This window comes from Felis catus, chromosome D1 (assembly GCF_018350175.1).
Source record: "Felis catus isolate Fca126 chromosome D1, F.catus_Fca126_mat1.0, whole genome shotgun sequence".
In the NCBI taxonomy this organism is placed as follows: Eukaryota; Metazoa; Chordata; class Mammalia; order Carnivora; family Felidae; genus Felis; species Felis catus.
This window is the reverse complement of record NC_058377.1, coordinates 22,824,690-22,885,415: the sequence shown is the minus strand read 5'-3', so window position 1 is coordinate 22,885,415 and position 60,726 is coordinate 22,824,690. Positions and strand designations below refer to the sequence as shown.

Below are 60,726 nucleotides of genomic sequence, written 5' to 3'. Positions count from 1 at the left end.
AAAAGAATGAAATCTTGCCATTTGCAACTATGTGGATGGAACTGGATGGAACTGGTATTATGCTAAGTGAAATTAGTCAGAGAAAGACAAAAATCATATGACTTCACTCATATGAGGACTTTAAGAGACAAAACAGATGAACGTAAGGGAAGGGAAACAAAAATAATATAAAAGCAGTGAGGGGGACAAAACAGAAGAGACTCATAAATATGGAGAACAAACTGAGGGTTACGGGAGGGGTTGTGGGAGGGGGGGATGAGCTAAATGGGTAAGGGGCACTAAGGAATCTACTCCTGAAATCATTGTTGCACTATATGCTAATTTGGATATAAATTTTAAAAAATAAAAAATAAAATTAAAAAAAAATCACAGAAGATGTGGGCAGTGCTCCCCAACCCACTCTGCCTCCTTAGTGAGGGAGATTCTGGAAGGGAGAGTCAGGGAAGAAGGTGTATTAGGATTCTCCAGAGAAACAGAACCCATAGGATGTGTGTGTCTACAGAGAAAGAGATTTCTTTTTTTTTTTTAATGTTTATTTATTTTTGAGAGAGAAACAGAATGCAAGTGGGGGAGAGGGGCAGAGAGAGAGGGAGACACAGAATCCGAAGCAGGCTCCAGGCTCTGAGCTGTCAGCACAGAGCCCAATGTGGGGCTCGAACCCACAAACCGTGAGATCATGACTGAGCTGAAGTCCGGTGCTTAACCAACTGAGCCACTCAGGTGCCCCGAGAAAGAGATTTCTTTTAAGAAGTTAGCTCACATGATTACGGGGGTGGACAACTCCCCAGATCTGTAGTCAGCAAGCTGGAGGCCCAGGAGAACCTATGGTGTGAGTTCCAGTTTGAAGACTGGAAAGCTCGAGACCCAAGAAAGGCTGATGCTTCAGTCCAAGTCCAAGGGCAGAAGAAGATTGATGTCCCACCTCAAAGCAGTCAGACAGGAAGAGTTCTCTCTTATCTGGGGGCAAGGTCCACCTTTGTGTTCCACCCAGGCTTTCAACTGATTGGATGAGGCCCACCCACATGGTGGGGTTGGGGGGCAATCTGCTTGACTCAGTCCACTCATTCAAATGTGAATCGCATCCAGAAAACACCCTCACAGACACACACTGAATAATGTTTGATCAAATATCTGTCACACCATGGCTCTGTGAAGTTGACACCTAAAAATTGACCCCCCCCAGCCCCCACCCACCCACCCAGGGCAGAGCTACAGTCCTGTCTGGAAGGGAAGAGGAGGCATGACCAGAATGGGCGAGCAGGTCTAGGGCTCCTGTTTCGGATGCTATGGGAGCACAGGGGCCAGGAGAGGCTCCTGTGCCCAACAAAGTGCAGTGGTCAGAATACAGCTTTGCCTCTTCATTATCGTGTGATCTTGGCATGTAACTAACCCCTCTGAGCCTCGGTTTCATTTATATAATAGTTTCCTTGAGAAAAATAAATGGTCTTATGCATATATAGCGCCTGTCTATTACAATTATTTATGCCCCTTGAACTGAAGAAAGTCAACAATTAATTCAACAAACATTTCTTGAACACCTACTAAGTGCTAGGCATCGTGCTACCAATGGCAGGGCACCTTTCTGTCTCTCTTCCCCTCTTTCCCAAAGAGCATCAGCCAAGCCAGGGTAACCTGGTACTATGCTTTGCTCTGGGCATGCTCAGTACCCAGGCTCTGGGGCAGGTGAGGCTTTAGGCTCCCCGTGTTTTGGTGCCTGCTTCGCATCCTCCCCTCCTGCCCAGGTCCTTTGTAGGGCCCCTCACTGTGGGGCTTCCATCGACAACCTTCCTGGGTCCCAAGGGCTCACATCAGCACCTGCGTCATTGCTTTGGGAGATCCTGGAGGGAGGAGGAGGGGGTGGTCTAGAGACAGGAGCGATGAGGGGCCAACTCGGGAGTGTTCTCTTGGCTCAACTCAGAAGGTAACAAGGATGGACTTGGGGATCCAGACTCTTGACTTGTTTGAGCTGAAATTTTGGAGAACCAGGGCTGAGAGCTCTGAATGGGTCAGTGAGACCCACCTTATGGCAGAGGAGGCCTCCAATAGCCTTCTGGAGAGATGGCCCTTCAGCCCCTTCTATTGGCCAACTTTGGGTGGGCATTGCAGTAGCTCTATGACCCTGGGCAAGCAACATACCCTGAACTACCTTGTCCTCATCTTTAAAATGACCATGATAATGACTACTTTTTCAAGTTATTGGACAGATAAGATGCGACCACACATACCAAGCACCTTGTAAGCCCCTAGCACATAGTATACACTCAATAAACGTTCATTCTTGCCCTCTTTCTGTTTCGGGTGAACTAGAATCTGCCTTCCTGACGCTGCTATTGTCAGGGTTGAGCTCTTCCCCCGAAACTTTGCAAAATTACTCCTCTCCCTGTTCCAAATGAAAGTCATTCAGAATTTGAAAACAGCATGTCCAGTCCTTCTATTCTCTACCTAAATAATAATACCATTTTATCACCAGGGATGTGCAACACTCCATGAGATAGTACTGCTATCCACATTTTACCAATGGGCTCAGATTCCCTCTACTTTTTCCCCCCGATGAATCGATCCCCCATTCTCCTTGTAGCTCCATGACCTTTGAGCACTTTCCAGTTTGTCCCCACCTGAGACGGTCCCCTCAGGGCTGGCCAGAAGCCCGTGGAACTGCTGGGTTCCTTTTCTCTCTGACAAGAAGACTCAAAATCCCTCTCGGTTACAAACTGTGTTTCAGTTTTGTTGATCCATCCAGCTAACATTTATTTCTGTGTTCTTGGGTCCTCACCTAGGCCCAGGAGGAAGTCTGGACAGAACTCAGTATTCTGAGAGGAAATGGTGGCTCCACGGGGCTCCCCGGGGTCTTTGGCCAAAGCAGTGGTCCGGCTACAACGAGCGCTCGCGGTCCCTGGCCGCTGCCTCACTTTCTGGGAAACTTCTGCCTCACTGTGGGCAGCGGCACGTCAGACTTCTCCAGGCTGTTGCGACCATTTTGAACCCTGATTCTGAAACCTGAACAGAACGTGGAAGGATAGGGACAGCTGGACTGGAGCAGAGGAAGCAGATGCTCCTGGAAAAAAAAATGGCTTTTCCACATGTGTCCATGTGCGCCTTGTCAGAGGCCAGCCATAGGCCCTCGGGGACCCCAGCAGGAGATGAGCTGAGGGCTGGAGAGGAAATGGGCCAGAGGCTCCGCAGTGGTGGTGGCTCCCGCTGCGTTCCTGGCTGAGAGGAGGAGGGGGAGGGCAAGAGGGACAGAGGGCCCTGCAGGGGTCACCGCTTAGTCACTTTGTTAATTGCCCTTTGGAGACCGGAGAGGAAATGAAGGAGGCCCTAGATAGAGGGCTGAGGAAAGGGAGACCAACGGATCAGGAGAGGAAGGCAGGGGAGGACTAAGCTGAGGTGTGACTATGGTGGCTAGTGCCCCCTTTGGGGGACGGGAGGCAGGCCTGTTCCCCGTGCCAGCTCTGCCTGGTAGCCAGCCCTCCTTCCATCGGCTGTACCGTTCCCGGAGACTTTCACAGCCAGCCCTCCCACGCCACTGTGGGTGGGATACTCTGTCTCTCTGGGCCTCTGTTTCCTCATCAGTTAAAAATGGGGTTGTCGTGCCGGCCCAGCGGCTTCTCAGGGTTGTCATAAGAGCTGGAGGAGCGGGTGCGTCGGAGAGGACGGCACAGCAGGAACCGCTGTGCAAACGCCCGGGGGTGTGGACAGAGCGGAGCTTGGAACCAGGCGGGTGTTCAGATCCCGGCTCTGTGGCCCTCTGGCAGAGTGACACCAAGCATGTTACTTCCCCGCTCCAGAGCTCAGTCCTTTTCCGTACACGAGGCTGATTCTTCAGCATACGCCACAAGAAAAATGTTAATTCGGTTTTGTGAGATACTAGTTTTGTGATTATGGAAGGCAATGTTCCTACTTTTCTTAGATGAATGCTAAGACATTCAGGGATGAGATGGAATGATGTCTTCAGTTTATTTTTCTGCAAAAATAAAGCAGGTCTTTAGTTCTGCTTTGCCATGAGGATTTTTATAGGGCAGACGCAAAACCTGCTTGACATCAGAGTCAGCATTTTTTATTTTCTTTTGGAAGCACGGAGTCACTGAAAAGTTGTGTTAGGTGTTCTCTGTGGAAGTGGTAAGGAGGAGAAAGGAGAGTGCCTCTGGTGGCAGTTAAGGAGACTTCCTTGAGTTTGGGGATGGATCAGAGGTCACTGGGTCCCCAAGAGAGGATGAACCTCCAAAGGCCAGGCCCCTGGCCCATAAAGGGCAGAGAAATGGACAGTCCCGTGAAGGCTTGGCCAATGGGAAGGTCAGTAGCAACCATGATGGACCCAGGGTTATAAGCGTCTCCCTATTTTTGGTACCTTATAAGCCTCGCAGATCTTGGTGGGGCTCTGGGGGGAAGGGGGAAGGGGCCCGGTAATGGAGGCAACTTTATTTGATTTTAATGCAGTGAGGTCCACACCCACCTCACTGCTATTATTATTATGTTGCCTCTGTTATTATTATGAAACAGACTAGAGCCAGGGCGTGACACTAGGTGCCAATGTGTGCTGCTCCCCGCTTCAGTGACAGGAACTCAGGAATGGCTGAGGCTCCTCCCCGGGAAAGGTTCTGGGCTCTTCCCTGCTGCAGCTGGCAATGGGGCTCCCACCATGCCTGGAGTGACGGCGTGAGGGCAGGTGTCTGTGGTTGAGGCCCCGACCGGAGAACTCAGCCTTGTCTGGACCAGTGGGTATCTGTCGGGACCAGGCTGGGGGAGCGGGCCAGGCACTTGAGGTCTGTGGACGAAGCCAGGGCCCAAGGAAACCACTTGTCTCTCTTTCTATCTGCAGGCCTGGTCTGCTCCCCACACCCCGTCCCATGCCCTGCCCTCCACCCCCACCCCCTCCCCCCCAACCTGGCTAGATTCTCCAAGTTCCCTGGCTGGGGAGCAGGAAGGGGTAGGGAGTTTCCAGAATGTCTCCGTAGAACTCCTGGGGGAGTCTTGGCAACTGGAAATTGTCAGTCGTCTCCTTGACAACCAGCAGCCAAATAATTCTGGGAATGGAGTGGGGAGGAGAGCTCTCTGCAGGGTGGCCAAGAGAAGCAGCCCTCAGCCCCCAGAAAACTCCGATCCCCCATTACCTGCGTCAGGCGGGGGCCCATCAGGAGACCAAAACCACACAAGTTAGTTGAAAAAAGGATAAAGAATTGATAACCAGACATAACGCTGCTCACGAGGTAACGAAAGGGCGACAAGAGAACTGCTCAGGTGTCACGGAGGTCTCGGCAGTGGCCGGAGGGCCTGCCACCGCCTGGGCTGGGGAAACCAGAGGAAGAGGCTGCAATCGCTAACCCTTAGACATTTTGAGGAGGGACCCAGAGCCCTGGGGAGGAGGCTCTCAGCCAGAAGGAAGGGAGGACGGACCCCTGGGCTTGTGCCCAGACCTCTGAGGAAGAGGCACCTGCCTGTGAGGGCCGGGTCTCTGGAGCTGGCGTGTGGGGTGCGTAGCGTATGGTGAAGCTTGAAGTACTAGAGACATGGCAAGCTGGATTCAGCTGCTGCTCCGGGATGGGCCTGCTGCGGGGTGAGGGGGGAAGGTTGGGGTGCCTCTTGCAGGGAACACACGGACACAAACGGGAAGGCAGGCGGTCACCCTTCCTCCTCCAGCCTGCAGCCTTCCCTCTAGTGGCTCTGGTCACAAGGATCCAACTGGGAACAGCTGGCCAAGCAGAGACGGGACTCACAGGGCCCGAGGCCACCTTCACAAAGCGGTGTCCAGAGGACGGGGCTGGGGCTGAGAAGCCAGAAATTTCAAGTATTCGTCACCGCAAGGTGGGGAAGTTCTGGTCTTCCAGCCCCGGCTTTACTGAAAAGAGCAGTGCCGAGCACACGGGAGATCTAATATCGTCTGGCCTCTGCTGTGGTTGATTCCTGAGAGTGCACATGGGCAGGCCTTCCCGGACTTACTCTGGCTTGTCTTGAAAAGTTCCCGACGTTCCCAGGCTCTACAGCTGCAAGGAATTTGTATAACCGTAATGATGAAAACAACAGTAATGAAGAAATATTTAGGTAAGAGGGGCCTATGAAAATGGACTACAAATCACTTTGACCAAATCATATGGTAAGGCGAAAGGACAAGATAAACAGATTCATGGGACAGAAATAGAACCAAGTCCAGAAATATACCCCAGTACGTATGGATAATACACAATAAAAGTGGTATTTTAAACCAGTGGAGAGAAGGATAGTTTATTTGATCGATTGCGTAGGCCCCACTGGCTCTTTGAGAAAAACAGAATAAGGTTTGTCTCTACCTCACGTGTTATTAAAACTAAATTTCAAATAGGTGAAAGATTTAAATGTATTTAAATTTAAACATTTCAAACCACTTATATGCTGGTTTTCACATTTAAACAATTTCATGAGGAACTATTTAAACCAGTTTTAAACACTGCTTAAAACAATTTAACGAGGAAAACATTAGAAGAATGTTCATACAATCTATGGTTTGAGGAGATTTTTTATTTATTTATTTTTAATGTTTATTAATTTTTGAGAGAGACAGAGACAGAATGCGAGTGGGTTGGGGCAGAGAGAGAGGGAGGCACAGAATCCGAAGCAGGCTCCAGGCTCGAGCTGTCAGCACAGAGCCTGACCGCGGGGCTCGAACTCACAGACCACGAGATCGTGACCTGGCTGAAGTCGGACGCTTAACCGACTGCGCCACCCAGGCGCCCCATTTTTTTTTTTTTTTTTAATTTTCAAAGGATAAAAGATCACATATACAGAGACAAAAGACATTACAGACTGGAGACAAAATTTCAACATCTGCTACCTATAGAGGTTTGACATCTGTGGCAAAGAGCTCTGAGGTAAAATGAGGAAGAGAAATAGGCCAGCAGGAAAATGGACAAAACATACGAATACATTTGTATTTGTATCAGAGATGGTCCGTGCATTCAGGGAAAGATGCTTAACCTCACTAATAGAGAAACGCACATTTTATTTTTATTACATAAAAAAATTGTTAGAGAGAGAGAGAGAGTGTGAGCAGGGGAATGGCAGAGAGAGAGGGAGACGCAGAATTGGAAGCAGGCTCCAGGCTCCAAGCGGTCAGCACAGAGCCCGACGCGGGGCTAGAACTCAGGAACTGCGAGGTCATGACCTGAGCCAAAGTCAGACGCTCAACCGACTGAGCCAGCCACCCAGGTGCCCCAAGAAATACACATTTTAAAAGCACGACTTCACTTTTCCTTTGTCAGAATGGCAAACCTTAGAGTGAGGAGAGCCAGCGCTGGAGGAGATGTGGGGGAAGCAACTCGCAGTCCCAGGTGTGGAGATGGGAGTTACCCGGATTTCTGAGAAAGGGATCTAGTAACATGTATGAAAGCTGAAAATATGCATCTCTTGGGGCGCCTGGGTGGTTCAGTCGTTTAAGCGTCCAACTTCAGCTCAGGTCATGATCTCTCGGTTTATGGGTTTGAGCCCCACGCCGGGCTCTGTGCTGACAGCTCGGAGCCTGGAGCCTGCTTCGGATTCTGTGTCTCCCTCTCTCTCTCTGCCCCTCCCTGTTCGCACTCATATCTCTCTCTCTCAAAAATAAACAAACATTAAAAAAAATTTTTTTTAAACAGGCATCTCTTTGACCCAGTTATGGGTTATTTCATATGTCACGACAAGTCACTTCTGGTCATTTATCCTACAGAAAATGAATGAAGAAAAGGAAGGAAGGAAGGAAGAAAGGAGGGAGCGAGGGAAGAAAGAAAGAAAGAAATGAAGGGAGGAAAGAAGGAAAGAAGGAAGGAAGGGAAGAAACAAGAAAGAGAAAGGCAGCAAACTCCAGCATTCAAGGATATGCGTTAAAAAATTGCAAAGCTTTTTTTTTTTTTTTGCAGCGACAAAAGTACAGTACTGGTAATCGTTGAATGATACACACAGGTCCATATACCGTAATGTTCTGCAACTATTAAAAAGAGTAAATTACAAAAAGACAAATGCTGTATGATTCTACTTTCCATACCTCTAACGTAGTCAGACTCGGCGAAACGGAAAGAAAAGTGGTCGCCAGGAGCTCGGGTGAGGGGGGAATGGGGAGTTGGTGTTTCATGGGCACAGGGTTTCAATTTTGCAAGCTGAAAAATTTGTGGAGGCTGGCTGCACGACAGTGTGAATATCCTTAGCATCAGTGAACTGTACCCTTAAAAATGATTAAGGTGGTACTGGGGCACCTGGGTGGCGCAGTCGGTTAAGCGTCCGACTTCAGCCAGGTCACGATCTCGCGGTCCGTGGGTTCGAGCCCCGCGTCGGGCTCTGGGCTGATGGCTCGGAGCCTGGAGCCTGCTTCCGATTCTGTGTCTCCCTCTCTCTCTGCCCCTCCCCCGTTCATGCTCTGTCTCTCCCTCTGTCCCAAAAATAAATAAACGTTGGAAAAAAAAAATGATTAAGGTGGTACGTTTTATATTTTTACCACAATTTAAGAAAAAGAATACATTTAGAGGGATTTTTGCGATGTTAGGTGAGAAAAGCAGCTTGCGGAGAAATCTATGTAGAATTTGTAAAATAAACGACATATTTACATAAATGTAAGTGACGACCTCCAGGGTAATCCAGACCTGCCTGGCTATGACCTCAGTCCTCGGATTCCAGAGCGCTCTCCACGCTCCACAAAGCCTGGGATTCCAGCAGGAGCTGGCAATTGAACTAGGCTCACTGGCTTTCTCCGCCTTTGGGTGGCAAAGCACCCTTTCAACTCCCGCCCGTATGTTTCCCGATTTCAACCCTCCTCCCACAAACACCAGGCCCCCACGGGCTCTGGCACCACCAGCCAAGGCCCACAGCTGTTTCCAATATTCTGCACAAACTTTATTGAAATGAGAAGCCCTGTTTATCATCCCTCAGGCCCCAGCTCCTCCTGATTAGGTACATATGACCTGACCTGTCAGCAGGGCCTGAGCCAGCAATCAAAGAGGAGATTGTTCTGAGCCAGGAGGTAAGGGGGCAGGTGCCTGGGGAGCTGAAAAGGGCCCAGAGGAGTCTCCGACCAACCAGGGGTGGACGGGGGATATTCTCAGGCTGACGGCAGAAGGGGAAGGCAGAGCCGGGTAAATTCTTTAAGGGTCACCGGTCTGCTTGTCTTCTCTGGCCATATCTTCTCTCTCTCTCTCTCTCTCTCTCTCTTGCATCCAAGCCTCTTCCAAAAGACATTTCCTATAGCAAGAATATCTCCCCATCCCCAAGCTCCAAACTCAGTCCCAATTCCTCTTGCCTTTGATCTCTGAGCTGTGCCAGGAAACCCCTCCAGACATAATAAAAAAGAAAAGGCACCTCTTCACAATTCCACTCTCCCAGAGCTGCAGAATCATTAACACTCAAATATTGAAAATACCTTAGAGATCATCTAAGTGTCAACTCCCTCTCAATGTAGAAAAATCCCTCTACCTGGTCCTGCTCGTTGATGCTTGAACATTCTGAGCTCTGTGGTCCAATATGATAGTCCCTAGCCACATGTGGCTATTTAAAAATAAACCTCACATCTGGATACATATCCAAAGAAAGTGAAATCAGTATCTTGGCGATATATCTGCAACCTCATGTTTATTGCAGCATTATTCACAATCACTGAGATATGGGAACATCCTAAGTGTCTTCCATATACGATGGAGGGGCTCCTGGGTGGCTCGGTCCATTAAGCGTCTGACTTGATTTCGGCTCAAGTCATGATCTCACAGTTCGTGAACTCATTTATTCAGTTCATGAGATGGAGCCCCGCGTCGGGCTCTGCGCTGACAGCGCAGATCCTGCTTTGGATTCTCTCTCTCCCTCTTTCTGTGCCCCTCCCCCCCACATACACTCTCTCCCTCAAAAACAAATAAATAAACTTTTACAAAATATATCCAATGGAATATGTCTCAACCCTAAAAAAGTAAATCCAGCCATTTATGACAACATGGATGAACCTAGAGGACATTATGCTAAATGAAATAAGCCAGAGGACGATGTATTCCATATGGCATATATGGAATCTTATATGTGGAATCTAAAAAAGGGGGAAAAAAGTCAAACTCACAGAAACATAGTAGAATGGTAGTTGCCAGGGGCTGGAAGGTGAGGGAAATGGGGAGATGTTGATCAAAGTGTTCAAACTTTCAGTTACAAGATGAATATGTTCTGAGGATCTCATGTACAACATGCTGACTATGGTTAATAATACTGTACTATGTGCTTGAAATTTGCTGAGAGTAATTCTTAAGAGTTCTAACCAAAAAAAGAAAAAAGCTAACTATGTGAGATGATGGATATGTAAATAAATTGGATTGTGGTAATCATCTCACAATGTATACTTGTATCAGATCATTACATTGTGCACTGTAAATATATACAATTTTATTTGTCAATTATACTTCACTAAAACTAGGGAAAATTTGTTTAAACTAAAAATGCAGTTTCTTAGTCATACTAGCCACCTTTCGAGTGCTCAATAGCCACATGTCTTGGACAATATGTTGAGGAACGTGAATAATCTCATATTTTCCTCTAGTTGCAAGCTAACAAATTAATCTGCTAGTTTCACGAATGCTAGCAGAAGACATGAGACTCCTGGGTCTGAGACAACGGACTTTATTATTTATAGCAATATCAGTAGCCAGAGTATCAGCATTTTCTTGCTCCAGTTTCCTGAGCTCCAATTCTCAAAGAGTAACATGAGGAGGGCCAGATGATTCCTATACATGCAGTGCGTTCCAATACAAGAGAGGAAACCCCAATTTAGGGAACCTGAATCTTTTATAATGGGCAGGAAGCAGGCTGTGTTTTTTGGCTCTGGAGGAAGACATTATCTCTGCTTTCCAAGACTATTGGCTACACAAATGTCCTTGAAAATTGTCCAGAAAAAGGTAGTCAGTGTCTCTCCTTGAAAGATGTGCAGAAATGCAAAAGACCCCTGGAGGATTGTCTCCCAGCACAATGTAGATATTGAACATGTCCATCATTGCAGAAAGTTCTGTTGGACAGGGCTGCTCTAAACAATGGGGAGCTAGCTGCTTTCCTAGGTTCTCCTCATCAGTCCTGAATTCTGACTATAGGATTCAGAGAGAAATGAGCCAGCGTTGGTTCTCTGCACTCTTACATGTAAGTTTCAAGGTGTCTTCCTCGGTGCAAATGTTCTTTCACATCACATTTCTTGTCTTTCTTAACTAAGCTGTGAAAGGCTGGGTGTGAATTAACATTTACATGGTACTTCACCCAGGGCTTTCATGTGCTGTGTTCATGAGGACACTGAGTCCAGGAGGGGCAGAGGAGACACAACCAGGAGGTACTCCTCAGTGGTCTGACTCTCCAGGGCAGTGGTTACCAAACTTCAGCAAGTGTGGGAATCACCTGGAAGGTTTGAGAAAAGAGTCTGTTGAGCCCCATTCCCAGAGCTTCTGATTCAGGAGGTCTATGGTAGAGCCTGAGAATTTGCATTTCTGAGGCCTTCTCAGGTGATGCTGATGCTGCCAGCCTGGGGACCACACTGTGACAGCCACTGCCCTTGTGGGATGGGAGCACTTGGGACAACATCCAAGGTGATACACAGATGACAATTTTTATCTTATCTATATTTGTGCTTTAAGGCATGTTGAAAAAATATAACCAGTGCACATCAAACTAGTTACATTAAAAAAAAAATTGTATGTCTATTTATTCTTGAGAGCAAGAGAGACAGAGTGTGAGTGGGGGTGGTGCAGAAAGAGAGGGAGAACCCAAAGCAGGCTCCAGGCTCCGAGCTGTCAGCACAGAGCCTGATGCGGGGCTCGAACTCATGAGCCACAGGATCATGGCCTGAGCTGAAGTCGGATGCTTAACCAACTGTACTGCCCAGGCGCCCCCAAACTAGTTACATTTTAAACAAAAATAAATTGATATAAGGATGCATTTACATATGTAAACACAATCTCTCAGCTTCCACATTTATAAAAGGGCATTAAGTTCTTACCAGAGTTTCCCAGGCCTTGTGAGGGTCTACTTCCTCCCTCCCTCCCTCCCTCCCTCCATCTCTCTACCTCTCTTCCTTTGGGAGATGGCATAATCCCCACCCTTAGGCTGCTTACAGTCTAGGGGACACACTCTGTCACCTTTAAATGCTAAGAAATTGTCAGAAACAGTCCCAAGTCCCCCACCCTAAGACAAAAGCCACCCTTCCCTCTGGCTGAAGCCCGAGGACTCCGGAAGGAGGAACAAATCGTAGCAGAGGGAAGGGTCGTGCAGCCGCTTTCCAGATGGGTGAGCCTGGGCCCTCCAGCTCGCCAGCTACCTTCTGCTCGGGACTAAGCAGTGCTATCTTTCCCTTCCGGCGCAGCTACCTTGAGTTAAAAAGCATCCTGAGCCCCAACCCATGTATAGGGATGGAACTGAGGAGGCCCAGACAATCCATCCAGGACAGAATCCATGATCCTTTCCTAGAGCAATAAGGCCTTGTCTCAATGGGCCCAGTCTTAATGGTAGGAGGGCCATAGGAATGACAAAATAGGGCTTCACGAGAAAGGGAGACAAATAGTCTTGTGACCATCAGCATGAAGAAACTTCTCTGCAGGAGCCCCTTCAAGGAGCTCAGGTCAAACCAACTATCCGAAGGGCTGCTGACTGGTAGAGGGGCAGCCTTTTAAGTGAACCTCTAAATGCAGGCTTAGGGCTGAGCCCTGTAGGCTTCAAGTGGTGTTTCCATCACACCATTCATTCCACGGGGCTTTCTGCTCCTTGCCCTCCTCGTTTTAATGATCTCAGACAGACATAAAAACGGCTGAGCTCAGCACAAGTGACTGAGACATGAACGTTGCCTCAGGGTCCCCGTGGACCCCAGCTGGGTACCATGCCGCCCTCGGTTCCATTTTGACAGGATAAAGTGAACTCATTTATTCAGTTGTTTTAAGTGAGCTCACACTAGGCGGTGCCAGAGAACGGAGACATAAATCTTTCCCAGCACACGGAGTCATTGCCAAACACCTTGGATAAAACTTTCTGCTTGTTCAAGATAGTTTTTCCTCCCCTCCAAAACCGAGGAGGGGAAAAGTGCTAAAAATTGAAGGGAACGGAGGGAGGGTGTTAGCAGATTCTGGGAAGGACAAAGTTGTCAACGCTTTGGCCTAATAAAAATTCTTCCAGTAAGAAAGCCAAACTTTTAACTCAGAGATTTTCCTTCATACTCTGGGTGGGTGCAGAGCAGAGGGCGTCCCTGGTGGTTTGGTCCGGCTGCGGGTTAACCCTAGATGAGGAGCAAGGAACTTTCTTACATCTCTAAGGGCTGCATCTGTACCAGAGGTGGGTCAGCCGGTCACACTTCACCCTTTGGGCAGTGGGTACAGCCTCGGGCGCTTCTAGACAGAGCAAACCCAAGCAGGCTGTTAGAAAACATCTTGAAAACTGTCCCAACTGGAGAGAAGGCTTACCTCGGGAGTACAGAGCCACTCAGAGAAGGGACAGTGAGTGATGTGGCCCTTTGTGGCTGCGGGATGAACCGCTTTTGTTTTTCCGGTTCACGAAGAGATTCCTTAACAGTTTTTCTTCTTTGCCAACACGTGAAAGCAACAAACAGGTAGAAGAAAGTCTATAACCTTACTATCGTAACCTGAGCTGTGAACTTACTATCCCGACAAGGTATCAGATGACTTCGTGTTTCTCGTCTATTCTATACATATACTTTTAAAGGATAATGGTCATAATGGTTACAAAAGTCTAACCACCTAGCCACCCCTGCCTCCTCACTTTTTAAAAAAAAATTTTTTTTTACACTTGTTTATTTTTGACAGGGAAAGACAGAGCACAAGTGGGGGAGGGGCAGAGAGAGAATGAGACACGAAATCTGAAGCAGGCTCCAGACTCCCAGCGGTCAGCGCAGAGCCTGACGCCGGCCCGAACTCACAAACCATAAGATCATGACCTGAGCCGAAGTCGGACGCATAACCGACTGAGCCAACCAGGCGCCCCCCACCCCCACCCCCACCCCCACCCCCACCCTTTTTTTTTCAGCCAAGAATTCCACATACATCTGTGTTCTACAGCTTTGCTACTCAAGGTGTGGTCTGCACACGAACAGCACGGGCACCACCCAGGCGTCCCCTCAGCGAGCTGCACAATCGCACTCGCCAGGCTGATTTCTGTTTAGGTCGCAGCCTGAGACCGGGCGCGCTGAAACACGTGAGCCGGGACAAAGCTCTTGTCCACACCGGAGCTGCACACTTTCTCCCTCCGCCCCCTCTTCCTGCGGGCATGGAACACCTGTGAGGGCTCGGCACCGGGCCGGGTGCTGGGACCTGGAGGACCCAGCAGAAGGGTCTCTGCCTCCCCACCCCGCGCCCCGACCCGCTTTGCGGTCTAGCAGAGGTGAAGCGGGGACAGCACTGCGGGGTCCTCCACCACGTGGAGCAGAGGTGAAGAGGTTTTAGAGCTGGAAGGATCCTTGGGGGACAAGGCCATGGCGGATGAAGTGGCTTCACTCTGGCACAGAAAGGACTAACACCACTCCAGGTGGGGCTAGAACCTGGGTCTCCTGACCTCTGCAGCATACACCAGTCTCCGTCATCTGGACTCCCTCTCGGGCAGACATGTGGGCACGCGTGGCCCAGCCCGGGTACAGCCAGCTGAATCTCTCCAACACCCCTACCCCCAGTAATACCAGCCTCCTGGCCCACGCCAGGCCCGTTCCCTCCGTCTTTGCTCCTAGCATGTCTCCGGACATGGGGACAGAAAAGACCACCATGAAATTAAATACTGCACAAATTAATGTATGGACCGAATAATTATAACTGCCAAATGGATGCAGTCAAATAAAAATCCAGAGTTTTTTGGGAGTTGACAAAATGGATCTAGAACTAATTTCAAAGAGTCTAGTAATGATATTTTTTAAAAATGAGAGGGAATTGGGGCGCCTGGCTGGCTCAGTCCATTAGACATCCGACTTCGGCTCAGGTCACGATCTCACCATTTGTGAGTTCTAGCCCCGCATCGGGCTCTGTGACGACAGTTCAGAGCCTGGAGCCCGCGTCAGATTCTGTGTCTCCCTCTCTCTCTGCCCCTCCCCTGCTCATGCTCTGTCTCTCTCTCAAAAATAAATAAACATAAAAAAGATAAAAAATGAGAGGGAAGTGCAATAGCCAAGAGGAGGACCAAGCCCTTAGATTAAAACAATTATGTAACAATACTTAAAACTGTGGTACTGGCACAATAAACTGGAATCAAGTAGATAGAATCCTATCATATGTGCACGGATGTGTAGAAATGTAATATGATAAAGGAGAAATAAAAAGAAAATGGAAAAAGGAAAGGATCTCTCAATAAATGGAATCATTAACATTTTTTTAAATGTTTATTTATTTTTGAGAGATAGAGTGCAAACAGGGGAGGGGCAGAGAGAGAGAGGAGACACAGAATCAGAAGCAGGCTCTGACCTGTCAGCACAGGGCCCGATGCGGGGTTCGAACTCACAAGTGGTGAGATCGTGACCTGAGCCAAAGTCGAACGCTTAACCGAGTCACCCAGCCATCCCAGAATTATTAAGATTTAAAAAAAGATTTTTTTTAAAGTTTATTTATTTTTGAGGGACAGAGGGTGGGCAGGGGAGGAGCAGAGAGAACGAGGGAGACACAGAATCCAAAGCAGGCTCCAGGCTCTGAGCTGTCAGCACAGAGCCTGACACGGGCCTCAAACCCACGAACGTGAGATCATGACCCGAGCCGAAGTGGGACACCTAACTGACTGAGCCATCCAGGTGCCCCTTAATATTTTTTAAAAAGAGGGGTGCCTCGGTGGTTCAATTGGTTGAGCGTCCGACTCTTGATTTCGGCTCGGGTCATGATCTCAGAGTTTGTGGAATAGAGCCCCGCATTGGGCTCTGTGCTGACAGCATGGAACCTGCTTGGGATTCTCTCTCCCTTTCTCTCTGCCCGCTCCCCCACTCATGCTCTCCAGAGCTCTTTCTCTCAAAATAAACAAACTTAAAAAAAAAAAGAATTAAATAAAATGTGATTAATTTGATATACTTCCCACCAGAATAAATTTCAGATGGATTAAAGTCAAATATCTTTATTTTTAAATGTTTTATTTTGAGAGAGAGTACAAGCAGGGGAGGGGCAGAGAGAGAGGGAGACACAGAATCCAAAGGGGACTCCAGGCTCTGCGCTGTCAGCACAGAGCCCGAGGCGGGGCTCAAACCCATGACCCATGAGATCATGACCTGAGCTGAAGTCGGATGCTTAACTGACTGGGCCACCCAGGTGCCCCTCAAATACCTTTTCTAAAGATAAAATTACAATAATAACTGAGAACGAAACTGGATATTTTCTAGAGCAGTGCTAACATTCTAGAACCAGAAAGTCAAAACTCACAAAACTATTGATATATTTTACTATAAAAATTAGATAATTTTGTCTGTAAGCCATGATATAAATTAAAAAGGCAAACTGGGAAGACACATTTTAGGAAAAATGGTTAATATCTTTATTTTATTTGGAAAAATCAGCTCACACATGTATTTCACATAACTCGATAAGGACAACATTAAGATCTCATAAGTTAAATGGGCAAAGGACACCACAGATGTTTTTCAAACAATGAACCATATTTTAAAAAGTCCCAATCTCGTTTGTATTAGAAGAAATGTAAGCCAGAAAAACTTACCAAGCAATTTGAAAATGAAAATACCCCTTGCTGGTAAGGCGGGGTGAAATCAGAGGGGCGGTATAAACGGGTGTGGTTATGGCCCTCTGGAAGCAATTTGGCACAATCTATCAAAAACCATAAAAATGCTCTTTTTTTTACCTAACACTCAAACTTAAATGTCTCTCATCCCAAGAAATAACTCAAAATAATGGGCAAGAAGATCTGCTCCATTACTTATAATCCTGTAATTTTGAAAAACTGGACAGCACATAAGTGTTCAGCAAAGCTGAACTGTGAACAGCTGAATGCACTGTGTTATATTCACCTGATAGGAGAGTCCAGCCAATTATTATTTTTATTAATTCCAAAGACTACTCAGCACCGTGAAAAAAACACTTGAATGTTTCAAATAAAGAGGCATCACGTATATGCACTAGGACTAGCTACCAATAGTCATACCAAGAGGGAAAGGATGGCATCGAGATAATAATTGTTATGATGAAGTCATGGGATATTTTATAATGTTCCCCTTGCTACTTTTATTTGCTGTTTTATTGCCTTTAGAATATAAATATTAAGTGAAAAATAATCCACATTCTGCATGAGTTGATGAAGATAGGTATAAAGAGATGGTCACATGGGGAAGAAACCGGTGAATCTGAAAGTTGAGACAGGGTGTAATTAGAACTTAATCACTCCGTTTTCTTTTCCTTTGTGGAAGACAATCTTCCTCTGTGCAAAGCTTCTAGGGCTCATGTTCTTCTGTTTGTGTAGCTCTGCTGTGCGGAGTCATGGACACACGGTATCTTGGAATGGACAGTCTCTGAGATCATTGTATTCCAAACTCCCAGTTAATGCAAGAACCACAAGTACACAATATCCATTGCAAGTGACCAGAACGGATGCTTCTGATGGACTGAAGAGTCCCACGGATGGGGAGCTCACTACCTCACAAAGCAGCCTGTTCAGACTCTGCCTTCTAAATCATGCCTGAGGCTGTTATACTTGACCATGTCTCTAAACCTCACAAAAAAACAGGCTTCCTGGTCAATCATTTCCTTCCAACTGGGATTCCAAGCCACAAATCACAAACTAAGGGACTGGAGTAAAACTGCATCATTCTTCCTAACACAAGAAAAATATCAAGCTCAAAATAAGACATTATCCCCACTCATGAAAATGTATTCTAGAAATGGGAATACAGAAACCCACAACCATTCTACTGAAGAGAAGAAAATCACAGGCACAGATAAATTCCCAAAGAAGAGCGTGAGATAGTTTGCCCTCATTTCTCTCTAAAGACTAAGGACTTCAGGAGATTCCCATTTAGAAAATTCTTTCATTGGAATACAAGAGAGGGACAGCCATCTTTTCAGTGCTCATCTTTCTTAATATATTAGAGCTTCTGGTTGTCTCTAATTGGAGAAGTTGACGCTGATGAACTGGGGAAGGAGGGTGGGAAATTCAACATGGGCAGTGGGTCTCCATAGCTTTTCAGAACACACTGTTACTTCTCTTAACCCAGAATCACCCCGTTTCAGGTGTGTTTCCTGTATTTCATTAGAAGTTGCCTGAAAGTTGCCTGTTTGATGGTGAGGTGGAAAACCACATTATAAAACGATAATGGTGCTTCAACCCCACCCAAATTTTTAAATGATAGTTTATGGAATGTTATGGATAGTTTTAAAATGATGGGTTGCAAAGTGTTATTTGGCAGGTGGGACACAATGTTTCTTCCCTGCCCCCACCTCAAATTCATATGTTGAAGCCCCAACCTCAATGTGATGGTATTTGGAAGTGAGGGTTTGGGAAGGTAATTAGGTCATGAGGGTGGGGCCCTCATGATGGGATTATGGGATTAGCACGAGCTAGCTCTCTCTCTCTCCCTGCCACGTGGGGACGTAGTGCGAGGGCAGAAGAGAGTCCTTTCCAGAAACTGAACACTGCTGGGCCGTGATCTTGGACATTCCAGCCTCCAGAATCGTAAGAAAAGAAATTTCTGTTGTTTAAACCACCTGGTCTGTGATATTTTGTTACGGCACCCCAGCTGACTGAGACACAAAGCAATAAGGAAAATTAAGGGAAGAGGGCAGCATCTCAAGATGATGGCTCTGACAGCCTGCCTCTGAGGGGCACCAGGCAGCACAGCGGGGGTGGGAGGGAGGGGTGGGAGAAGGTTAGAGCCTGGCTGGCCCACCCTTCCTTAGACAGCAGGCAGCACATCAGAGCCAAGAACATGGGAAAATGCAGGACCTAGAACTGAAAACATTAGCCAGGGAACGGGGTCAGCAGACAGAAGGCTACGGGTAAAAAAAATAAAATAAAAGGATACAAAATTCTGGGGCAAGTTCTTTTCGGATTCTTCCAAAAACAGAAAGTTGGTATTCCTTGAAGCATAGCCTGAGATATTTCACAGTCTGTGGGTTACAATGTTATGAGTGTCTTTAATACACATGATGATTCCCTTCAAGTGGTGAGGGGTTGGAGCGAGGGGGTAGGATTTAAGAGGACCCAACTCTCGCGTTAGTCCTGTAGTAAAGCTAACATATGCCCAGCTGCTGGGCCCCTCGTGCCCTCTGGACCGGCATGCGCGGGTTCTCCGTTCAACAGCAGGAAAGAACAGAGCAAGGCCCTTGGGCTCAGAGGGTGAAAAAGTGCAGGCCCACAGAGAGGTCCTTGCTCTGAAGTCCCATTTCACCTTCTATCCCAACAGCTGTGTCGTCTCTGCTCAGAGCCTTTCTGTTGGGGTCCCCACTTGAATAAAAGGAAGGAGACAGAGCCTCTCAGGGGACCAAGCGCAGAAGCGAGGCTGGACACAAGCAGCCTCTCTCCCCAGGGCTGGAAAGGCACTGCCATCTCCCCCAGCCAACCATCCTCTAAGACTTTCCACCGTTGATCACAAGTGCAGAGACCGCCAGCCGCTTCCACGGGGACCAGGCTTTGCTGGGGAGGATCAACACTTGCTCATGACCAAGAGCAATAATGTCTCTTGAGAAGGGCTGTCAGACATCCTACCAGACTGTGACCAACACCTCTGCCTTTCCTATTATTCATAGTTGCCTTAAATCCAGCACCCAACATCCAGAGAGCTGTGCCCCAGGAGGGGTGTTCACTCACAACTCCCGCTGGGAATCACAGCCCTGCTCTATGTAATCGTGTAGTTCAATATGCTAACAGTAGTAAGCTGGCCAAGATAAACGGAATGGAGTTGGTTTAGTATTTAATGCCAAGTAATACACAGCTGATTAATCCAGCCCACAGATGCACTGAAATCATCTGGTTATTCCTTGCTTCTCCATTGACTCCTTCCTCAGGCAGGCATCAACTGAGAGATGACCTTGGCCGGGCCACGCACGGTGTGATGTGAAAATTGCTTGCAGTTCCCAGCAAGGAGCTGCACCCTGCAAAACAGCCTTTGGATTGTTGACTCACCAAACCGGACAGCCAGCGTTAAGACAGCTGTGAGGCACACAGAACACAGGACGGCTCTGTCGCCTCCTAGGTGGCGAGACAAAAGAATGTGAGGAGAGGGGCAAAGGGGAAGGCCTAAGAATGCCACTATTTGCAGACCCTGTGGGAACAGTTGCCAAATGGAAATTCCTGAAGATATTTGTGAGGGTAGCTGGTAGATATCCCATCAGAGGTCTAACTGGAAGGGGAAATGGTGAAGTTTTATTTAGAACACCGCAATGCAGAGACGAGTATGATGCAAAGTCCCACTCGATTCTCAAATAGTAAGAGAGAGCAGAACACCTTGACATCCTCCCTATCCTCAGTCATCCTCTGCCATATGACTGGTGTTCAAAACTAGGATGGAAAACGTCAGGGAAGAATGTTAGTGAATGAAGAAATGGCAAAGGAATATTTACTGGGCAAGTATTTACTGAGCATCTGTTACGCACCGGTCACTGTGTTGGGGGCTGGGTACGGACGGAGTGGACAGCAAGACGGACCACAAACCGATGGCAGTCCAGACAGGAAGGCAGACATAGTGCGAGGAAAACCCGAGTGGGATCAGAGGTGGGAGTTCAGCTTCCTACAAATTCTGTCGCTGGAGGCTCTTCTTTGTGTCGGTCTCCTCCTGAGACCGAGCTCTTTGTTAACTGCTACTTTGCCTGTGCCTTCAGCTCCCCTCCACTGTACTTCTGGGCTCTGCCTTCCCAGGGTCTGGCTTTTTTTCCACACGGGGCTAGTCATGGTGATGAGCAGGGCCTGGGAGGCTGCCCTAGCGGACCCGTGTTAGGAAAGCATAGGGTGGTACCAAGTACATGACGAGTGGCACCATTCAATACGTATTTCTCGTAAAAGGAGCCGCACAGTGTCTTGTCTGGGAAGCCAGCCCACATGGCGCTGGGGGTCCCTCCTCCGTGCTGCACCAACAGCCCGCACACCCCTCTGTCCTTCGGCATGGTCCGACGCTGCTGTTATTCTGAATTCTGAGGTGACCCTAACATCTTTTCCATCTCCCTCTCGCTGGTGTTTGGTGTCAAGGACGCACAGGAAACGTCTGCCATGGGGTGAGGATGCTGGACGGTTTCCACGTATTTCTGAGCCCTGCCCATGGGGACAACACACAGGCAGGGGGCTACGCACATGGAACACCAGAAGAGAGAGGCCAGAAACACCCTTCCAGGCCAGGCCAACGGGAGCACTCACTGCGGCTGCTGGTGGCACTCTGGTGGGACAGAGCCGGGGCCTGGACAAGTTGCAGGCTGCAGACCGGCTCGCGCTTTCTGGGAGGGTATCGATTTCCCCTGTTTCTGTAAGCCCACTGTTTCACTGGTTAGCGGCAAATGTGAGAAATGAAAAGCATTTCAATGGGACTTACAGGAAAACGTCTGGGATTCTCAGATACACCTTTAAGTTTTTAAAAGCAAAACGTTTTGGCTCCCTTGAAATGTTACTTCTTTAATAAGGAGAGTGGGTTCCACCCCCCCCCACCCCCGACTGGCTGTTTTGAAGAAAAGCCTGTAATAAAGCCACATTTCCAGAGCCTATTAGATAGCAAATGATCCTCTAATTTGAAGACATTAAGAAGCCAGAGAAAATATTTTCACAATGTGTATGTCATATGAAACAGTAAAAAAGCAAAATGTTCTCTTTCAAATTGTTTTACTTTTTGAAGGTTTCACCCTGAGCTCCAACCTAAGGGGTGTGTGTGCACGCGTGTGCGCGGGCACTCCCAAGCATGCCTGCACGAGGAGGGGGAGCAGACATGTGAGGGAGAAGGACACTAGTGGCTCTAAAGGGCTGCCCAGGGAGTGAGGCCTGGAGCTGTCGGGCTTCTTCCTGGCCCGCGGCTCAGATCCCAGAACTGGTGAAGTTCTACTGCCATCTCGTGGCACCGTGACACGTTCACAAGAGGCACACTCTGCTCAGACCCTACGAAGTTCCCCAAACACCCCAGTGGCCCACACAAAGATGTTTACCTGCAAAAAGGTTAGAATAAGAAATAATCTTGCTTTTTTATTCAAAAAGATCAGTGCTTCACACCAACTTGGTTTCAAAAAGACCTCATGTCTTAAGACTAAGGCTACCATGACATTTATTTTGCCATATTTAACAGTTTCACTTTGAAAAAGCCCCAATGGAAAAAATTACCTTCAAAACCCATTGGGACATTCTCACATAAACTAGGACATTTCACAAACAACACAGTTCTGTCTTCAATATTCAATCTTTTCAATCTCATCCATGTCTTCAGGGTCGAGCTGCTTGATACTGCTATCTAAGAGAAGGGAAGAGAACAGAAGCAATCTTAGCCTGGGGCATACACAGAATTTCATTCCACTCAGCTCTGAATTTCTGAAGACAGTGACACCTTCACAAATAGGTGTTCCTGTCATCCCATGTATGGAAAGCCCTGAGAGAGAACATTCTCTAGATTAGATAAGGAAGAGATAGGATTAAAATAACCAATTAAAACTAACTAAAAGAGCCTCAAATGTACCAAACAATAGAACATCTGTGTCTAGATACCTTGGGGCAGAAAAAAAGGCCAGAGTGCAGGTGAGGGGAGCCTGGGAAGGGGCGTGGCCCTACTAGGAGGAATGAATGGGCGTGTGTGGGGTGGGGTGGGGTGAGGGATGGCAACAGGGAGGGAAGCTAAGGTGCCTCTGCTGAGGTCACTTCCCAGGATTTGGTCATAAGGAGCTTACCATAGCAGGCGTGGATGGATAGTAAGGGTTCTTTCTGCCTGCCATCCCTCCTTGCCTCTCCTAACACAGAGGTGCTTAATCAACTTCCCTGAAGCGTCCATGGATGTGCTACAGTCTAGACTTTCCAAAATCGTATTCCAAACTGCATAAGTGTGCCTCTATGCATTTCCCCAGGGACAGTGTCCATTGCTTCCCACAAAAGTTAAGTACCGTTTTCCCAAAAGGTGAAGATATATTCGGGGTCATTCGAGTGTACCTCTCCCCCTGCTCCCCAGTCATGTCCGTGGGCCTTGGGGCCAGGGGTAACTGAGAAGTGGATGCCTCAGGTTACCATCAGAACTTCTATCAGAGCTTCCATCAGAGTGCAAGCTGCTGGTCCAAGAGCCCAGAAGGTTACCAGAGTCTGCCTTGTTTGGATGTGGGGTGGGAAGAAGGGCAGATCTCAGAATTTAGGACTATCCTAGTTGGTAGGGTGGGGCCAGAGGAAGAGAAAAATGTAAATAAGAGGGGAAGCTGGGGACAGAATATAATTTTTTTTAAGTTTATTTGAGAGAGCGTGTGAGTGTGAGCGGGGGAGGGGCAGAAAGAGAGTCCCAAGCAGGCTGACTTGGGGCTCGAACCTACAAACCATGAGATCATGACCTGAGCTGGAACCAAGAGTCAGACGCTTAACCAACTGAGCCACCAAGCACTCCAGGAACAAAATATAATCCTAAAGGACTTTATTACTTTGTTTTGGATGGTGCTTTATAGGACATGAAAAGCTGCCCCGGGTCCCATAATGGGCAATAACATAAACCTGAGCTCATATTAATTCCACTTGATTTCTAAGTTGTTCTTCAGCTACCATATATGGATGATTTACTCAACGGCCTCACATTAGGAGCTCTAGCACTCACTGTGGATTAGGAGCTTCCCACTCCCTGGCTCCTACCCCCATAGACCCTAAACCTCTGGGTACTAGGTCCGTGACAGACACCATCACTGTCACCATCAGCAGGATGCACAGTTCCCACTGTGACAGGTGCTACTTACTAAAGTGATCCTGGATCTTCATAAGCAGGGGTAGCTTATCCACCTCAATCATGTTGAAGGCCAGGCCTTTCTTCCCGAAGCGCCCCGTCCGCCCTATGCGGTGAAGGTAGGTCTCATAGTCTGGCTCCTCAGCTTGGTTTACAGGGAGATCAAAGTTCACAACAATTGTGACCTGCTTCACATCAATCCCTGGAAGAGGAAAGACACTGTGGGGTCCTGCGACTGTCTCCTTAGGACACAGCTATTCATGAGCCCCATCTGCCAGGGAAACTCTCTCTTAACAGCCGTCATTTACAAACAAAAGCTGGTTTTATGTCACTGAAGTGGATACTTTGGTCAAGCAGTTTGCTGGCCCAGGGCGCCTAGAATGCTAGATTTAAGAGTGTCAGTAGAAGCTAATTCTACAGAAGTTTCAGTATGTACAAAGAGCGTGTGTTGTGGACAGGGCTCTCGCCAAGCCCACAGAGCCTCCTCTCCGTTCCTACTCTGCTAAGTCCCCGGCAGGACCCCCTGTCTCACGTGCCCTACCCTTCACTGGACCCCCACGCCACTCCATGCCACAGTCATGGTTCCAGCCAGGACTTTTTTTATCCCTTGCCTCACTGTTGTAACAACCTCCAGACAAGTTCCCCCTCTTCTCTCCTCCTCCAGTCTCTCTGACCACGGTCACCGTGGCAACGTCCTGGACACCTAAGTTCAGGGCTGACTGCCCAAACTGCACAGGATGAAGCACAAACAATTCCAGATTTCCAAACCACCTGAAGTCTCATCTCTTCCTCTCCTGACTCAAATCCAACACTGTAGTCACACGGCCTTGACATTTCCCAAGCAAACTGTAAATTCTTATCAAATTAGATTCTACCCTTTCTTCAAAACCTTTCACATCTAACGTTCCCGGAAGAATTCTATGATCCCCCAGTGCCTCTGTCTCCCAGCACTAGAAAGCTGTCTCGGTCACAATCCTTGTCCTCCTTGGAGCTCCTGGTGCCCTCTTTCCTCCAAGGTCTAGAGGTGTGCCATCCAATATGGCCCTCTAACTTTAAATTAATTCAAATTACAAGTTCCTCAGTCACACTAGCCAGATTTCAAGTGCCCAGCAGCCCTATATGGCCACTGGCTACCAACTGGACAGCACAGAACAGAACATTTACTTCAATGTAGAAAGTTCTACTGGATGGCACTGGTCTAGATAGTCAAGTGCCTAGACGCTGAGCTCCTGGGGGGCTGGGACCTCATCTTTTTTCAGGCTCCTCTTCCACAGTGCTGAGCTCCACCTGCATAGCAGGTCTTCATTTCTATCTGAATGAATTAGGAAACATGGTTTGAGTATGGGGTGTAGGCAAGGGTATGAGAAGAATGAATAATGTAGGAAGGCCTGTCTCCTGAAAAAACAAAGAATTTTCCCCAAAGTAGTTAATAGTTTTAAAATTAAAAACACCTCAGAGATGATCAATGTTAGTCATTAGGGAGCATGAGTCAAAAACATAATGAGATACCACACACATCTACTAGAATGGCTAAAATGAAAAAGAGTGGCAGTATTAATTGCTGGCAAGGATGCAGAGCAATTGGAACTCTCCTACATTGCTGGTGGGAATAAAAAATGGTACAGTCACTTTGGAAGACAGTTTCAGTTTCCTATGAAGCTAAACATACATTTACCATATGACCCCCAAATCCTACTTTATTTATCCAAGAGAAATGAAAACATGTCTACACAAGACCTACATATGAATGTTTATTACAGATTTATTCAAAATAGCCCCAAACTGTGAATAATTCAAATGTCCATCAACTCGTGAATGAACTAATTGTGGTATATCCATTCAAGGGAATATGACTCAGCAATAAAAAGGACCTAACTACTAATATATGTCACAACACTGATGAATTCAAAAGCATTATATCAAGTAGGATAAGTCAGACACAATGGCTACCTATATATGATTTAATTTATATAGCATTCTGGAAGAGACAAAAAAGTAGACAGAAATCTGATCAGTAGTTGCCAGGGGTCAGATGATATGAAGAAGAGGCTAGCAGCAAAGGAACACAAGGAAGTTCTGGAGGGAGAGGGAAGTGTTCTATACTTTGATTATAGTGATGATTACATGACCCTATATGCTTGTCAAAAATCTCACTGTATGCTTAAAATCCATGAGTTTTATCATACGTAAATTATATACTTCAATAAACTTGACTTTAAGTGTGTACACACACAAACACACACACACCTCGAGCACAGACATTGGTTGTTATAAGAACTTTCTCTTTCCCATCCCGAAACCTCTGAATGATGGAGGCTCGCTGATCCACGGTCAGCTCTCCGCTTAACAAAGACACTTGGTGGCCATCCTGCATCATCTCCACAGTCAACCACTTGGCATTTCGACGAGTCTACATGAAAACACAAAACCCAGCACAGCACTCCAAGTCAAAGCAGACCTGCTGTGTTTGCAATGCTCACTTACGCATGATGGGGAAGCCAGAAATGGCTGCACAGGGATTTTGCTTTACCTCTCCCTCAAGTCCTAGAGAAATCTTAGAATAGGCATGGAATTTGTCCACCCCCTGTACTTCCTAGGGTCACATCCTCTCAACCTTTAGCAGCTTTGACTTCTCAGCCATTAAGGAGAGATAAAATGCTCGCCTACCTCATGTGGTAGTGTGATGACAAAATGGGATAATGCAGTAATGACACCCTTAGTCCCTTTAAGAAGAGTGCTTATGTCTGCCAGGAATCTCGCTCAAATCTTTACATGCATTACAGTCATTTGCTCTCACAACAACCTGATGACATAGCTACCTAAATTAAAAAAACCCAAAAACCCAAAGCTTAAAAACATGAAGTCACTTGCCCAAGGTTTCATGGCTAGTCCGTGGCAGAAGCGAGCTTTCTTTTATTCTACAAGTATGTGTTCAGTGCTGTCCCTGTGTCAGGCAGGAGCCATTCTAGTGGGCTACAAAAGTAAGACAGATGAGGTCCTGCACTCATGGAGCTTACAGTGTTCGTGGGGTAGAGAGAAAATAAAACCAATGCGTGAACATGAAACACGTCCGATGGAAAAAGTAAATATGAAAATAAAACCAGGGTAATATTAACAGTGAGAGATGGAGTGGCTACTTTGCTCATAGTAAGTTAGGAATTAGACGAGAACATTCTTAATCTGATGAAGGGTGATCTGTAAAAACCCAACAGTAAACATCAACCTAAATGGGGAACTGTTAGAAGCAATCCCCCTAAAATGATGATGCCCTCTATTTAACATCATATTGAGGTCCTATTCCATTGCTTAATATTTCTAAGTTTCACCCACAAAATACAGATTAATTTCTATCCCAAGCTGTTCTGAAGATTACACTAAATACCCTCTGGTACAAAAAGTGCTTGCGATGGCACCTGGCTCTATGGCACTTATTAGTATTACCATCCCCTCGCCTCCACATGCAGGGAAATCTGGGCATGACGAAGACAGATCTCAGCAGTTACCTGGCAGAAGATGATGGCCTGACCAATGGTGATGCCACCATAGATGTTGCACAGAGCTTGGTATTTGTCTTTCCTATTCTCACACAGCACGTAATACTGTCGGATGTTGTTCAGGGTCAGCTCTTCTTTTCGTAACTTGATAACATTAGGGTCAGGAATGATTCGCTCTGCAAACTGCCACACAGAGTCCTCAAAGGTTGCTGAGAAGAGGAGCATCTGGCACTCAGAAGGTAAAGCTCTGTAAGAGAGAAGGGGAAGACGGCCGGGCCGTCAGCCGCTGCCATCCCTGGTGCTCTCCTTGGAGGCATCTTCAAGCACATCACACCCACTGCCATGAGGGCTCAGTGGGTGAAGTGCTGCCCATAAGCTCCACCTCTGTGCAAAGGGCCACGTGTCCTGCCTTTTCTTGCCAACCAGAATTTGGAAAAACACATGAACTGAATGTAGAACTCAAGGGCAAAATTTAGATATGTATTTTGGAGGGTATGGGGTGTCACTTGACAACTGTCTTCTTTTACTTTATTAAAAAAAATTTTTTTAACATTTATTTACTCTTGAGAAAAGAAAGACAGAGCATGAGTGGGGGAGGAGAGAGAAAGAGGGAGACACAGAATCTGAAACAGGCTCCAGGCTCTGAGCTGTCAGCACAGAGCCCAACGTGGGGCTCGAACTCACAGACCGCGAGATCATGACCTGAGCCGAAGTCGGATGCTCAACCGACTGAGCCACCCAGGCGCCCTGACAATTGTCTTCTTAAAAGAGGCAAAATCATGGAGCCAAGAGTGTGGTCTAGATAGTCTTCATGGTATCGTTTCACACAAAGTTAAATGTGGGGAAGGAAACAGGCTAGTCATTCAATGGCAGGTGTTACAGTTCTTGGGAGGAAAAGAACAGCAGCCGCAGCTAACTTTATTTGGAGTGGGAAGAACCTGGATATACACAAAAGGGGAACAAAAGATAAAAATGCTACTGCATGCAAAATATGAGCTGAACCCCTAATGAACAGAGGGCCAAATTACATAAAGTTCAACAATGAGTAAAATGAATCTATGGAACTAGCAGTCAAAACAGAGGTTAATGCTGAAGAAAGGGGGCTAGCGATTCAGGGACCCCTGGAGAGTTGGGGTTCTATTTCTTGGTCTGGGCCATTGTTACATGAACACGGCCTCTTTGTGATAATTCATTCAACCGTACACTTGTGATTCATGTATTTCTCTGAACACATTTTATACATCAATAAATTTTAAGTTAATCTGATTTCACTGGAGAGAAATCATTGCTTTTGAGGGGAAGACAGAGCACCTAAAAGATAAGGCATTAGTGCTACAAGAGAGCAGGAAAGATCATGGAGTCCAGCGAGTCCCAAGTACTCTGTCAAGTCTGGGGTCTGAATCATCTGGGCAGCTTTCCAAAGTAACGATCTGATAGACTTCTTGGCAACTGTGGTAGACTGCCTACATGCGTACCTCCTTAGCTTCCCACATACCGCTAGTATGATCATGAAGAGATAAAAAGATATGAATCTACAACAACATGGAGACAGAAAAGGAGACACTGGTGGATGAGAAATTTCAATACGTTTCTGGAAGATGGGAAACTCTGGTTAACAAGAAAACATGAGCGCTACAGATGGAAATGGTGATGACAAGGGTGGTTGAGCTGCAAAGGCAGTGGCTCTCTCAGAACCCCTGAGAGCTCTCAGAGCTGTGGGCACCAGAGGCCAGAGTAAGTGGGGGCAGTGTGCCAGAAGATATGAAGGATACTGTGCATTAACTTGCTTGGGGGGGGTCAGTGGGGTCAGTGGGGGAGACTCTTGGCCATCTGCTACATCACAGTTCTCCATCTGGAGAAAGATGGTACCGGGACTTGCACCCCAAGGCCTGTGCCATTTCATTCCAATGAATGATTCATTCCATGTACGTTCATCATGTTCATTCCATGTACACAGACTACACAAGGAAAGGAAACACGGGCTGTTCTGCAATCCACCCTGGATTTTGAAGACTTCGTAGGAGAAACAGAATTTCAACTATTTCATTAATAATTTTCATATTGATTGACTACTTGTTGATATGCTACTTTTGATTTTGATATATATAAAATATAACATGAACTTCACCAGTTTTTTCTTATGTGGCTATTAGAAAATTTAAAGTTACACATGTGGTTTGCATTATCCTTCTATTGGACAATACTGCGATTTAATCTTTTTTAAGCAAAAGGAAGAAAATCAACAATGGAAGGGTGAACAACCAACATAAACACTCTAATTATTACTTAATATTCTCTTGAGTAGGCAGCCCTTTTCAGCTACCGACCCTTTCGTTCTCAGTTATATATAAACACACCAACTTAGCATAAAGGATGGCCAGAAGGGAGTCTCACTTGATCTTTGGCCAAAATTATTTTAAATAGGAAGGCTGGCTGAAAATGTGTGTGAAGAGCAACTGGACCCCACCTCATTTCAGGAAGCTGAACATGTGCAAGTAGAAGTCTACTGTCTGTGCAGAAATCCCAGACTTGGGGATACCAGCCTCAGTAGAAGGTAAGGGTAAAGCGGAGAGCTGAAAATAAGTAATGAGGGGAAATATGCACATGAGAAAACACAGCCCACTCCCTGGCCCTCCCAGAAGGCCAGCAACCAAGTGCATGTCTCCTGGGGAGCTGTCAATAAGCTTCTTGGTTCCTACTTTTAGATTTTGAAAGGCTGGCCATTGTACCACCAGATTCGAGGGGGGAAAGGTCTACCACAAAAGACACAGACTGTAGCAAAAAACAAAACAAAACAAAACAAGAAACTTAGGTAATTCAGAGCCAATGTTGAGAATAGAAAAAAAAATTTAAATACTATAATTAACATCCTCAGAGAGACAACAGCAGCATATTGCATCCATGACAAGAAAAGGAAGTTATGGAAAAGAAACAGGGAATGCCAGGACGATCCAGATAAGACAGAAAAAGGCAGCTAAGTGACTGTGTTATTTTAATGACAGATGGAAAGACACATTCAACCGGGTTAAAGAGGTAAATACCAAAAACAAAGCAACTGCACCACATGAAGGGAAGAACAGGGGGAAAGCATGGTGGAGAAGGAGATGTGAAAAGCATATATGGAGACCAAGCATCACAAGTTCAGGATGAGATGGGCACCATTTCTAAACTCAAAGCTGTTTTGCCTTTTTAAAGCACACCAGTGCTCAGCTGGAAACAGTGGATGCTGAATTAGTTTGGCCATACCTTACAAATGGATATGAATTATTGTATCCCTCCCTTGATATCTCTCTGAAACTGAGGAAATTTACATTTCCTGTTTAGAGGCTGTAAGTAAAATGTCCTGTGGGTGAACAAATGGAGAACATTTTGACCACAGATGTCTTACCACTTTCAGTGTACAGCTAATTCTGTAAGATTTTACCAATGATCATGCTGTCTACACTATACCGGATGATATATCAAATCACAGCAACAATAAATATATTCCTCCTCTTAGATACTTTGACTTGAAAAATGGGAGTTCAAAACATCTCCTTGACTTCTATAAAGTTTTAATAAGTCACAGAAAATCTAAAACTGAAGACTGTTGATATCCTATCCAAATACAAACTAGCTTTTGTTCAACTGTCTGCATATGCTGCAGACAATGCAAATATAAATTCTGACAGATTCCACTCAGTCTATAAACTTATCAAAGAAAACAAAAAGATCTTGCTAGCTAAATATCCTGCATACTTTGTAGACCACACTTATAAAAGGCATATAATTTGCTTAACTGTGATGTTGAGCTTCCATTACCAAAGTTTTTGGTGACTTTTTAGTTTCCTTAAAAATTGCAGAAGCATCTAGTACATTTTTTACTGTATGTTAATGGAAGAAGAGAGTCACCTTGGACATATGCCTGTAAGATGCCTATCATTGCTGCTGGCCATGAAAAAGAGTTAAAATGTTAGTCATAAAATCACATCTTCCAAGTGTGAGACAAAAAGAACATCTTTCTCCAACTTGAAAATGTGCTGAATATAGGAATGGAAAAAAGAATTACGGTAAAACAGAAATGATATGCTGTGTGATGCCCTGAAGCAACAAAAGAAAAAAAATACTCATTTTAAAGGAAGTAAGACTTCTGCAGAACTCAAGACTGTCAGCAGAAAAGGGGAGTTAAGTTGAACAAGACTTTCTTGTTCCTTTGCTAAAAACTGTAACTTACTCGGAATCCATCTTGGATTTCACAGACTTAAATCCCCTCGGTGCTTCACAACCATTTCCCTGAGAATTACAATGCTATCTAATGGACTTCAGAGTGTTTAAAAACGATGGACATTTTAGACCCGGGTAACCTAAGTGGTGGATTTTATAGGTGTGAAGGATCTGAATGACAAATAGCTTGTCTACAAAACAAGCCTGCAGATATAGTAGATGTGGATGTTTCTAGAAAGCTAGACATGAATTCTTGCGTATTTAAAAAACTACTGTTGCTAGACAGTAAACTCTTAAATAGTTCATGTTTAAACACTTTATTATTAATGTTTCTATTTATTTTTGAGAGAGAGAGCACAAGCAGGGGAGGGGCGAGAGAGAGGGAGATACAGAATCAGAAGCAGGCTCCAGGCTCTTAGCTGTCAGCACAGAGCCTGACGCAGGGCTTGAACTCATGGATCATGAGATCATGACCTGAGTTGAAGTCGGATGCTTAACCGTCTAAGCCACCCAGGCGCCCCCCTTAAACACTTTTGTTAAGAGGACATCACACTGGACTAATACCAAGAATTGGTGTAAGCTTGATAAGAGCAGAGCTTCAAGTCAAAATGAATTTTACATTTGACTGTATTCAGTTTTACCACCACATACAAGGGAAGAAGGCTGCAGGCAGTTCAGAGAAGTATTACTGGAGGAGGAAAGAGAAGGACTAGAAACAGCCTACTGCACTAGGAGACAAAAAGAAATAGGTCATTGCTGATTTTGTCCTTAAACACAGGTACCAGCTGTTTAATTAGTCCTATTGTGTTGACATTCTCCTTGTAAAAAGTCTTTAAGTATCTTAAGACAATACAACAGCACAGCTGACAACATTTAAGCATGCAATAAAGAATTTAAAAAAATTCAATTATGATGTCAAAAATGACATAAACTACTGTTATATCTTTCTCATACATACTATTCATTTAATTAGTTCTATTGATAATTATGACTAATAGCCACTTAACTAGTTCTACTGTTGTTTTGCTTAAATTGTAGGATTTATGTAACAGAAAATATAGAATATACAATTTTAAAGAAATATACCATTTATCACATTTTTATGTTAACACACATGTATGACTATTTCTTCTAATTATATTCATTCATATATATATATATATATATATATATATATACACACATATATATTTGTATGCATATATATACTTTTTTTTTTTTTTTTTTGGTCTGGCATGGCTGTGTCCTGCTCCCTAGAAAGTTAGTCACTGCAGGCAAAAAAATAACCTAAGAAATTTTCCCAGATCTGGCAGGCACAAGTTTTAAAAATGAACAGGGTGAGTGTACTATGTCTAGAACAATGAATGAGGGAAAAAGAACCCAAACAAACACATATCACTGTCAAGTTTCAGAATACTATGGAGAAAGAAGATTCTAAAAGCTGCTACAGAGAAAAAACAGATCACGTACAAAAGTTTGGCTATCAGAACGACTTCAAATGTCAGCAACAACACTGGAACTGAGGGAATTATAGTATTTAAAAAATTTTTGTTTTCAACATTGACTCTGAATTTATAGGGAGAATTCTTTTCAACTTGGACTCCATATCCAAGCAAACTATCAATCAAAAGACCAGATTTACAGGTACAATAAAGATATTTTCAGACATGTGGGAGATGGAAAGTAAACTTCCTGACATTGTTTTTTAGGAAGCCATTAGAGAATATACTCCAGCGTACTGAGTAAATTGACAGTAAACCAAGAAAAGGGACCCAGAAAACAGGAGATTCCAAACTGTAAATGAGGGCCAGGAAGACCTAGAGAGACAGCTATACAACGAAGTCCAGACTGAAACCGTAGAGTGTGTGCTCGGGAGAGTTTCAGGGAAAAAAAGACATTGATGGAATTTTTAAGTGTATTTGCCTTTCTGGAGATAGCATTTTCATACGACACATATGATGAAATAGGCAGAGAAAACTTAAAGATCCCCACACAGTGATACTAACCAAAGGAAGGAAAACAGACAGTTATTAAATTCTGGGGGTAGCAGTTGTACAAGAAAATACATAATTATAGTAATACCCTGTGCAACAGCGAACAGTTATCTGTATGTCTTAATGATATCACTATTAACATAACCAACTCTTACGATGTAACTAACCACAGAGAGGGGACAGAGGGGACAGGAGGATGGGGGAGGGTGGTGGTACAAAAGAGCAGAATTCCCACCTCCTCTACAAGGTAGTCAGCAGATGACGACACATTAAGAAAAAGGCACGTGAGCATATCATTTAAACATATGAAGGTTAATACCAGAACCCAGATGTATTCTCTACAGGATAGGGCAGGAGGTCACTGTTTTTCATGATGGGTCTTTCAGTACCATTTGAGTTTAATACTGAGTGCATAAATGCTTTCTTTAAAAACAAGTGATATAGATTCCTAAAGCCCACTCCCAGAAATTCTGAACCAGTGAGTCGCAGGTTAGGCCTGGTGATCTGTGATTTTAGGGCCCTTGGGTTATCCTGAGAGAAAGGCCTAGGAAAACAACAGGATTTACTCGACAAATGAGAGGCAAAGTCAGGACTAGACCACGTGGTTCCCAATTCCAGATTACTGTGTTCTCTACCCCCCCGGCGGTTATCCTCACCACAGCCTTATCAAGTTTTAACAAATTCTCTTTGGACTTTTGCTCTAATAGAGAACTTAGGGACACAATTTGGTGCCAACTCACCACATGGGTTCCACATGTAGGCCAGTGGAGAAAACAAGAGCAGTCAGGCAAGATTACAAACTGAAGAAACCAGCAAATGACAGCAGTCCAAAGGCCCGCTGAACTGGTGAAAATATTGAACCCCAAATTTGTCTCAAAAGCAAAAGAAGTAAGGAATTAAGTAGTGAAGGCAACTAGGAGCAGCAGACAAATCAAACTCCCCCTCCAGACAGAAGATTCAGGAAGAACACGGATGGATGTGAAACTTACCTCTGAATACGAATGCTTTGGTCTGAGAATCCTTGTGTGTCAATCATCACGTCTGCTTCATCCAGGACAAATACACGGATCTTAGTCAGATCAATTAATTTTCGCTTGAAACACCAATCTAGGACAGTCCCAGGAGTGCCGATTATAATCTGTTTGGTGACATCGGTTCCTCTGGGAACTAGGGAGAAAGGGATTGAAGGACTCCCTCAGATGCGACGCAAATGACCCTAAGAATCCACACATCAGGGTGATGCGACACAGGACTCTTCAGTCAAAGTACATTTGGTGATGATTTTGCAAATGCAAACCCTGAGGGCCTTCTCAGATTTTGATTTTGCAGAGCTTTAGGACAGATTCCTCAGTTCCTAGGATTTAGTAATAACAGTCTTGACTATTTGATTCTGCCCATGGTCAGTTAAGAAGCCACCCTGCAGCAATAGCACTAGCACAGTGGTGGAAACCCTACAAACTGTCCCCAGACAGTGTCCCCATGTTAAGTTCGTAGACACTAAGAAAATAGTGCTCCCGTTTTCACACTCTACAAAAACAAATACATACATGTACATCCATATGTTAATGAACTGAAAAAGAAAGCAAACAACAGAGGTCGGTGAACAAAACTAGTTATCCTTGGAAATAGGTCTTTGGAGGACAAGAAAGAGAAACTTTCACTTTTACCTTCTGACCTGTGTTTTAAAGATCTTTTTCTGCCATGCACATGAAATACTTTAATGAAAAAGTTAAACGCCACAAGCTGTCTGCACAAAATGCCTGAGCCTCAAAAAAAGAAATATATGTAAGCACCATCTTGCAGGATGTGGAAATGAAGTAGCTAACATTTACTGGGTCCTTCTTATGCTCCAGGCTTGCACACGGAGCGTCATCTGCACCGCTTCATTTAATTCTAGTAACAACCCTTCGGTACAGGTGCTGTCATAGCCCCCGCTTTAGAGACAAAAAAGCCGAGAAGGGATGTAACATGCTTGCCGGAGTGAGGATTTAAAAGGTCAGCCAGGACCGGCTTTCTGGTACATACTGTGATTCCCTCGAATGGCGTACATCACTTGAACATCCACACAGAATTTTCCCATCCGTTCGACCACACGACCAGTCTGCAGAGCCAGTTCATAAGTAGGAGCTAGACAGAGGCACTGTGAGAGAGAAAGGGTAAGTTGAAAGGCTCATGCAAGCCATCGTGCAAATCTGACATACAATTAAAGTCTGTTCAGGAAGAGGCACACATGCAAAACTGGAGATTTTGGTTGACTAAAATATCTTCAATTGAACACAATTTAGCAGCTGACAGATCTGAGGTGAACGCTGAATATGGGTGGGGGAGAGAAGGGGCTGAAGGTGGAGAAACACCTTTTACATATTCCTCTCTAAAGAGCTATAGAGAGCCACAGGTTATGCTTTTTTTGTGGGGGACAGTGAGGTGTAGGGAGGCTGGGAATCCAGAAGAAAGATAATGCAAGACAAATCACAGCTTGAGCATGACCCTCATAACTTCTTGCCTGCTATTAAGTTTGCCTACTTCCAGAACACTCCCTGCTTGATCCACCGTATACAATGCTGGCAGAATATTCCCTAAAATTTTCCTGCTACTTCCACTCCTCTATATCTGGTTGATGAATGAAGAAGCTGATGCAAGAAACTGGTGATGTTTAATGCATTTGTTAAGATCAGTTAAGAATCTGCGATACAGAGAAGAGGAAAACATAGCTACAGTGCTAAAAACTGTTTCCACACACATTTCTCAATGTGTGTTGATGCACAGTCTTTCCTGAAGAGTTTTTATTCATCATATCAAACCCTCCCTGAATATTTATTTCAGTGAACTTTTCTAAAAAAGCACAAAATTTCAAATGCTGGGCATTAGTCATCCATCTCCACAGCTTATCCTGCTGATCAAACTGTAAACTTACCAAAAGAAGCCTTGTTTTCCCCACGGCATAGAGTGCACTCAGTACTCAGGTACTCAGCTTGTCAAACGAGTTGATGAGTACAGGTTAGAGAAACAGGGAAAGAATACCACTTTCCATGAGTGGAAGCCAGACTGAGCACATGGCAAGATCCATTCCTGTCCCTGCTCAGTCACTCTTGACATCTGTGACCTTATGTGAGACACTTCCCTCCCCAAGCCCCAGTTTCCTCCTCTGCTAAAGGGGGAGGTGGACCAGGTGATCCTCTAGTCCTACAGTCATCACCAGTGAATGCTCACTTTAGGCCTAGCACAGCCCTAAAGAGGTACATTACTTAATCTGCACGACAATCCTATGAGGCATTCATTCATTCATGAATTCATACATTCATGCATGCATTCAATGCTTAATGAGCGGTTTCTACACTGTGCTGAGTCAGGAATGATCCACGCCTTTATAGATGTTATCTTTACAGACAGGGAAACAAACATGGAAAGATCTACTAGCTCACCTAAGACATTCTACTAGTAAGCAGAGAGGCTGGGATTGGAACCAAACAATAAAGACTGTGTTCCCAATCACTGTCCCCTACTGCTGCCCAATGCTCTGTGATTTTATGAAAGTATGTCTATTCTAAATGCCAGCACATCATTGAAGTAATATGACCCGTTACTACAATATCATTGGCATCTTCAAGCATTCCCATCTCTCCCTCAGCCTTTCCTTACCTGTGGGAACAATTCCAAGGTATTAACTCTGCTTAGCATTGCCAACACAAAAGCAGCTGTTTTTCCTGTTCCAGATTGGCTCTGGGCTATGAGGTTCTGAGGTCTGGAGAAAAGAGGAGATGCCTGGGTATAAACTGCATACAGGAGACTAAAAATAATGAAGTTGGGATAGCACTGCCCTGGAAACTCACGGGTGTGCCAGCATCATAGGGAGAGCCATCTCTTGGATTTTGGATGGTCTATTAAAGCCCATTGCGTAGATCCCTTTTAATAACTCTTCCTTCCTGTCAAAAGAAAAAAAAAAAAAGCAAACAAAGCCTATGATTGGTCAGCAGCCTCCGAAATACAAACTCCAAAGGTGCATTTTTAAATTAAGCCACTTTGCAACTGAGATTCAAAAGTAGTATTTAGAAATATACAATTTATACCTCGAATTCCAAACATATACAATCATGCTTGTACAGTTTTACCATTAAAATAATAAGCTACGCTACAAGCCCAGGCTGAGGACAGTAATAAGAGCCTAACAATGAACTTTCAGTTGAACCCAGCAAAAAAGGAAAAACCTGTCTGATAAAAGTGTATTAACTTGCCAGGAGAGTCTTATTTTCCGCACAAGCAGAAAAGATTTACTGTTTAATTCTTTTCTTTCCTTTTTTTTTTGTTTGTTTTTTGTTTTTTGTTTTTAAGTAGGCTCCACATCCAGCATGGAGACCAACATGGAGCTTAAACACACAACCCTGAGATCAAGACCTGAGCTGAGATCAAGAATCTAACACTTAACCAACTGAGCCACCCAGGCACCCCTCTGTTTAATTCTTTTTAATGAATGACAAACTTTGATGCTTTAACAGCAATTTTCAGAGAAGACAAAATTATGTCGAGGTGATCCTTACATCAATTCTGTCTAGGAGTGGAAGACACAATATTATCTCATCCTTCTGAGCTAGCATTTAAAGAAATTTTTTAATGTTTATTTATTTTTGTGAGAGAGAGAGAGAGAGAGAGAGACACCGCAAGCAGAGGAGGGGCAGAAAGAGAGGGAAACACAGAGTCCAAAGCAGGCTCCAGGCTCTCAGCTGCCAGCACAGAGCCTGACACGGGGCTGGAACTCACAAGCCATGAGATCATGACCTGAGCTGAAGTCAGACGCTTAACCAACTGAGCCACCCAGGCACCCCAGAGCTAGCATTTTTAAATGCATCCTTCCTGAGGTCTCATGATAGATGTTAGAAAGAAGATAAAAAGAAATAGGTTGGAACACGTCCACCTTCAATAACAGGCACATTTTGCATGTGGTTAAATTGGCAGGTTATTGGCAGCCAGCTGTTAATCATAGGTAGGCTTCTCCTTCCATTTAGAAAATGTCTGAGCATTGGGATTTTGGATTTTTTTTCCCCTTAAACAGGTCCCTATCAGTAACTCTTCTGATTAAAACACACTTCCTTAATGAGAGTTAACAGATCCCTAGCAAATGCAAACCCATTTGGGAAACTTATTCATTTTAATGCCATCTAAAACAAAATAGAATTAGGAAGGTAACAGCTTATAACTTATCTAAAGGAGGTGAGAGAGAATATTTGGGTCATCAACGTCCCTATATCTGTATCATGGTATGGCAAATAGTAACATGGCTGTGTTGAGCTTAGTTATCTCCCTTAGCATGTCAAGGTTAAAATATTTTACCATCAAAATTTTCTCAATTTGCCGCACAACTCAGGTATTGTAGTGCTCCTTTTTCAGCTATACTTTACTTGCACACAAAATGTACACATCTCATTTTAATACTGAATATTAGAACAAGAAGGGTATTCTGAGAGTTTTTATTATTAGCAGATTATTTTGTTCTGTACCACTCTTTCTGGCATTTTCCCACACAAAATGAATAAAAATACTTACAGCCGCAGCTCTTCAAATGTTTTCACTGAGTAGAGTGGAGAGCTGGGGTCCTTCTGTAAGACTTCAACTCGGTGACTGGATTCTACTAATGACTGCCGGATTAATTTGTTTAAGAGTGAATTGGCTGCCAAATCCACTAGAAAAGCAAAAATAAAAAAGGAAATATTGCACGAGTAAATCCAGCTTCCTAAATGACACCTAATAAATTGTTCCTTTCCATTCAGTGGTTGTATATCAAGCAACTGCTCCTACTCTTATCTTCCTTCTAAAAGAAGGTTGTAGAAAGAATGACTTAACACTGAGAGTTCCTTTTTACATGAAGATCCAGTTTCTTATGCTCTGCTGTTACACCAACCTCTGGCCTTAAGCAAGCCTACATCCATCACCACGAGACCTAATTTTGCCTTGCCAGCTGAAAATTCTCGACTCATTCCCGCATATTGCATTTCAACTCCCCCTGAAGAAATACAGCCTACTCCTAATTTAGTATTTCTTCTGAAATTCACGATTTATAGAGAAAAAGTCCTTTTTCACTTAAATTATATTATTCACTCACATTGTGAAAGTCATAATTAATTGATATAGAATGCTAGGTTACATGCAAATGAATTTACTCCTACCTACATCGTCTTCATCATCATCTTCCGTGTTATTAGAACCATCTAAAAGGATGGAAAAGAAACAATAAATACCAAACAGAAATGTTTGTATGATCCCAATATCTCTCACCAACTCCACAGTGTGCACTGACATGAAGGGTCATCCAGTGGAGGAGTGGGTAAAAAGACAGGAAGGTAGTGGAGGACCCTGAGTATTAAATTAATGGAAGTCTATGGTATTTCAGTTGCCAGGGGCCTGAGGAAAGCAATGCTTTTTAATTAATTGAGACCAATTTGCTTTATCTAACAGCACTCACCTACGTTTGGGACTGTAGTACTCCTAATACCCCGAAGGTTCTTCCGGGGGTGGATGAGGTTTGAAAACTATTGAAAGACACAAATTGCAATCAATATTAGGAAGCAAGCCACCAAGCAGCCCAGTGCTCCCCACTAGCTGGGAGAGACCACCCGAATATTGTTTCCTTTGCAGTTTCAGGTATTAATGGATTCTTTTCAGGAACAGGTCACCTGTATGAATTATGCTAAAATGAAGGAGACTTTCTGCTGCCCCTGTACCTTAAGTTCCTCTTTATAGTCCTCTAATCTAAATGTGGCAGTCCTTGGGGCGGGGGGGGGGGGGGGGGGGGGGCGCTGTCACAGAACCAGTAAGGAATGGTAGATAGAAAAACGCGGTGGTCGGTAAGATGGAAGCTAGCCGAGGCTAAATGGTCAAATTGGGAGAACAAAAAACTCCGAGGTCTAGTTGGGACTATCAGCTGCTTTCTCTCCCAGGACTTCTAGGGGGTCTTCGTTCTGCCCTTCAAACCAAAGGTCTTGCGTCTCTCGGGGTCTCCTTCCTCTGGCCCTCCCCCAAATCCTTACCACATCACCCCTCCACCATTTGACACCCCACGCCACACGCCAGCGAGGCTTCCCCTCACCCCCCCCCCCCCGCCACATCCCCCCCAGCAGATTTCCCTCTCAGAGTGAGGTTCTGGCTCCCGCCCACTTCCCCTCCCCGCCTCAGCGGCGGTTACATGACTGTTCAGCCGCTCGCTCTCCGCCGCCCCGGCGTCGCCTCCCCAAAGTAACGACGCCATAGCCGAGATCGCAGCTCCCGCCCCCAGCACGTGCGCCCTCCCGTGGCACGAGGCCGTGCCCGGCCCCAGCCAGCGGCCAATGGGCTTCCCCTGGGGGCGGGCTTACGCGCCCGCGAGCATCCGCCGCGCGGCGCGCAGGCGCACGAGCTCCAGAGAGGTGGGGGGCGGGGGGGCGGGGGCAGGGGGAGTTGTGGCCGCCGGAGCCAGAGAAGTGTGATCCTGCGGCAGGTTTCTATTCCACCAGCAACCCCATCCGTGCCAGGTGTTAGAAACGGGCGACGGGGCGCTATTGTCGTGAACATTCGTGTTCCCCTAACTTCTGCTAACCCAACAAAAGCTTGAGACTCTAAGCCGGCCCAATTTTCGCACTGATTCGCGAGTTCTACCTTCTTTAAGCACCACTCACTATAGACAATTCAGCTCACCCATTCCCGGTTTCAAGCACTCGTGCCCACGTTTCCTCCCAAATATCCGCTTCTGTATTAAAAGATGTCAGAAAGGCCAGAGAATTGCATAGGATAGTAAAGGGGCAGAATGAATGAGTTTCATTTGACAAATTAATTCAAATGCAAAGATGAGAAGCGGGAGTGAAGTTACCCAAGTTCTAAACTTCTGCCCCTATTCTAATACCTGTGATGTTTCCACATACCTGCTTGTTTTAATTTTAATCCTGATATGTGCCCTTTGCTAAAACAATCATGAGAAAACTGTTTTCCTTGCGGTAAAACCTCCACCTCTTATCCGCATCTGCATTATCAGTTTTCTAACTGGAATCTTTAGATTTGGATCAGCGTCTCTGCAGAAACTCACAAACCAAAAACCTAGTTATGATCTCTCCGTGGTGCTGAAGCACGACTCCCCAGCTCTGTTCGGTCACTCTCGGGCACCTCAATCGTTTGTTTTGAGGTTATCAAATTCCTTTTCAGCCTTTACATGTGGATTATAATAGCAAATGTTTTTGTCTTACAATGGTAACTTTTTACTCATGTAAGTAGATATAAAGTCGGACCAGGTTCTTCAATGTTAGTTTTCGTATACAGATAGCAGAGACTTGAAAAACTGCTTTTCCGTTATTTTATAGCACTAGATTTATCCTATATTTTATTCTTGTGTTAGCATAGGTCCCAGATTCTGCTTTGTCGGAGGGGAAATGGTGGTCAGACTAGAAAATATTAGGCAGATTTTGGCGTCTCTCTTGGAACTACATTTCCCACAAGGGTGGACTACATCTCCCATGAGACCCTGGGAGCGCGCGCAGAAGACGCAAAGTGACAGCTTCCTGTCTCACGAAAAGCTGCGTGGTCGACAACCGGAAGGTAAGTCAGGGGTTTGGGGGATGAATTATCTTCTGGGTTCTCCAAAGAGAAACGCTAAATGTATAGACAGCTGGATGTTTCTCTTTTCCACTCCCCCTTTTACATACCTTGTTCTTGAAAGCGCTCGTGGGTGAATATGGGATCTCGCTTAGGACCCTATTTTTGTATCTGGTGCTTCTTGATGCTCCTGGCAGAAAGTCGCAGCAGTAAGAACTTCTTGTAATTCGGTTTACTTAGAGGGCCCTTGGACTGTGGAGTTAAGTCTCTGCTGCCTCAGAATTGTTTGGTCACAAAACTAAATACTAATAGAGGTCAGGATTCCAATGGTCTGTGGAGAGGGAGGCGTGGCGACTTTTTAAAAAATTGTTCAGGAGATTGCTTTCCACGCGATTGCTTTTCACTGTTAGTGATCATAGTGCGTGTCTCCTGATCCTTTGGCTATTCCTCCTTCCCTCGTTGGTTTAAAATAAAGTTTATCACGGAGAACGCTTTCTACTACCCTACTGGTTACTAATATTTTGAGATTTGAATCTTTTCAACTTCAAAAAACGTATTGAAACTCTAGCGATAGCTGATTATATTTACAGTCGATGGTCGGCGCACACACGATTCCCTCGTTGTGGTAATGTGGCAGCCCCCTTCCAGGCGTTGGGTGTGCTGCGGTGTGCTGGAGGAAGCAATGCACATTGTCAGGAGTCTTGGACCCAAGTCTTTTTGCCACAAATCTTACTACCTGCTTAAGCCCTTTGGACTAGTTCTCTGGTTAAAGGGTTCAACTAGGTAACTAAAAACTATGTGTTGATAGTGGGCGTTGAGATAATATAAAGAGAAGTCATTGGTGTAATTTGCATATAAAAATGCCATGTGGCTTTCAAGGTTTTTAAAGAGGTATAAAAACTACCTTTAATCTCATTACCCAGTAAGGTTTTGATTTTTCCTTGTGCTTTGTATGTGTAGATGACTGTGATCATACTGTATAGTTTACAACTGGTTTCACTTAATTTGCGCTTTGTCAATAGCTTCCCATTATTTTCAGTGGACAATATTCCTAATCATTTCACTGTTGGATAGTTTGCAATTTTTACTTTACAGTGAGCATATCCCACATCTATCTTTGAGTCACTGATTATTTCTTTCCCTGATAAATGCCTTCCAGTGGAACTGGATGAATGTGGCCCAAACATTATGGAGCAAGTATATTTTAGCAGATAGTAATGGTCAAAGTTGTTCATTTTTATGTTGCACAGCTGTTTTCCCTTGAACAAGCAAACTGTTTCTGCTGTCCCTCTGATGGCTTCAAACGCTACAAATGACAATCTCCAGATTCTAGATGTTCCTCGTTGGATTAGAGGCATCAAGAATAGAACCAATTTAAGGTGAACAGAATTAGCATTTTGGTCTGTACCCAAATAGGCCAGATTCGCTTGGATATTTGTGTCTGCATCTAGTTACAGATAGTATTCGTAGTGAAGAAGTTCTGTTTAATAGTGGGAATAGCCTTCAAGCAACAAGCATAATTTCCAAGAAAATCTCAGTGGCAAATTATAAAAAGCATGGTATTCTAGAAGTGACAGTTGGAGGGCAATGTATTATTGAAGTGATTCTGGAGTTAAACTTGGGTTAGAATTCTGTATGTCATGTAGTACTGTTACTGAGCATCTATTGAAAATCATTTGGGGCTCTTGGGTGGCTCAGTCGGTTAAGGGTCCGACTTTAGCTCAAGTCATGATCTTACAGTTTGTGAGTTCAAGCCCCACGCCGGGCTCTGTGCTGACAGTTCAGAGCCTGGAACCTGCTTCAGATTCTGTCTCCCTCTTTCTCTCTCTGCCCCTCCCCCACTCATGCACACGTGCTTGCGCACACTCTCAAAAATAAACATTAGTTTTAAAAAGATCACTTAAGTTTTCTGGATTTACTATGTTCCTTTAGTGATGGAGGATTATCTGTGTTGCTACTTTCCTTCCTTCCTTTAAGGAGTGTGTGCGTAAATGACAGTTTTTTGTTCCTTTCCTCTGGTGCTCATTATTTAAGTGGTGAGAGTATGATGGGAAGTAATGATTGGAAGGAGAATCATAACCCAGTTTTGAGATCATCTTACTTAGGAAGTAGAAGTAAAAAAAAGATCAAGTTCACAAAATCCAAAAATTCTTTAATGAGTAAGCTTAACACCCAGCAACTTTAAAGACAGCAACTCACACATTGGCGAAAGGTTAAAAACAGTATAGAACAGAAATAGTGCTATCTGACAAAGTGAAAGACCAGGTCTGTTTTTCTTTCTCTGGCATTTGTCTTGCAATTACCGGATTTGAGAGTGGTCATTAGGAAGTGAAGTAGTATTTAATACCAATGAGATATAGACTTAGGAAAGACCAATGGTAGGTGAAGTCTTTATAATGTTCCATGGGCTTTTAAGTTAGTTGTTTCTACTTAAATAAAAGGAAAGAGAGAAAGAACCAGGTTACCCCCAAACAATCCCATAAAAGAGGTTAAAAAAACACTTAAGAAGGAAACAGAGGGAAGGGAAGCTTCCTGGGCATGACACCATTTGCGAGGTCACAACGAACACCCCAGCGAAGGGCAGATCTTTTCTTCTCAGTTGGCACTAGGTAATTGTTTGGAACATATATGTGCTGAGGCTTGGACTGGGGTTCTGTTCGAGAAAGCATCTGCTCTCGGACACCCCAGCGTAATTCCTTTCTATGATCTTCACCAGGTAACCTTATTGAGTCCCAGTCTCGTTTGTACTCAAAGTATCGGGCTACGCGGTCTACCTTGCCCCGGTTTCGGCTCAACTGGTCCAGCCTTGGGAGAATAAAGGACTTTGGTCGACTGGCAACAATCAGGTCTTGTTCATAAGCTGGAGGGGCCATTCCTTCTCTTTGTAGATAGCAAATGAGCTCATCTTGAGAAATTCCTTGGTATTCATGTGGTAAATTAAATTTTTGTGAAATGTCAGCTGGAGATTCCCTGTCTTCCTGGAACTGCAGACTCATCAGCTTTTGTCTTAAGTCCCAGAGATCCATATCACTTTCTGTACCAGACTCCGATTCACTGATAATTGACTCATCTGTCACTAAGACTTCCCCTCCTGGCTTCTTCCGCAACACCTTTCTCTTCATCACTGGCTTTCGGAGTCTTTGAGAGGCCTCTGAGACTGTTTCTGAAGTGGCATTATTTTCTACGTGTGGGTACTGCAGTTGCACAGGGAGAGGCTGCTTTCCTGGAATTATTGAGGCTTTACTGTAGGGATCATATTGCATAGACTGGGCATCTCTCCTGACATCCCCCTCACCCTGCCTTGCACAGATATGGGTAAAAGCTGTAGTGGCTGCCAACATTCTTTCTTCTGGATCCATATTGGCCCATTTTTGTCCACTGGGTCCCATGAGTTCCTCCATTGCTTCCCCTCCACTGTAGGACCTTCTGGAAGAAAAAATACTGATCAGTTTTCTGATAATTTCCAGCTCATTAACTGTTCATTCCCTTCTTGTGTATTATTTTATTGTAGTCAAATGGAGAAAGAATGGCTAAGGCAATCATAAATGTAATAGTTCTGTAATAAAATACAGATTTTAGAATAGGGTAGGGGCGCCTGGGTGGCGCAGTTGGTTAAGCGTCCGACTTCAGCCAGGTCACGATCTCGCGGTCCGGGAGTTCGAGCCCCGCGTCAGGCTCTGGGCCGATGGCTCGGAGCCTGGAGCCTGTTTCCGATTCTGTGTCTCCCTCTCTCTCTGCCCCTCCCCCGTTCTTGCTCTGTCTCTCTCTGTCCCAAAAATAAATAAACGTTGAAAAAAAAAAAATTAAAAAAAAAAAAAAAGAATAGGGTAGTATGGTAGCGGTTTGGAGGGGCATTAACTCAGCTCCAGAAAATCTACCAGCTGCTTTCATTTCCACTCTCTTGTTTGCTCCCACTTTCTAATGCCTGGTAGTTTTGCTACCTGTAGTAGCTCCTAGGACAGTACAGGTGAGGCAGAAAAAGAGCTTGAGACATAATGCTTAACATATATTATGCAACTTATACTGAGGAGCACTTTGTGTATCTAGCATTGTTCTATGTGCTTAACATTTACTAATTCATGGAATCCTGTGAGCTAACTGGTACTCTTACTACCGGTTTTCCACAGATGAATAACATGAGGCATAAAGAACTAGTCCAAGGTTACACAGCTTGTAAGTGATGGAGTTGGAAGTCTAACTCAGGCAGTCTGGCTTAAGTCCTTGCTTTTACCGATGAGAGTGATTTAATCCAAAACCATCACAAAGCAGTGATATGCACATAAACACTCGTATGCTTAAGTGATTTTAATGTGTCATTAGTTGCCAAGCTAAATCTGTTCATCTCAGTACCCTGTCACTGAACTAACTTTTAAACCCCAATCAACCAGCCAAATGCCCAAGGCTAGTTTCTGGACTGGATCTAGGACAGGTAGCTACTGCCCACACTATTTCCTGTATCCCTACAATTTTTCTTTCTTTCTAATAAGGACTTTTATGCCCTACAATTTTTCTTTTTAAATTAAATTGAAAAACTAGTACACGCACATGGGAATTTTTTTAATTAAAATATAGTTGCATACAATATTCATTAGCTTCAGTTGTACATTTGACAAGTTTATAGGTTATGCTAAGCTCACTACAAGTTATAGCTACTGTCTGTCACCATGACATGTTATTACAATACTATATATACAATAATGACTAGATTTCCTATACTGTACTGCACATGGTCATTTTAAATAAGGATTCCCCACTTCCCCCACCAAGTCTCACTCAAAAGGTAGTTTCTTACACTTTCTCTAGTAATCTTCCATATTCATATGTACATTTTTATACCATAAAGGAGCATATTATACAACTCTTCTGAATCTTTTTTTTTTTTTTAACATTTATTTATTTTTGAGACAGAATGAGACAGAGCATGAGGGGGGAGGTGCAAAGAGAGAGGGAGGACACAGAATCCGAAGCAGGCTCCAGGCTCTGAGCTGTCAGCACAGAGCCTGATGCGGGGCTTGAACCCAAGAATCATGAGATCATGACCTGAGCCAAAGTCAGACGCTTAACCAGCTGAGCCACCCAGGCATCCCACAACTCCCCTGAATCTTAAAGATGGTCTTGGTGATCCAGCGAGATCAGCACACATGGACTTCATTTTGTTTAAAGTTGTACAGAATTCTGACATATCGATGTGCCCTAATTTATTCATTTCAGCCCCTGATTTAATTTAGGTTACAGTCTTGTTAAAAACGAATGTTCCAAGTATCTTTCAAGTTTTTACATACTTGTGCAAGCCCACGTGTATGTAAAATTTCTAGAAATGGAGTAGGTGGGTCAAAAGATATGTGTGTGCTCAATTTGATGGATGTTGTCAACTGCCCTGTGAAGAGGCTGTACTGACAGCATCTTCCAGAGCTTGCTTCTCCATTCCCTCTCCAAAGTGGTGTACTGTCAAACCTCCTCTGCAGTCAGCTGGATGAAAAATAGTTTCCTGTAAATGGTATTTACATTGAGTAGAACTGAACAACTTTTCATACACTTTTATCAGCTGTTTTTCTCTTTTTGTATGAAATGCTTTTCCTTTCCCATTTATCTCTCTGGTTGTTGGGCTTTCTCTTATTGATCCTTAAATTAAAACAGATGTATATATTTTCTGGGCTTCTATAGTATCTTACATAGAAACGCCTTTCACATTCCAAGACCATAAAAGTTTTCTTCTAGTATTTGTTATAGTTTCATTTTTTTTGTATTTAAACTTTTAACATATCATAGATACAGAAACTCTCAAAGGCCAGAAACTAAATGAGCTACCCAGATAACATAGCCTTAGAACACATTTGGTGACAATCCATATAAAGTGACCACCAGTCATGGACTGTGTAGCACTGTCCCAATTTTAAGGATGTAGTATATTCAACGCTAGAATTTTGAAATATGTCAGGAATTTCAACATGTTAATTACATTTTCCAGATTGACTCTTCAATAGCTAGAGGTATAGAACAGAAATTCAACTTAAAAAAAGATCATGATGCTTAATTACCTTCTCTCTGCCATCAAAACCACTTAAGAGTGGGAAATCCTTGACTTCAGGCTCTCCTTGCAATATGAAGTACAATCATTGACAAGTTTCGTCAGTCAGGCTAGCTTCTGCCGTACCACCTTTAAGACAGAACTGAGTGTTAGAGGACAGAATATACAAGCCACTCGTTTTATATGAAATACTGGAAAGCAGCGGAAACTGAGTAGACATATATTCCATATGAACAGATTTTAAGATTAGAAAGATTAGACAAGTGTAATGAGAAGTCAAAAGGAAATGTTTTAAGGAAAAGTATCAAAAACATGATCATCATCAAAAAAATCATCACAGCTAATGAAGCAGAGAGAAATGGGATCTACAAATATTTTCCCTAAATTCTGACTCAACTTTAACAATGCCATTTCTTGATGCTCCTTTCCTTTTCCCCTGTGAACTGGCCACACAGGATAGAAAAGAACAGTATCTATGGATGATCAACCCAGAACAATTAAGCTAATGCTTGTCTCCCTGGGCAGAAGCAAAATATATCCTTTAGGCATTAAATTAAATCTTAGGTACTATTTGCAGATGATGGAATGATATGGACATCACCAAAGTAATCCGCATTGAAACTGTTGTATCCTTTTACTCTTTTTTCAGGTAGAGTGGACCTATATGATTTCTTTATCCCTGGGGTTGGTTGTCTTTTATCATGGCTGAAAGTGACATAGACAGAACCCAAACTGTCAAACTCCTAAAAAGAGTACAGGAACTGGAGCAGGAGGTACAGAGACTTAAAAAAGAACAGGCCAACAACAAAGACTCAACCGTGAGAGAAAATTCTTTAGGAGCTGGAAAAGCTAAGCGTGCATTTGATTTCAGTGCTCATGGTCGAAGACATGTAGCTCTAAAGATAGCCTATTTGGGCTGGGGATACCAAGGCTTTGCCAGTCAGGAAAACACAAACAATACAATTGAAGAGAAACTGTTTGAGGCTCTAACCAAGACTCGACTAGTAGAAAGCAGACAGACATCCAACTATCACCGCTGTGGGCGAACAGACAAAGGAGTCAGTGCCTTTGGACAGGTAAGGGCCACTATACTGTTTCTTAAAGCAAGTGATACCCGTGTATTCTAGGTGCACATACTAAGGATTCAGATTGTGTCTTTAAAACAACCATCTTCCTTTAATTCCATAGGTGATTTCTCTTGACCTTCGTTCTCACTTTCCAAAGGACAGGGCTTCAGAGGACTGTAATTTAAAAGATGAAGTCAGTGATGCTGCTAAAGAGATCCGCTATACCCACATTCTCAATCGGGTACTCCCTCCAGACATCCGTGTACTGGCCTGGGCCCCTGTGGAACCTAGCTTCAGTGCTAGGTTCAGCTGTCTTGAGCGGACTTACCGCTATTTTTTCCCTCGTGCTGATTTAGACATTGTGGCCATGAACGATGCAGCTCAGAAGTATGTTGGCACACATGATTTTAGGAACTTATGTAAAATGGATGTAGCCAACGGAGTGATCAATTTTCAGAGGACTATTCTGTCTGCTCAAGTACAGCTAGTGGGCCAGAGCCTGGATAAGGAGAGATGGCAAGAACCTTTCCAGTTATGTCAGTTTGAAGTGATTGGCCAGGCATTCCTTTATCATCAAGTCCGCTGTATGATGGCTATCCTTTTTCTGATTGGCCAAGGAATGGAGAAGCCAGAGATTATTGATGAGCTGCTGAACATAGAGAAAAACCCCCAGAAACCTCAGTACAGGTACGTTAAAAACAAAAGACAATTGTTGCTGTTAGAATATTTTTAAATATATTAAATATTTTAAATAATTAAAGGTTAACATATCTTCTCCCAACAACTGTCTAATTAACTAGGTCACTTATTTTGTCTTCTTGAAGCTTTGAATCTAACTTGGAGAATGTCATGAATATGCAGGAGGGCTATCTTTTTCTTCTCTTGTTGTTCTATCCCATTAGTAAGGAATAGGTATTTGGACCAGTCCCCTTAAATAAAATAACATTCATTCCTAAATGTTTTTTCCCCTGAATTTATTTTAAGGGTATTATTATTAGGTTCTGGTGAAGTTTAAAAGTGAGCATTCAAACTATTCATATAAATCTTCCTTGCTTTATATTATTGGGCAGTCATACTACTGTACTTTTGAATTTTTCCTTATTTTCAGTGTCTGAAATGGCAAGAAAGGTAGGAAGAATAGTTAGACTTTTGAGACTGGGCCGAGGCCAGAGAGACTAACAATTCATTTCTAAAGCAGTGAAATCTAGTTTTTTACTTCATACTATGCAAAATTAACAAGTTCATAAAAATGTTTTCAATTAGCAATAATCACACCTTGGATAAACCTCCCTGGCTACGATACTGCAAAATCAACAAGTTGGGAAAAAATGTAAAAAATAATGTTATAGCATTATGGTTGAGGCCTAACCAGTTGATTCATGGTTTGTTGTGTTGTGTTTTTGTCTTTCAAATATAAAGTTGTTCAAGGTTAGGGATGGTGTTTTTTACTTTCTTATCTGTTACTCAGTACTGACAAAGATTTTCCCCTCCTTTTAATCCAACTACCTCCCCCCGCCACTTGTATTTGAAAAACTGTTGGACGGCTGCTGTGTATTTTCATACTGTTTCTTGTCTCTTTTTCCCTCTAGTATGGCTGTAGAATTTCCTCTAGTCTTGTATGACTGTAAGTTTGAAAATATCAAGTGGATTTATGACCGAGAGGTTCAGGAGTTCAATGTTACCCACCTACAACAACTATGGGCTAATCATGCTGTGAAAACTCACATGTTGTATAGCATGCTACAAGGACTGGACTGTGTTGCAGTGGATACCTGTGGGACAGGTATGACAGGGGAAATCCTAAGAGACGATTATTTACCAGAACCGAAGTTATGTGGGGTTATGGGAGCAGATTTATGTAAAGTTTGGAGGTGATTCTACTGTGGTAAAGTATCCATGTAACATATGACTGTATGTATTATAGGACCAGAGATGGATGGAATGATAGAATGGAGAAATGTTAAGCCCTCTGTCATAAAGCAGACCAGTGCCTTTGTAGAAGGAGTGAAAATGCGCACATATAAACCACTAATGGATCGTCCTAAATGCCAAGGATTAGAATCCCGGATCCAGCATTTTGTACGTAGGGGACGTATCGAGCACCCACATTCGTTCCTTGAGGAAGAAACAAAAGCCAAAAGGGACTGTCATGATATAATGGAGGAAGAAAATACTCTTTTGGAGAAACCAACAAAGAGAGTCTGTGTTGACACAGAAATTAAAAGCATCAGTTAACCATAAGAGAATCTAGGAGGCAACAAGCAGCTAGTGGTAGGTGGAGAGAAAGAAATACAAGAAAATATGTACTACAAGAAGACCTAAAAATTCAGATTATCAGCTCTTTGAAAAAATAAAACAAGAAACCCCCCCCAAAAAACCCCAAACCAAAAGAACATTAAGCCCTGTGAAGGAAGCTCCTACTTGAGTAAGAGAATTCAAGCATTCTCATTCCTGTCCAAAAGGATTAAGAGATGGAAGAAGCAAAAAGCAATTGTGAAATGGGGTTTACATACATGTGGAAACCTGTGCCTCAAATTCATTAAAGCCTGATCCTACAAGTGTCTAACTTGTTATGCTGTTTGTTTATTTAATTTTGAGAGAGAGAGAGGAGAGAGAATCTTAAGCAGGCTCCACGCTCAGCACTGGGCCCAAAGCGAGGCTTGATCTTAGACCCTGGGATCATACCTGAGCCAAAATCAAGAGTAGGATGCTCAACTGACTGAGCTACCCAGGCACCCCTGTTATTTTTGTCTTTTTAAAAAGCAAATGGGGGTGCCTGGGTGGCTCAGTCGGTTAAGCGTCCGACTTCGGGTCATGATCTCGCGGTCGGTGAGTTCGAGCTCCGCATCGGGCTCTGTGCTGACAGCTCAGAGCCTGGAGCCTGTTTCAGATTCTGTGTCTCCCTCTCTCTCTGACCTTCCCCCATTCATGCTCTGTCTCAAAAATGAATAAACGTTAAAAAAAAAAAAATTAAAAAAAAAAAAAGCAAATGAATGGAGTGCCTGGGTGGCTCAGTTGGTTAAGCATCCAACTTTGACTCAGGTCATCATCTTGTACTCTTGTGAATTTGAGCCCTGCATGAGGCCGTGTGCTGACAGCTCAGAGCCTGGAGGCAGCTTCGGATTCTGTGTCTCCCTCTCTCTCTGCCCCTCCCCCACTCATGCTCTCTGTCTCTCTCAAAAATAAACAAACATTAAAAAAATTAAAAGAAAAAAGCAAATGAAATATTCACTACTCCTCTGAATTCTCATAAAGAACTTTGCCTGAGTGTCTTATTTTTTAGAAGAGAAATTAAAAGTAAGAAATTTAGTCCGTTAAATATTTGATACATTGGTTTATACCAGGCACAATACTACCTGAAAATGGCCTAACTCAATAAAGCACAGCATCTCTTAGAAAGCTTATCAGTCTAGTGCTGTGTGAGCCACAAATGGTCTCAGTTGCATAGTCATCATCTTCACCACCTTTTACATAAGTTGCAAGCATTCTTGGGGCGCCTGGGTGACTCAGTCACTTAAGCCTCCAACTCTTGGTTTTAGCTCAAGTCATGACCTCATGGTTCAGCAGTTTGAGCCCCACATCTCCACTCTGCACTGACAGCATGGACCCTGCTTTGGATTCTCCCTCTCCCTCTCTGACCCACCCTTGCTAAAAAAATATATATCTATCTAGATAAGAGATAGAGATAGAGATATATAGATAGCCTTCCTCTTTAATTTTGATGTCAGGATCCTTTTGTTTTTAGTGTAATCATTGAGTAGTAGAATATCCTAACTTAAACATGGAAGGACAAACCAAAGCATTTTATTTTTTTCAATTTCCTACCTTATTTCAGTGTACCTCCACTGCCATTAGTTTTCGAGAAAAACCTGGAAAAGAAGAGTTTAAGAAATCACTATTTTAAAAATTGAACTTTAAAGAAACAATACATGGGACAAAAAACACTAAAACGCCATGCTTGAAGATTCCTTAGAAGCAGAGGAGTTAGAGGAACAGGGTCTTAGATCTTAAAATTCTTTCAAGGTTAATTAAACTATACTATCATATCTAGAAGAATAAGCATTTAGTGACATTTAAAAAAAAAATTTTTTTTTTAATTTTTTTTTTAACATTTTTATTTATTTTTGAGACAGAGAGAGACAGAGCATGAATGGGGGAGGGGCAGAGAGAGAAGGAGACACAGAATCGGAAGCAGGCTCCAGGCTCTGAGCCATCAGCCCAGAGCCCGATGCGGGGCTCGAACTCACGGACCGTGAGATCGTGACCTGAGCTGAAGTCGGACGCTCAACCGACTGAGCCACCCAGGCGCCCCCCCAAAAAATTTTTTTTAACGTGTATTTATTTTTGAGACAGAGAGAGACATAGCATGAGTGGGGGAGGGTCAGACAGAGAGGGAGACACAGAATCTGAAACAGGCTCCAGACTCTGCACTGTCAGCACAGAGCCCAAGGAGGGGCTTGAACTCACGGACCGTAAGATCATGACCTGAGCCGAAGTCGGACGCTTAACTGACTGAGCCATCCAGGCGCCCCTAGTGACATTATTTTTTTGGTAGTTACCATAGATACACTCAGGACAATCATCACAGATGAAGCAATGATGCATCCTAAAATGTAACTTTGCAAAATTACTTACGTTATCTGAGGTAATATTTATTATAAATTTCAGTTTCTGACTCACGGTATGGAGTCAGAAGTAGGCCTTAGATCTTATTTTTTTCTTCATTGGAAAAATGGAAGGAATTAAATGAGATTATATACATTATATATGAAGATATAACACATAATATGTATTATATGTTAACATACACATATATGGTATGCATACAAATAAAATGGTGCTTTGTGAGAGGTATTACACCATTTATTTCAATGTTCATGCAATACAAACTACCTACTAAAAAGATAAAACAGAATAAAGCAGGGACAGAAATGGAATAGGACTCTGGGCTAGGAGGATCTCTAATACTAAAGCCCAAAGAGATTTTTTTTAATGTCATATCTACTATACTATACAGTGATTAACATGTTATTTTGTCTGCATTTAAATTATGGCACACTCCTTTTTCTTCAATGTATGAAGAAGGGTGTTTGCAAATAGTAAAACATAAACTATAGTAAAGCTCATAGGTAACTAAGTTCTTTCTTTTTAATAAAGACCTGATAATCCTTTCCCTTTACTTAGGAGGAACCTGTCACGTAGAAGCTAGAGCAGCTTATATTTTGTAGATACTGATAATATTGACCAAAATACCCAGTAGTGCCTTCTCTTCAAAACTCCTAAGCAACTTGGTATCCCAGGTTTAGTAGTTCCAAGTGCAAGGATTTTAAGGGTGAAAGGGGAGGATTTTAAACTGGGATACTAGTTAGATTCTAACCATTACAAGGAGGCTACTGTAGAGTTACAACAAATTTCTCTACCTCTGGGGAGAAGTAAGCAAGTAGCTGAAAGAACCACAACTTTGGAACAAAGCAAGCAGCTTAAAGAACCACAACATTGGAGCAAAACAAGAGAAAACAAAACACCCAGCAAAAGTCAACCATAATCCAAGGGACAACTGGGGAAAATATGTGCAACGGGTTCAAAGTCACTAATTCAAATTCCTCTTAGAAAGCTAGTAAAAGGTAAATGCACCAGAATAGGGGACCAGAATAAAGGACAGAAAATTTCCCAAAGAAATAATGACTAATACACACAGAAAATGTTTAATCTCATTAATAACGGAAATAAAGACATTAAGATGTCTTTTCAGATTGGTAAGATTTTCTCATACCCAGGGTCAGTCGGAGTGTGGAGAAATAAGCACCCTACACACTGTGTGTGTGTAGATGGGGGGATATCAATTTTTCTAGAGGGCAGCTTGGCATTATGAATCACAATTTAAACTGCACCACAATGTCTAAGCCATAATCCACTTCCAAGAATTATTCTAAGGAGATAAATTGAACAAGAATGCAAACATGTATACATACATGTAACCACCACCATGCTATTTTATGATGAAGAAACTGGAAAAACAAGTGTCCATCGTGAGGGGAGTGGTTAAATAATATATTGTACAGTAGTGCCATTGTAAGAAGTACCATGCATCCATTAAAAATGATAATGCTTTATCTATATTTGACAGTCACATGCTCCTAAAATATTACTAAGGCATAATCTGCTTTTTAAATGACTATGCTTTATCATATTTAAAACAATTACATAAAACCAAATATATTTTATGAGTATAATTAGGTATATATACTCAAAACGCATATATCTGAAGGGAACCCAAATATGAAGTGGTTTTTTTTTATGGTTATCTGTGGCCCAGTGGAATGTCTAGAATTTTCTTCCTTTTTTCCTTTATACGTTCGTTCTTCTTGGATTTATTTCTAAAATCAACAGGACGGTATAACTTTACAATCAGAAAAAAGGTTTATTTTCATCTGGGGTAGGGCTACAGGGTTCGTTTTTCCACCCTATCCTAACTCATTAGCGAGAGAGCTGCTCGCACGGTTACACCCAGAAGTTCACAAAGGGCAAAACTACCGGCTGGGAAGACTGGTCGCTTCACAACAACAAAGGCCACCTGGTGCCCACCTGGCCTCGGGCGCGGTCGTCGCCTCGGATGCTGGCGGCCTCCGGGGAACCCGGCTCCCGCGGCGACACCACCCCCTTCCCCTGCAGCCCTCTGGGCTACGGAGGTGCCAGCCAGGGCAGCTATCGGGCTGGCAGTGGACGTCGGGCGCGCCACGGGAGCCCACTGTGACTTCAAGGGGCTCAGGCACGCCAAGGGCACAGCACGACACAGCTTACACCAACCTTGGGAAGCAGTAAACCCGGGTTTGGAAGGTATGTCGGACGTGAGACGGCGCACCAGTGAGGGTACTCCCATTCCGTGCTATCCAGACCTCGACCTCTCCGCACGGCGGGCGATCGGCCCCCGTGGGCCCGTGCGCCCCCTATTCCAGTCTCTACCCGCTTACCGGCCCCGCCGAGGTCCGCTCGCCGCACCGACTCCCGCTGCCGGCCTAGCGAAGCTCCGCAGGATTCCGTTAGCGTCCAGCAGCTCGCGCAGGCGCGCGGCACACCCAACCTCCAAGCTACAGTTAACGCCTGGCCGCCGCGGTTTAAACTAGAAGAGCTAACCTGCATCCTCGGCCCCGCCCTCCAGTTCTCCTATTGGTTCTGACCATGAACGTCTTCCATGTCTACATTCTGATTGGTGCCCATTTTCTCTTGCCTTCCTCCACTGGCGGGAGGAAGCCCGGGATTTGAGGCGTGGATTCGGAAATGTGCGAACCTCCCCTTGCTCTGGCGCGTAACCCGGAACTGTCTCTGCGGCGCCTTCAGGCCTACGGGTAGAGAAGGAGGGGACTCTCTAACCTCGGTTAACGGCAAGTTAGCTGAGTTTTGGGAGGGACGGCCTTAACGTTCCGTTCATCTCAGTGGAACGAATGTCCGCCCTTCCCAATTTGGGGCGGCCCCGGGGGGTGGGTGGCGTTGGAACTGAAGGTCCTCAGAGCTCAGCTGGAGCATCTCCAGCCTCCAGCTTTTTCAGACAGCCCCCCTGGGGTCTGACATACGCAGGTTCTGTGCACGCTCTTTGAGTCCTTTCCGTGGCTTCTGATTTGACGGGTTACTGTGTCTCCCGTGCGTACCAATGTTACTCTGCACTTGTGCTCCAATCATGCTGACTTCTTGCTAGGATTGGCACTCACTTGGGGTTTTCCTTCGGAGTGCTCCCGTCTGCTCCCTTGACATAGCCATACTCCTTAAAAAAACGTGTGTGTGTTTGTGTATGTACCCGCTTTGGGAATTGCTGAGGATGAGATCTAGAAAAGAAAATGAGTAGAGGTCCCCACGACTCAGCATTTTCTAGTCATTGCCCTGCAACATAACTAAACAATTTGTCCTGCCAAGTCCTGAGCGTTCTGGGTCCCAATTTATACAAATAGGCGCTGGATGACAAATTTGTATTATTTCTTAAATCCAGGATTCAATGAGAGAAGATCATATTTAATCCACTTCGCATTGCCTCTTATTCTTCCCTCTTAGTCTCGGGGCCTTTGCACTAGCTCTAAGTCACTTTGGATTTGTTGGGGGAAAGAAAAAGGACTAAACAAGATGGCAGAAAGTAGGTTGTAAAGATTTGAATGACCCTACCCCCTAGATTTCAATCTCAGTCAATATCACTTTAGTGCCACACATTCTTCTTTCCTCATGGGCAAATATCCCTTGTTCTAGTTTGGTTGTCTTACATGCATGACCTTTTCTTTGACATCAAATCTCCTCAATGTGTTTTAGAAACAAGAGTAAAGTCATTTTTCTTACCTACTGCTTTGATCATGTAACATGTTCCTTACCTCCACCCCCAATTATTTTCTTGTTATCCTTTATGTTAAAGTTTGATTTTTAAAAACCTTTAATTGATAACAACTTCAAGGATCTATCTCCTGTCATATTTCAAGTGGTATCTTGTGTTCAATTCAGTCCTTGTTTTTTGGTGGATCACTATACTCCAACATTGCCTAGATCTGATTTAATAATCTTCATGATTCTCTGAAATACATTACACCCAGGTCAAGAAACCTTAACTAAGGCCGTCTAAAATACAGCATATAAAAGAAAATCCTATTCTTGAAAACCAAATTGTATCCTTAAAAATTTTTATTAAGTTACAAACATAAAAAAACTGTATGTAACGAAGCCCCATGAACTCAATGCCCAGTTCCAATAATTATTAGCTCATGACCAATCTTGTTGATTCTATATCACTATCCATGTACCTACTCTTATATTGTTTTGAAGAGAATATCAGGCATCTGAAATCTATAAATATTACAGTATGATATTTTTACAAAAGACTTTTAATTTCTTTTTTTTTTTTTAACATTTATTTATTTTTGGGACAGAGAGAGACAGAGCATGAATGGGGGAGGGGCAGATAGAGAGGGAGACACAGAATCGGAAACAGGCTCCAGGCTCTGAGCCATCAGCCCAGAGCCCAACGCGGGGCTCGAACTCACGGACCGCGAGATCTTGACCTGAGCTGAAGTCGGACGCTTAACCGACTGCGCCACCCAGGCGCCCCATAAAAGACTTTTAAAAAGCATAACCGCAATACTATTATCACACCTAAAATATCTAATATATTTCATTAATAGCATCAAATAACCAGTGTTTGATTTTCTACTTGTCTCATTTTTTTTTCCCCCTTGTTTGTTTGAACCAGGATCCAATCAAGTCCACACATTGTGACTGGTTGTTTCATTTACATTTCTTTTATAAATTCCTCCTCCATTTTCTTCTTGTGCAGTTTTTTGAAGGAAGCACATTGTTGGTCCTATGGAGTTTCCCATAATCTGGATTTTGCTGATTACATTTAATTTATGCAATTTAATATGGTTTCCTTACCTCTCACTTATAACAGAGGTCTCTTTTAGATGCTTTCCCTGCTTAGGCTTATTAACCCATCAGCATCTTTTTCTGTGCTTGAAATATTAATTTCAGTTGGTTATATTGTCATGCTTAAGGTAAGCCCTCCTTTATGATATGTTTGCTCACCTCACCCCTTTGTTGACATTTTCAAACTCCTTCAACTCTAGCCCTCTCTTACCTGACTCATTATCTCCTGCCTCTAACATTTGCAATTCTTCCTTCTTTAGTCTTGGAAATACAGAGAAAAACAATGGCATAAAGAAAAGCAAAATGAGGGGTTGCCCTGGTGGCTCAGTCAGGTTATGCTTCTGACTTGATTTCAGCTCAGGTCATGATCTCACCATTCATGAGTTCAAACCCTGCATCTAGCTCTGTGCTGACGATGTGGAGTCTGCTTGGGATTCTCTCTCCCTCTCTCTCTCTGTTCCTCCCCTGCTTGTGCTTGCTTGCCCTTTCAAAATAAATAAACAAACAAAAAAATTTTAAAAAAGCAAAGCAAAGCAAAATGAAAACAGCTCTCTCTACCCTGCTGCCGCCTCCTATCAGCCTACTTGTCCAATTTCTCCTCTCTATTCTCATTGTTCAGTTGTTTCTTAAGTCCCTGCATTCTGGATTCTGTGCTCATCAGTGTATTCAAAGTGTACTCTCAAATGTAACTAGTGATCTTCTTAACAGTCATCTCTAGTTGTTTTGCTCGGTTCCCGTTCTCTCTCTTCCTCTCCCCCTTTTTTTTTTTTTTTGAGACTGTTTGATAATTTATTCAGCAAATATTTGTTGAGCACTTAACCTTAAAAATAAAACTGTCAGTTGTTTTACCAGCAAAAATTGGTTTATTTGGGAATAGCAGGGGATTGTTACCTGGGACTGTAACCTGGGACATGCAAGGTTTAGCAAAATGATGGGCAAATACAGAGAACAAAGGAGAGACATTCTTTTATAGAGGAAAGGAGGAAGTTAGGAGGGGCTGTTATAAGCAAAAAGTACTTTGGAGTAAACTGGGAATTTGAAGTATTCTAGGGTTTTCATTGGCTGAGTTGTGACAGTCTCTCATTGGTTGGGCTGTTGTCAGGCAAGTGAAAAAAGCCTCCTTCTTTCTGGGGTAGTCGAGTATAGGCTTCTTCCTTTTGGAAGTGCAAGGCACATCGCTTTTTATTGGGGAATCTATAATTGACAATGAACTGTAGGGCATGAAACCTCCCCTTTCTGACCTCTCAGCTCCATTTTAAATGAGGTAGCCTTTACTTGGTTTCACAATACCTATGTTAGGTACTGTGCCATGTCTTAGTGATTTGATGATGAATAAAAAGACATGATCCTTGCCCTTATAAAGCTTCCAGTTGGGTAGGAGAAAATAACATTTATCAAACAATCACAAATTATTGTAAAATTACAATTCTGTCCAGTGCTAAAGAGAGGCAAATGGTCTCATAAGAACATCTAATAATGGGGAGATTTGACATAGTGCCGCTGAACAAAGAGCTAAAGGATAGTAGGGAAAATGTGGAAGGGTGAGATGGGGGTGAAAGGAGATTTCTAGGCAGAAGGAAAAGCATATGCAAAGGCCTATTGGGGGTGGAAGATTGGAAGATTCAAGAAATTGAAAGAAGACCAGCAAAGAGAGGGTAGAGGTGAGACGGAAGAGGTAGGCAAGGGCCAGGTTATGTAGGTCATGTAGGCCAAGACAAAGAATTTGATTTTTTCCTAAGAACTATGGAAACTCACTAAAGTGAAGATTGGGATGTGTTATGTGACACATTCATATGTGCATTTGAAATTTTGTTTTGGATGCATTGAGGAGAATGCATCTGAGGGGGCAAGATTATGTGAAGTACAAATGCGAAGCAGTTACAGTATTTTAGGCAGAAGATGGTGGTGGCTTAGGTGAGGATGCTAACAGCCAGAAATAGCAAGAAGAGAGAGGACAGATAGCTATTTAGTGGATAAAACTCATAATGACTTGACCTTGAATTGACTGGGGTTGATGTATGGAAGACAGGTCATGGATTATTTGTAGGTTTCTGGTTTTTGCAGCTGGATGCCACTTTCTGAGATGGAGAATTCTGGAAGACCATATTTTGACAGGGAGAGTTAGATTTTGGGCATGGTGAATTTGAGATGTCCTTGAGACATCCAGGTGGAGGTAAAATTAGGCAGTTGGAAATCTGAGTGTGGAGGTCAGATG

General features: G+C 43.9%; 3 protein-coding genes and 2 long non-coding RNA genes across 13 annotated transcripts; 2 read left to right on the top strand and 3 right to left on the bottom strand.

The window, feature by feature from the left end:
- Nucleotides 1-4,044: 4,044 nt before the first annotated feature.
- On the bottom strand, nt 4,045-4,969 carry LOC109491872. Its single transcript, XR_002145437.2, has 2 exons — nt 4,885-4,969; nt 4,045-4,765 (listed from the first exon to the last, which is right to left on the bottom strand). It is a non-coding gene; the product is annotated as an uncharacterized LOC109491872 (long non-coding RNA).
- Nucleotides 4,970-5,367: 398 nt separating this feature from the next.
- On the top strand, nt 5,368-7,961 carry LOC109491871. The gene is made up of 2 exons (XR_002145436.3): nt 5,368-6,039; nt 7,676-7,961. It is a non-coding gene; the product is annotated as an uncharacterized LOC109491871 (long non-coding RNA).
- A 14,081-nt stretch (nt 7,962-22,042) lies between these two features.
- Nucleotides 22,043-42,152, bottom strand: DDX25 (DEAD-box helicase 25). 2 transcript variants are annotated; one of them, XM_003992552.6, is made up of 12 exons: nt 42,134-42,152; nt 39,928-39,994; nt 39,632-39,673; nt 39,012-39,147; nt 37,304-37,396; nt 37,113-37,215; nt 35,499-35,613; nt 34,463-34,640; nt 27,286-27,523; nt 26,030-26,192; nt 23,796-23,984; nt 22,043-22,330 (listed from the first exon to the last, which is right to left on the bottom strand). In XM_003992552.6, the coding sequence occupies exons 5-12, from the start codon at nt 37,363-37,365 to the stop codon at nt 22,269-22,271; spliced, it is 1,110 nt and encodes a 369-aa protein (XP_003992601.1). In that variant the 5' UTR covers nt 37,366-37,396; nt 39,012-39,147; nt 39,632-39,673; nt 39,928-39,994; nt 42,134-42,152; the 3' UTR covers nt 22,043-22,268. The 2 variants fall into 2 exon arrangements, with proteins under 2 accessions (XP_003992601.1, XP_023095047.1); XM_023239279.2 differs by lacking the exon at nt 42,134-42,152 and adding an exon at nt 40,648-40,790.
- Nucleotides 41,884-51,681, top strand: PUS3 (pseudouridine synthase 3). Of its 3 annotated transcripts, XM_006936781.5 has the most exons (6): nt 42,009-42,026; nt 43,274-43,402; nt 48,701-49,127; nt 49,240-49,805; nt 50,708-50,901; nt 51,043-51,681. In XM_006936781.5, the coding sequence occupies exons 3-6, from the start codon at nt 48,753-48,755 to the stop codon at nt 51,351-51,353; spliced, it is 1,446 nt and encodes a 481-aa protein (XP_006936843.2). In that variant the 5' UTR covers nt 42,009-42,026; nt 43,274-43,402; nt 48,701-48,752; the 3' UTR covers nt 51,354-51,681. The 3 variants fall into 3 exon arrangements, with proteins under 3 accessions (XP_006936842.2, XP_019667083.2, XP_006936843.2); XM_006936780.5 differs by lacking the exon at nt 43,274-43,402 and having other exon boundaries at nt 41,884-42,026; XM_019811524.3 differs by lacking the exon at nt 43,274-43,402 and having other exon boundaries at nt 41,925-42,026; nt 48,705-49,127.
- On the bottom strand, nt 44,155-56,195 carry HYLS1 (HYLS1 centriolar and ciliogenesis associated). 6 transcript variants are annotated; one of them, XM_006936774.4, is made up of 4 exons: nt 56,090-56,195; nt 52,944-52,987; nt 48,062-48,180; nt 44,155-45,449 (listed from the first exon to the last, which is right to left on the bottom strand). In XM_006936774.4, exons 3-4 carry the CDS (start codon nt 48,073-48,075, stop codon nt 44,525-44,527), a joined length of 939 nt encoding a protein of 312 aa, XP_006936836.2. In that variant the 5' UTR covers nt 48,076-48,180; nt 52,944-52,987; nt 56,090-56,195; the 3' UTR covers nt 44,155-44,524. The 6 variants fall into 6 exon arrangements, with proteins under 6 accessions (XP_006936836.2, XP_006936841.2, XP_006936837.2 ...); XM_006936779.4 differs by having other exon boundaries at nt 44,155-45,446; XM_006936775.5 differs by lacking the exon at nt 56,090-56,195 and adding an exon at nt 55,926-56,061.
- Nucleotides 56,196-60,726: the final 4,531 nt, after the last annotated feature.

Bases quoted from the DNA above. Each gene is read 5' to 3' on its own strand.
- PUS3 (XM_006936780.5), top strand. From the start codon at position 48,753: ATGGCTGAAAGTGACATAGACAGAACCCAAACTGTCAAACTCCTAAAA. The intron at 49,806-50,707 runs GTACGTTAAAAA...TTTTCCCTCTAG, and splicing joins CCCCAGAAACCTCAGTACAG to TATGGCTGTAGAATTTCCTC. The intron at 50,902-51,042 runs GTATGACAGGGG...TATGTATTATAG, and splicing joins AGTGGATACCTGTGGGACAG to GACCAGAGATGGATGGAATG.
- DDX25 (XM_023239279.2), bottom strand. From the start codon at position 40,710: ATGGCGTCGTTACTTTGGGGAGGCGACGCCGGGGCGGCGGAGAGCGAG. The intron at 39,148-39,631 runs GTAGGAGTAAAT...TTGCTTTTCTAG, and splicing joins TGATGATGAAGACGATGTAG to TGGATTTGGCAGCCAATTCA. The intron at 37,216-37,303 runs GTGAGTTTCCAG...TCTTTTCTCCAG, and splicing joins CCTATGATGCTGGCACACCC to ACCTCAGAACCTCATAGCCC.